Genomic DNA, 72,089 nt, shown 5'->3' with positions numbered 1-72,089 from the left:
CAAGAAAAAAAAAAAAGTGGGGAAAAAAAAAGAAATGTCTTTAGAATATGATTGAAAATCAAAATGACGGGAGAAAGAAAACACTAACATGCTGTTTAAACATATGCAAATGGCCTCTGCAAAAACACCCAAATTTTAAGAAAAGTATTATGGAGACAAGAAATGATAAATCTTGTTCAAAACTACAACCAAGCATACAGAATTTAGCTTCCCTTTTCTTTCTTTACTTTTATTTTTAATAAAGCATGTGAAGCTCACAAATAGAGACCATGCTTTTGTATATAGCTATGAACCATTGAAATGCAACTTAAATTGCCGTATTCTAGAATAACCACATTGACCTCTCATATTAAAGGAGAGAAAAAAGAAAAGGAAATACAATTTATATATCAGGTGTTAACTAAAGAAGAAAATAAAAATTTGTAAACAACAGAGAAAATATCAGCAATTACCTGAGAAAGACTGAATAATTGGAAAATATATTCTTGTGAAAATCTTCATCCGATATCCTCTTTAGTTCAAGAAGTTCCGAACACAGGTGCTTAATACCCTATATGACCAAAACAAGATAGCACACATTGCAATTAAGAATATATGAAACATTAACCAGAATAAAACGTGGAGCTGAAAAATTCCAGTGGCAATTGCCTAACTAATTCATGAATTCATCATAACACACATTATCAAGTGTGTACACGGTAGACACAAAACATGAATGAAAACTCTATACATAAAGCATTGAGGTGTAAAATTTTCAAAATTTAGGACTTTATTTACATTCAATAGTCATAAGTAATATGAGACACATTGCACACCTTTTCTTTTTCCTTTTTCCTTTTCAAATCCCTCAACCATACAGGGCGTTAGTATTTAAGCTGTTAGAAAGATGATAAATTTATTATTTATATTCTCAACACAACCCCATCAAACTCATCTAAAAGCTGATTCTTACCTTACTCTTTATTTGAATCCAGCACGTACTTAGTGTAATAATTCTATCTAAATCCAAAAAATGTCTCCACAGACAGCACATACATGAAGGACAGAATGGTAATTACAGTCAGTTTAATCGTCAGAGTAGATGATTCTTTACCTTGCCAGTCATGGACTCGATCTCGACCTCGTCGTCGCCGTCGCTGGAGATAGACCAAGTGTCGGGACTGGTGTGGTCGTCTCCATCTCCGTCGGCCATCTGCGGTTGTTGTTGGTGATCTCTGAACCGAAACCTCAATGTGGAAGAAGAAGAAGACTCCTCCATGGAAATCTTGAATGCCGAATTGCTCTGTGTGGTGTTGGTACATAGTTGATAGTATAGACGCGTCTAGGGTTTGGAGCATGTTGTCGTCGTTTTCTTTGGTTCTCGGTGAGAGCTTCGGTTTCTTCGTAATGGAACATTTTTTTTCTCTTTTCATTTTTGGTTGCATTGCCGTTTCGAATTTTGCTTGCGCAAATCCAACCGACCTACAGTACAGGGACCTCTCTGTTGAGGATGTTTGTTTGCTATTTTAATGAGTAATGATACATAATTATAATTATAAAGTAGTAGCTGTAATGTGAATTCTAATGAGATGGAAAAGTGAGTAAAAAGAGATGGAGAGATGAGCGTGGGTTCTTATATTACATTGGCATTTTTTATATAGTATAGATTAAAATTTTATTAGAGCTTTCAAATATTATTACTATTTTAATAGGCAATAATGATAAATAATTTCAATTTTAGAGTTTTAAAGTAAATTTTAGTGATGTGGTAAGAGAAAAAAATAATAATAATAATAATATAGGTACACATATCCCATCACATATAGGTCACCCTCCTTATCATATTATTAGAGTTCTCTTTATGATGTGTTTTGTTGGAGGTATCAGGTATGAGAAGAGATTTGAAAAGAAAAATAAAAAATGTATGTGAAATGTAAATAAAATATATTTAAATTTTACCTAATTTCACACTTATTTTCTTTTTTTCTTTTCAAATTCCTCTCCAAATCCCCCAACCACCAAATACAGCGTTAGACTTCCAAAATTAGAATTCTCAATTTTTATTTTTTGATAAGTTGAAATAGTTATATTCGAAAATAATGTTAGATTTTTTTATAATTTGATGTGATGTTTATATAAAAAAAAGGTGAAATAATTACAAATTTGATATGATATTTTATATTATTAATTATTTTAATTTATTTTATGTAGTGCTATTTTAGCTTAAAAAATCCAAAATCCTCTTCCTACAGCAAATTCATACCATTCTATTTGGTTTTAATTTTTTGAATTTAATTTTTTAGAAATTAAATTTTTTTATTTTTCATATTTTTTTATTTTTAGTGAATATTTTTAAAATTTTAAGCATTTTTTACCTTTTAAAAAAATTTATCTTATTTAGATGTATTTAAAAATTAAATATTTGTAAAAAAAATATTTTAAAAAATCAATCAATACACAATAATATGAAAAATGTATTGCATTTTTATATTTTTTTGTATTTAGTGAATTTTTTAAAGATTATTTTGACAAATATTATACTTTTAAGTGTATTTATATTAGATGTACCTAAAAATTTTAAAAAATTGCTTAAAGTATGAAAAACATTCAGTAAAAACAAAAAGTAAAAAACACAAAAAATAAAAAATAAAAAATTTTAATTTTCTAAAAAGTGAATCCAGAGTTACGAAACCAAACAAGCTGTATAATGTTTTCCTAGTATTATTAATTAATAATATGTGATATTACAATCAAAGGAATTATATTTATATTTATTAATTAAATAAATCAATAAATCAATATCAGGTTAAGGTAAATTATAAACTTTAATAAAATATAATAAATTTCAAAATTTTAACATAATTCTATTGATCTCCATTTTAATAAGATTATAAATTTAATAATTATTGCAAATGATGTAAACACACAAAAATAAATATGATAAAATATTTTTTTATTTTATTATAAAATAAATGATAACATTATTTTTCTATTGATATAACTAACAAAGTATGAAAACTGAGTTGACTTGGAAAGTAGTTTTTTTTTTTTTAGTGATTTTTTTGCTAAAAAATGAGGTAAAACAAAAAATTAAGTGTTTGATAATAAATAAAAAACTTATATTTTTTTGAAAAAATGCAAAAGGTAAACTTAATGGAATAAATTTTCATTTTTTACATGATTTTTTTACTTTTTAATTTTTTTGTGACTTTTTAACCAAAGCCACACATTCTTTAAGTATTACCTGATTAAAACCTTAATGGACCTAAATGTAAATATGTTGAACTTGTGGACTCTCTATAATAGTTTTTGACATGGACAGGCCCACGGGGCATACAGCCCACGGCAAACCGCCCCGAACCCATCACCTCGGACCCATAGCGTAACTTAATTGGCAAAGCCCAGGATAGCTGGAGTCCACCTGGACTGTATCACCCAAGGGCATTTGGACACATGACAGATGAGACACAGGTCACATCAGCAGACAAAGATCTGCAGAGTTATTGCCACAATACATCACCATTAATGCAGCCCATCACAGCATTTATTACGACAACACCTCCCCGTCGGAACAGAGCCCCCTCACCCTGAACAAGGTAAGCTACGGCACAGGCTTTCGGCGAAAAGGGGGGCACATCACAAAGGACAGTGAAATGATTACCAAAGGATATAAGCAACAAGAGAAGCACAAGAAGAAGGTTAAGCTTTTCATTTCTCCATCTTTTTCACTACATTTTCCGGTCTTCCTTCTACTAATTCTCTCGCCGGAGGGTTCACTGGGGGACCGCCCCGTTCCCCTTTGGACTTGCTTGCAGGTCATCTGACGGAATCATCACCCGAAGCCGGAACCTAAAGAACCTGGGCCAGCCTGACCCATCCACCCGGGACAGCCTGTATCATCAGTTGGCGCCGTCTGTGGGAAACTTAGTGGTTTATCCGTGCGCTAGTTGTGTTCACTACCGCCGGAGCCCTCCCTTCTCACCATCACCTTTCCCTCTTGCCCGTCCAGGTGTATGGTCACGACTAGGTCCATGGTTTCTCACCACAACGCCGCCGATCACCAAACAGATCCTTTCCACCCAACTAACCCACCACAATATATCATCGAGCTCACCAACAGCATTAACCGCATGGCCGAGCAAAACCAGGCCCTGATCAATGCGTTACTCCAGAGAAACCCTCCCGTTCCACCTCCAAATATCCCACCCAACCAAGGAATAACCCCAGGCCATACTGATCCAGAACCCTCTCCGCCTAACCCAGAAGGCTCGCAGCCCCTTCCTCCCCAACATGAAAACCTACCACCCCCACCTCCACGCCCGCCAGTCGCAGCACTGGCTCCTGAGAAGGAAGCTAGCAGTGTTCAGCCTCCATTAACCGACCATGGCGACAACATTCCCCTCTGGGACGCTGAAATCCGAGCTATGAAACTCCAACTACAAGGGGTCATGCAGAACATTCAGCACAAGCCCTCAGTCACCACCAACTCGCCTGTTGTTGCCTCCATCCGCGACAAACCATTGCCTGCCAAGTTCAAGATGCCTACCGTTGACTCCTTCGATGGCACGACGGACCCAGTCGACCATCTGGAATCCTATCGCACCCTCATGATCCTCCATGCTTTCCCTGACGAGATCATGTGCCGAGCTTTTCCAGTGACACTGAAGGGATCAGCTCGGCTATGGTTTAGCCAACTCCCGGCGGACTCCGTCTCCACCTTTCAACACCTCAGTGACTCCTTCCTGAGCCACTTTATTGGAGCCCAGCGTCAGAGACGCCCAGCCACCCAGCTCCTTACACATTCGTCAAACCGAGGGGGAGTCGCTCCGCAACTTTGTCACCCGGTTCAACACTGAAGCCCTTCAAGTAGCGGAGAATGACGATAAGGTCATCCTCACCGCTTTCATGGCCAGCCTGCGGTCGTCTGATTTCCTTTTCTCCCTCTCCAAAAACCCTCCAACCACCATGGCAGCTCTACTATCCAAAGCCCAGAAATACATGAATGCTGAAGATTTCCTGACCGCTCGGCAAGAGCCGACCCCTAAAAATCCGACCCCCAGAGACAAGAGGAAAGACCCCGAGCCCAGAACCGCCCAGTATAATAGCCAAACACCGCACTATAATGACCGACCCCCCCGAACCGACCGGGCGACTCCGACCAGACCACCCGGTCGGTTTGAGCGATACACACCTCTTAACTCCCTCATGGAGCACGTCCTCAATCAAATCCAGCGGGACTACCCCCTCAAGTGGCCCCTACCGTCCCGACACCCTTCCACCCGGAAGGATCAGTTCAAATACTGCCGCTTCCACCAAGACCATGGCCATACTACCGACGAGTGCATCAACCTCAAAGACCAGGTCGAGACCTTCATCCGCCAGGGCCGCCTCAGCCGATTCACAGACCCCCGCCCCGCACAGAGGCAAAGAACTGACCTTCCCAGGAACAATCGGCGATGCACACCACCCCGCAATCAAGCCCCACCAAAAGAAGGCCACGATCGCCCGCCACCACAGCCTCGGCCTCCGGGCAATCCCCCTCCACCAGTCGGAGAAATCAGAGTCATTTCGGGGGGCCTTGCTTGCGGGGGGCCATCCTGCTCAGCTCAGAAGGCAGAACTCAGAAAAATCAGACAAGGCTCAGACAAAGCAGTGGCGACGGTGGATCGACCTCCCAAACAGTCAAAACAATGGATCGAACCCATCACCTTCACCGACACCGACTGTGCAGGAGTCCGTTACCCACATGATGACCCCCTTGTCATTTCCGCCATCCTCTCCAACTACAAAGTCAGACGAGTCCTCGTAGACAACGGCAGCTCTTCAGACATTATCTTCCTCAATTGCTTCCGCCAGCTCAAGATTGGGGAAGAGAGTTTGTCTCCTCTCCAAACCCCTCTGGTCGGCTTCACCGGCGACCGCATTACCTCCATCGGTTCCATCGATCTACCTATCACCATTGGCGAGCACCCCCGGCAGACCACTAAGTTGTTCACCTTTCTTGTGGTCGACTGCCCCTCTGCTTACAACATCATCCTCGGCCGCACAGCCCTCAACGCCTTCCAAGCCATCACATCTACATATCATCTTGCCATCAAATTTCCTACCGATCTCGGTGTCGGCACTGTCAAAGGAGAGCAGACCGTGGCCAGGGAGTGTTATGTCGCCTCGCTCAAGGAAGTCAAGTTGAAAGAGGCCATGATCATCGAAGGGCTTGACGTCCGAGATGAGGACGAGCTGGTCAGAGGTGAACCTGTAGAGGAACTTATTGAAGTTAACATTGATCCCACCAACCCAATCAGACCGCCAAGATTGGCAGCCAATTAGCTCCCCAAGTCAAGGCCGACCTCATTGCTCTACTGACCGAGCACAGAGATGTATTCGCCTGGACCCATTCTGACATGCCAGGCATCGACCCCTCCTTCATAACCCATCGCCTCAGCATCGAGCCCCACTTTCGACCCCACCGCCAGAAGCAATGCATTTTCCACCCGGAGCGTAACACCCTCATAGCCGCCAAAGTTGACAAACTCCTCGAGGCCCAATTCATAAAAAATGTGGACTATCCTAGGTGGTTGTCCAACGTGGTCCTCGTCCGCAAACACAATGGCAAATGGCGGCTCTGTGTCGACTACTCCGACCTGAACCGAGCTTGTCCCAAAGACAGCTACCCCCTTCCCCGCATAGATTTGCTGGTCGACGCCACGGCCGGTCATCAAATGCTCAGCTTCATGGATGCCTTCTCTGGGTACAACCAAATTTTGATGCACACATCCGACCAGGAGCACACGTCATTTATCACCGACCGAGGTACCTACCACTACTGTGTAATGCCGTTCGGATTGAAGAATGCTAGGTCCACTTATCAGCGGCTGGTTAACGCCGTTTTCCACCACCAAATAGGTCGGAATATGGAAGTCTACGTCGACGACATGCTAGTCAAAAGAAAATACTCCTCCGATCACCTTGATGACTTACGTGAGACCTTCGCCACTTTGCGCAAGTACCAGATGAAACTCAACCCAGAGAAGTGCACCTTTGGCGTAGGGTCCGGCAATTTTTTGGGCTTTATGGTCAGTCAGCGCGGCATCAAAGCTAACCCTGAGAAAATCAAGGCCTTGGTTGAGATGCAGTCGCCTAGGACGGTCAAAGAAGTTCAGAGACTCACGAGCCGAGTGGCGGCCCTCAACCGGTTCATCTCCCGTGCGACAGATAAGTGCTTGCCCTTCTTCAAAGTTCTTCGGAAGACTTTTGAATGGACAGCTAAATCCGAAGAGGCTTTCCAATAGTTAAAGCAGTGCATGGCCAACCCCCCCTTCTCTCCCAAGCAATCACGGGTGAACCCCTCTTCCTCTACCTAGCGGTATCGGACACCGCAGTCAGTGCAGCTCTCCTCAGAGAAGATGGCTTAATCCAACGGCCGGTCTATTACATTAGTCGAGCTCTCAGGGGCGCGGAGCAGAACTACCCCTTGCTGGAAAAACTGTCCCTGGCCTTGGTCATTGCCTCCAGACGACTCTGCGCCATACTTCCAAGCTCATTCCATTGTGGTCCTCACCGACCAACCCCTGAAGAAGGTCATGCAGCAACCAGAACTCTCAGGTAGACTGATGCAGTGGTCCGTAGAACTCAGCCAGTTCGACATCTCTTACCGCCCTCGGACAGCAATTAAGGGGCAGGCCGTAGCTGACTTCATCATGGAGTTCACCAAGTCGACCCCGACCACAACACCTCCACCCCTACCAACTCCAACAGAGCTAGAAGATCCTCATTCTTGGACTCTTAATGTCGACGGATCATCCCGAAGAGAAGGAAGCGGTGCCGGCCTCATCCTCACCTCTCCTGAGGGCGGCTTCTTCAAATGTGCCCTCCGTCTCTTGTTTGAAGCAAGCAACAATGAAGCCGAGTATGAGGCATTAATAGCAGGACTCCGCCTCGCCAAGGACATAGGGGTCAACCATCTCCGAGTTTTCAGTGACTCCCAACTCGTCGTCGGTCAGATGACGGGAGACTTTGATGCCAAGGACGACACGATGCGAGCTTACAGAGACCTGGCACTCCCCCTTGCTCGCCTCTTCAATACCTTCCACATCAGGCACATTCCTCGGGCAGAAAACTCCAAAGCAGATGAGATGGCTCAGTTGGCCTCTGCTGATCATCCTACTCTCAACCAGGATGTCCGCATTGAATATCTACACCACCCGGCCGTTTCACCCGATCTACAAGCTATACAATACATTCAAAATGAACCTATCCCTTGGGCATCCGACATCCTCCTATTCTTGACCACAGGAGTACTCCCAGATGACCAGCAGCAGGCTTCCAAAGTCCGATCCCGAGCGTCCAATTACGTCATTGTCGACGATATATTGTACAAACGCGGCTTCTCCCGGCCATATCTACGGTGCCTCAATCCAGCGCAAGCAACTTACGTAATGCAGGAGATCCATGAGGGGATTTGTGGCAATCACTCAGGAGGCAGGTCCCTTGCCCAGAAGATACTCCGTACTGGGTACTTTTGGCTGACTCTCAATCAGGATGCGACCGACTTCGTGCTCAAATGCGATAAATGTCAACGGTTCGCCAACATCCCTCACGGGGCTCCTACAGAGTTAATCACACTATGCAGCCCTTATCCGTTTGCCAAGTGGGGGATCGACCTGGTCGGTCCGCTTCCCACCGGTCGAGGTCAGACCAAGTTCGCAATCGTTGCTATTGATTACTTCACCAAGTGGGTCGAGGCTGAACCCCTTGCCACAATCACCGAGCGGAACACCACCAGGTTTATCTGGCAATCGATCATTTGCCGATCTGGCATCCCTCAAGCCATTATCTCTGACAATGGCAAATAATTCGATAACGCGAAGTACAGAAAATTTTGTGCAGATCTCCACATCCAACCGTGCTTCTCCTCCCCCGGTCACCCCAAGCAAACGGCCAAGTTGAGGTCACCAACCGTTCCCTTCTGAAAATCATCAAAACCAAGCTCGAAGCTGCTAAAGGCCTTTGGGCTGAGGAACTGCCAAATGTACTCTGGGCTTACCGAACCACCGCTCGCACTCCCACTGGTGAAACCCCTTTTCGCTTAACATATGGCGCTGAGGCGGTTATTCCGGTAGAAGTCGGCTTGCCCACCCCTAGGATTTTACATCCGGATCTGGCCGCAGCCGAAGAACTCCACCGAACAGAATTGGACCTCATTGAAGAGCTCAGAGAGACCGCTGCTGTCAGATCGGCTTCGTACCAGCAGAAAATGAGAACACACTACAACCGCCGAGTCCGACCACGAGAGTTCTCCGTGGGGGACCTCGTCTTACGAGAAGTGACTCTTGCTACAAAGAATCCAACCGAGGGTAAACTGGCAGCAAAATGGGAGGGGCCCTACGTTGTGAAGACCCGACCACGACCAGGCACTTACCGACTTCAAGACATGGAAGGCCGAGACCTGCCCCATCCCTGGAATGCGGAACATTTGAAGCGTTACTATCAATAATTCGTACTTTTGTATTGACAATATCGTTGTATTTCCCTTTCTATACATAATGCAAACTCCACCTGGTGATTTCGGTTTTCATAATTCAACTGTCTCTATATCGCTCCCATAACTTTTTCACTTGCAGCACTTCAAAAGCCTCGGCCAGACCGAGCACTTCAAAGCCTCCGCCAGACCGAGCACTTAAAAGCCTCGGCTAGACCGAGCACTTAAAAGCCTCGGCCAAACCGAACACTTAAAAGCCTCGGCCAGACCGAACACTTCAAAAGCCTCGGCCAGACCGAACACTTCAGAGCCTCCGCCAGACGGAGCACTCCAAAGCCTCGGCCAGACCGAGCACTTCAAAAGCCTCGGCCAGACCGAGCACTTCAAAGCCTCCGCCAGACGGAGCACTTAAAAGCCTCGGCCAGACCGAGCACTTCAAAGCCTCCGCCAGACCGAGCACTCCAAAGCCTCGGCCAGACCGAGCACTTCAAAAGCCTCGGCCAGACCGAGCACTTCAAAGCCTCCGCTAGACGGAGAACTTAAAAGCCTCGGCCAGACGGAGCACTTAAAAGCCTCGTCTATCGTCATGGCCTCCCCCCCATTCGCCTTAGGCCACGTACTCGCACAGGCCAGCAGAATCTTCCACGCATTGGGCATCAATTGCCCCGGCGCTACCTCCAGGCGATTTAGCACATCAACCACCACTTGAGGCAGTGGCAGCCTCAGCCCCCTTTTAGCGCCTCCTCGTACAGGGAAAATTCCCCTGGCCTCACAGTAGACGGCCTTTCCCCTGATGATGGCAGCCGTAACTCTACCTCCGCCAGAATCTGGTACCGTCCCCTAATCACCTCAAAATCCGCCACCGTGAGTGGATCTATCCGCCTTAGTGTGCCACTGATCTGGCTCTATCTGGCTTAGTGGCTGTGGCGCCAATACCAGGACCGACGCCTGCGATTCTCCCACCGTTTCCCCCACTATTCACACCTCCGTCCTGTATTGCGCTGCTAACTCCTTCCCATCATCATCCCCCAAAGGGTCCGCCCTCACATTAACTCCTTCTTCTTGTGCCATTTCTAGGGTTTACTTGCAACTCACTTCTGACGCAGGAACGAGGAAGTTCTGAAAATTCTAACACAGGTATGTCGTATGCAGTGAAGGAATTAACACTTGGATATTTTGGGTTTTTGTACACAGGTAGTTGAAACGCATTATACCAACACCCCACGGTTTACCCGTATTCCGTAGATCCGCATTAATTTCCGCCCGTTTCAAAACCTTTCAAATCAACCGCCAAAGCCCCCTTTTCAAAACCCCACTCGTGACCTATCGTTTCATTTCTGCTCCAACGCTTCACTTCCCCCACGATATTACCACGTGTATGGCCACGATGCACTGTCCTCTCCCCTTTCCCACTGTTCCCCCCATTTCCCCTGTCTTTTTCATTTCAAATCATCACATGGCCCCAACCCACCCCCTCTCCTTTTGAACCCCGCGCCGTCCTGGTCGGCACGCCTCTCGGTCGACCCTTCTCACTCGGCCACCCTCGCGGTTCGCACGCCTCTCGGTCGACCCTTCTCACTCGGCCACCCTCGCGGTCCGTACGCCTTTCGGTCGACCCTTCTCACTCGGCCACCCTCGCGGTCCGCACGCCTTTCGGTCGACCCTTCTCACTCGGCCACCCTCGCGGTCGGCACGCCTCTCGGTCGACCCTTCTCACTCGGCCACCCTCGCGGTCGGCACGCCTCTCGGTCGACGCCTCCAGCTCGGCCACCCTCACGGTCAGCTATTCGGTTCGAATTTCTCTTCCTTATTACTATTCCCTTCGTTGGACTAAAGCTGCACTCGGAAATGGGGGACTACTGACATGGACAGGCCCACGGGGCATACAGCCCACGGCAAACCGCCCTCAACCCATCACCTCGGACCCGTAGCGTAACTTAATTGGCAAAGCCCAGGACAGCTGGAGTCCACCTGGACTGTATCACCCAAGGGCATTTGGACACATGACAGATGAGACACAGGCCACATCAGCAGACAAAGATCTGCAGAGTTATTGCCACAACACATCACCATTAATGCAGCCCATCACAGCATTTATTACGACAACACCTCCCCGTCGGAACAGAGCCCCCTCACCCTGAACAAGGTAAGCTACGGCATAGGCTTTCGGCGAAAAGGGGGGCACATCACAAAGGACAGTGAAATGATTACCAAAGGATATAAGCAACAAGAGAAGCACAAGAAGAAGGTTAAGCTTTTCATTTCTCCATCTTCTTCACTACATTTTCCGGTCTTCCTTCTACTAATTCTCTCGCCGGAGGGTTCACTGGGGGACTGCCCCGTTCCCCTTTGGACTTGCTTGCAGGTCATCTGACGGAATCATCACCCGAAGCCGGAACCTGAAGAACCTGGGCCAACCTGACCCATCCACCCGGGACGGCCTGTATCATCAGTTTTCTTGGTTTAAAAATTGCATAAAAGCAGTAATATTTTGAAATTCACAAAAAAAAAAATGCTTGGAACTGTTAAATTTCACATTCTTACATGAAATTTATCAATTTACTAGTTCCAATAAAAACTGTGAAACTAAATATTGTGTACTAAAATTGGGATCCCATTGCCATAAGAACAAAACTAAGGAATGAACATCTTCAATTTAATCAATTTGAAAATTTGATTAATTGTTTAATAAATGAAATATCACAAAAAAAATTAAATAAATTAAATTACTATGATTTGATGTTTCAGTTTGTGTGGCAAACTACATCAATTGGTGGTGTCACCCAAAAAAAAAAAAAAAAAAAAACTAACATCAATCAATTTACTCAAATTACAAAATTTTAAAAATGATAAATTCCAAGTTGACGAGTCTGCTAGTTTCGCATTTTAAAAATTGAATTCTTTATAAATTTCCAAATTTGGTAAATCTATAGTTTTCTAAACAGTACAAATCTCAAACAACTCATAATTTCAATTTCACCTTAAAATTACAGTGCATTCCATGTGTGAAACATGAAAAATGTTTGATACTGCAAAGTCTCATATATATACAATTATCAATTTCAAACGAATTGTGAAATTTGATCATAAAATGTGGTATTACATTAAAAAAAATTTAAGTTTTAAGAAATTGGAAAATAGATTTTTTTTTTTTGTTTAAAGATAATATGATATTCAAAATTGCTTTTGTTTGGTAGATATCACCAAACAAGTCTAAACACATATATAATTTGTTTTTTAAATGTATTAAATCAAAATTATGAAAATTCAAAGTTCAAAAGACACAAAAAAATAGCATGCCAAAATGTGCACAACTTATGTTATCGATAAGTTATTACTTGGTCCAGGACACCGGATGTCATGATTGAATGGAAGAGATATAATTAAGTAATTTGAAAATAAAAAGAAACATAAAAAATTATAATTGATAAGAAGTACTATCAAGTGACAGCTTATAAGCACCAAATAATTTTTCCATATTATGGGGCACTATGACAACATATTGGGTTGGTTGTACCTCTTTGAATTCAACGTAACGAAACTCTTATAAATAACTTATGTTGAAATCCCAAAAAATAGGAAATTCTTAGTAATTCAGTCTAAAATATCTTCCCCGTGACTTTAATTTTGCCAAATCAAACAGGAAATCAAATTAAGATTTATTTGGAGAATTTAATTTTTTATTTCTTTACCAAAAAAATTCTTAATGACTTTTTAAATTTTTGATTATGACTTTTCAAAATAGTCTTAAACGGGAGATGCAGACGCATGCCGCAAGAGAGCCCCATTTACGCCATCCACGTGCCTCCATCTCGGACTATTTCGTTAAATTGCTACATCAAAAAGGATATTTATGAAAGAATAATAATATATGCACCAATTTATGCACTAATTAGTGTACCAATTAATGATGTGGCATAATTTAAGAACTTTTTGGTATTTGTAATGTGATTAATGAGTAAAGTCAATAATAATGTCATAACTAGTGTTGGTTGAGGCTGCAAACGAGTCGAGCTTTAGTATGTTTGGGCTTGTTTATTAAGATTTTAATGAGCTCGAGCTCGAGCTCGAACTGAATAAAAATTTAACGAACCAAGCTCGAGTCGAGTTGGTTTAGGCTCAACTCGAACTCGAGCCTATTCACGAGCCTTAACGAGCCAAAAAATTTATAAATTCATACTTGCATGGGAGACTAAAGTTACAATTAAAACTTTGATTATACAATTATATATACAATATATATAAACATACTAAAAAAAATCCATATTTTACTAAAATAGTAATATCTACTACCTTTATTATATAAATATACTATCTATAGTAAACTATTATTTGTATTTATATTTTTTAAATATATAAATAGCATATTTCTCTTATTTTTTATACATATTTTTATATTATTTAATATATAAATAATAAATATTAAACGAGCCAGTTAACGAGCCGAGTTTTAGAATGTCTGAACTTATTTATTAAAAATTTAACGAGCTCGAGCTAGAATGCAAAAAAAAAAAAAATTAACGAACAGAGTTCGAATGAGCTCTTACCGAACCGAGGTCGAGCCTGTTCACTTGCAGCCCTAGTGTTGGTACACTAGTTAGTACATTAATTGGTACATGTAGCACCACCTTTTATGAAAACAAACAAAAAAAAAATTGAAGGCATAAAGCGCAATGGGAGCTTCTATTTTTGTACCAAAAATTAAAGTTGGACGCCTAAATTGAGGGGTTGTTTGGAGTGTTCTAAATAAGTGTACTTTTTTGGTTTTTTTTGTGAGAAAAGTAAACAGAAAAATATGTGTGTTTAGGATAACTTTTTATCTTTTTACGTAAAAATGTGTATTAAAATATTGTATAAAATAACAAAATTACATTATTACCTCTATGTCCTAGACTCAGTGACAGTGCTGATTGAAGGACAGTACGGATTGCCCTGCAAATTGTGATAACTTCAGAACATTTATATGATAAAGCAGAACGGATTTTGAAAATATATAATGTATCAGAGATATATTTCTTTTGAATGGCTGAGATCAATTCTAAAAATATATTAACGGTGGAGATGAATGTGATTCCCACTCAAACATCTCTCTCCCTCAGCTTTCCACCTACCCATGTCTCTCTCCCTCTCTGTCCTGACCCACATTTTCTTCCCATTTCCTCTTTATCTCTCTCGCCCTTTGTGTTCTTATTCTTTCCTCTTCATACTGACACTGCTTGCTCTCTCATCGCTTGGCTTGCAAGGTAAGATATCCTCGATTTCTATCTCTCCCTTTCTCCCTCTGTTTCGATTTCTGCCTCTTCTCTTCTCTCTCTATTTCAATTTCTGATTTTTTTTTTTTGTTTCATTCATGGTGTTGTGATCTGTAACCGTCGTAACCCTCCCTCTCACTGCTCTCGAACTCCCTCTCTATCGGGTGAAGGAAAGTGAACAACCCTAATCGTGAGTGAACTAAAACCTTAATTTCATTTAATTTTCAAGAATCCTTGACTGCTACTAATTGTTTGATTGCTAATGAATAGAGTTTATTGATTCTATCTTATTTTTTTAATCCACAAGTGTATCTCTGTATCTAAGACCAAAAATGGCTTTCACTGGAAACTTCCACAGCTTCTATTTTGAACATATTTTGAACATGGACTTATTTTTTGGGATAAATAGGTATTTTTTTGTGGTAAATAGGTATTTTTTGTGTAATTTTTTAAGTTTGTGAAACTCCCACAAATTTTTTAGTTTGTCAATTTTTTTTTTTAGTTAACATTGTATTTTCCAGTGATATAGGGTTTGGTCAAAACCTCCCACTTGAGGGCATTGTAAAACTTATATCTGATAACATTGTATTTTCCAATGATGCAGTGTTGATGTGATAAAATTGTCACTTGGCTAGTTCTGTTTTTTATTAAATAGAATGATCGTTGTAATTTTTTTTCCCAGTTAAATTTAACTCAACTAACTGGTTGGGGGCTAAGGGAAGTTTGTTACTGATCCCATCTCACAGATTTTAGAAGATAAGCCTGAATATATGGAGGTAAGGATGTCTAAAACCTACATTTTTTCCCTCGCGTCTTTTCATTTTTGTGAGGTTCTTATTGAAGTTTTTCTTTGTTTACATTCTTTGCAGCCCATCCCCAATCAGAAGATCCACTGGAGACTTATTGATGGTCTCCCTACCATTCAACTTATTTGCTCAAGAGAAAGTTGATATTGCAGTTATTGAGGTTAACGTCTTTTGCTATACATCTTTAAAGCAATTTGCCAGTTCCCAAGCTATAGATCATTGTGAGAAGCAGTGCTGAAATTAGTGTCTGAATTCCTGCATGGTCAACTAGTTGAACAAAAGAAGAGTTTGATCCTAGCTCAAAAGTTACATGGAAACTGGCATAAAGATGGAAGAGCTTATCAAGAGATCAAACATCGAGAAGGTGAATCCTTTAAAAAGTATAGAACATAGACAGTGCAAAGACATTACCATTTTTTCAATATGTAGTGCATGAACATTACCATACATGAATAGAAAAACACATGAATATGTTTCTTTATCCTACATGTTAAGACTGCTTAGCTGATTGAAAGTGTCACGATCCAAACCCGCCTCTAAAAGTTTGGTTCATGATCGGCCCGTACGTAGGCCTCAAACAGAATTAAATTATAATATTTAAACACATACGGGACCTTAAGCAGAAGCAATATCAATAAAAGACAACATCCATTGAGCTTGTGCATACATGATGGTTAAATTAGATTCAAGCATTTAAATACATTCCCAGAGTTACACATACAATCACAGACTTTATATAGATCTCACATACACTTACATAAGACTTAATAATTTATATGACTCCCACACAAATTAAGGCCTCAACACGGAGACGTACCCCAGGCGGCTTGGCAAACAGGTAAACCTCAATACAATTCTAGTGTCAATCTCCGATGGCTCACCTACATAAATATACATAAAAACGAAGTGAGCAGGGCTCAGTGAATAAATAGCAATGTAAGGAGATGAGTTAAACGGGTATAGGCTTAAAGAATGTAAACATGCATATCAAACCATACACAGATCTTATTCACAATTATATCTTAAAACGGTCTCAAACCCACATATAATACAGAGCGGCTATAAGCTCAGATGTGATACAGGACGGCTGTAAGCCCAGATATAATACAGAACGGCTGTAAACCCAGATATAAGGCAGAACGGCTGTAAGCCCAGATATAAGACAGAACGGCTGTAAGCCCAGATATAATACAGATCGGCTGTAAGTCCACAGATAATACAGAACGGCTATAAGCCCAGATATAATACAGATTGGCTTTAAGCTCACAGATAATACAGAACGGCCTTAGGCCCAAGATATTATGCAGAGCGGCCTCAGGCCCAGATATCAACAGATCGGCCTCGGGCCCATTATTAACAAAACAGAATGATTCCAGATACATAAGGATATCATTGTTCCATAATACACATATGTTCCATTTGTTCATCATGAATTCAGATAGTTAACTTGCAGATAACAGAACGTTAGTATTAACTATTAACATTAAGCAAAACGTATTGCTACAGTACTATTACTCAATAGTGCACAAAGATTTTCCCATGGTTTATTACAAGTTGACATAGTTGTCTTGCGGATAACAGAACATTACTAATAACTATTAACAGAAGGCAAATGTATCACTGCATTAATAGGGACAGAACAATTCACATCATAACGGCCTCAGGCCCACTTCTATTAATAAGGACATGACGGCCTTAGGTCCATACTAATGCCATTATTCAATCATATCCATTAATTTAAGCAAAGCACAATATTAATGGAATAGGCCATTCACAAATGATAATACATAAATCGTAATCACAGGAAGTAAGTGAGACATATCGTTATACTACTATTACTCACAATGATCGGCTCCCGGTAGTAATGGGACGATGTCCTCATCTCAATCTACAAGCACAATGCATAACACATAATATGAGATTATATTCGATCATTTACCTATTTTCTTTGATCATTTAATCAATTAGACATGGTGGTACCAAGCTCATTATTCCTTAATAAGTTATAATCCATGTCTCATAAAACAGGAGGAATCGATGGGAAATGGTTTAGGTGAAGAAATGGTACAAAACTGGTTGACAGAAAGTGAACAGTCGTCACTAATCTAGGCATAACTATTTCTGTATTTAGAATTTGGGAGTGAGACCACCACCATTGGAAACTAGACTTCCGGGGCTTGATTTTAGGCTCAAGAATCACTCAAAACGGAGTCTGGAGACAAAAGATATGCTTATTCAAAGTTGACTGAACAGAGCTGTCTCCCGCATGTGCAGAAAACAGAGCCGCACGTGCGGCTCTAGGCAGTTTGCAGTCTGAAAATGGCTATTTTTGCTCCAACACTTGGTTTTTCCATTTTTAAGCTTGGTTCTTAACATAAATCACTCAAAAACTTGTAAAATTATCTCATAACATGATAAACTAACATCAATCAAGTGTAATTCCATTTTAAACAAATCAATCCTTGCCTCAAAAATAGAAATTCAAGTCTCATCTTCTATATAATCAAACTTCTATAATATATACCCCAAAATAATACAAATACATCTTACACATGGTTGATCTTCACACCAAAACTTGGTATTCCATGAATCATTTTTAAGATTGAACCCAATTTACGCAAATTTAAGGAAATCAAGGTTCAATTCCTTGAGTTTAACTAATTTCATTCATAACCCAACACACTTGTTCATTTACATATTAATTTTCCAAGTCCATCCTTGATTTCATGTAGTAGATGCATTATTTACAAAGATAATAGTTGAAGCCACATACCTTAACTTAATTCCTTGTTTTTCCCTTTAATCTCTTCAATTTTCCAAGCTTCCATGGATGATCCTCTTCCCCTCTCTATCTCTTTTTCATGGTTCTCTCTCTCTCTCTCTCCCTTAGATATTTTGTTTGACTTCAAAATGATAAACTCCCAACTCACATGGCCTATCCATATATGTATATATCACACACTTAAGCTTTTCACAATAAGGAGGGCCAAACACGCCCTTACGAATCGCACAAAATCAAATTTCAATTAAACTTTCTAGATGACTCTAAAAATTATGCTGATCATAAATATGTCCTCTGTTCCGGTTTCTGAAGCCTCAAAGGCCTTCAATTTGCAGTACAAAATTAACCACCCAAACATACATTAAGGTGCCGTTTGGTAACACTTACGTTTTCAGTTTTCTGTTTGTATTTACAAAAATTTAAAAAACTCAAATTAAAACTTGTTTGGTAAAATTTTTTATTTATAAATCAGTGGTCTCAGTTTATAAATTTGGCCAAAAAATGAAAACATAAAAAATGCGTTTCCATTTTGAGTTTTCAATTTTTTTTTTTATCACCCAACATTAGCCACCACCTGCCACCATTTTCCACCACCGTCTTCCGCTACCACCACCCACCACCCACCCTCCACCACCACCTGCCACCTTCACTCACCACCCACCTGCTACTACCAGTCACCACCTGCTACCACCAGTCCACCAGGCACCACCCACCTGCCACCCACTTGCCACCACCACCCATCCCTCGCCGCCGCCACCACCACCACCACCACCACCCACCTATCATCCACCCGCCACCACCCATCACCTGCCACTACCATTCACTGCTCGCCACCACCACCCGCCACTTACTTGCCACCACCACTCACCACCCACCTACTACCACCATTCACCACCTGCTACCACCAGCCACCCACCACCACCAGCCACCTGCCACCCACCCGCTATCACCACCCACCACCACCACCATCACCCACCAACCACCCACTACCCACCACCACCCACTTGCTACCGCTTACCACCCGCCACCGTCACCCATCTACCCACCACCACCACCACCACCACCCGCCACCCACCTGCCACTACCACCCACCACCCACCACCACCACCATTACCACCACCACCACCACCACCATCACCCACTCGCTACCACCTACCACCCGCCACCCGCCACCGTCACCCATCTACCCACCACCACCACCACCCACTCGGTACCACCTACCACCCGCCACCGTCACCCACCCACCCACTCACAACCACCACCACCACCACCACCACCACCACTTGCCATCACCCATCACCCACCACCGTCACCCACCCACTACCACCAGCCATCCGCCACCCACCTGCTGCCACCACCACCACCACCACCCACCCGCTACCACCCACCACCCACCACCACCACCACCACCCGCCACCCACCACCACCCGCCATCCGCCACCCACCTGCTACCACCACCCACCACCGGCCACCACTACCTCCCACTCACTACCACCCACCACCCGCCACCGCCACTGTCACCCACCCACCCACCACCACCACCCACTACCCACCGTCACCACTTTCCACCACCGTCTTTCGCCGCCACTTGCCATTTCTCACTCTTTTTTATATTTTTTAAAATTTTTAAACATTTTGTCAATTACTAAACGCGTTTGTAGTTTATGTTTTTCTAAAAATAAAGAAAAAGTAAACAAAAACCAGTTTATAAAATTTTTGTAAATATAAACTGAAAACGTAAACGTTACCAAATACACCCTAATGAATCAAACGAATTAAATTTCCAATTAATTTTTCCAAGCAGCTCTAAAAATTCCCATTAACATATTCAAATACTCAATTTTAATTTCTGAACCCGTAAAGGTCGATAATTTCAATTTTAAAGCCGTGACTCAACAGATAATTTCTCAATTTGAACAGATTTCATTAAATTAAAATGCATTAACCCACAAGGACTTAAAAGTAATTTCGGATACGGATTTTGGGGTCGTTACAGAAAGTGTTGGCCTCACCTTTATTTTTTCATTTTTTATTTAATTTAATACTTTTGTAAATAACCTAACTTTCTTCGTAATATCTTTTAGAAATTGTTAAATTTAAATACCTGAAAGGCAGTATTGTTATGGCATGTTACTATATTGCACCACTTGCATAGCTTTAGTAGATATATGCTAAGAGCGCTTACAATTTTGTTTGACCTGAAAGTCTTTTAACTTTTTTATATGCATGTAAGAAAATGTGCATAATTTGTCATGGTTAAACATTATGATGTTGTTTTTATTTATCTTTTATTTTCCTTTTCTGTCTTTTATTTAAAAAGAGAGAAGATATTGTGGATGTGTTCAAAGTCTTTGAGAATTTACCCAAATTAAGGAATCTCATGAATATCAATTTATTTATATGTGTGATTGCAGCAGAATGTTCATGTTCATGTTCATGTTCTTAATCTTTCTTTGGACATTGGTTGCGGCTTTATCATTGATAGTTCTTATGTTTCAATTGCCAAGAACTTTATTTTCATTATCTTTTTCAATATTTCGTTAACAGGTGACACCATTTGCTTTGCTCTCATGCGCTGCGGCTGGAATAAGAGATTAACATGGGTAAGGCCAAAGATTCTCATTACAATTTTTTTCCCCCCTTTTAGATATTAGTGGAAATTTTTTAAAATATAACCCCTAATTTTCCTGTATCCCATCACAAGCAATGTATGGATTCATGCAGGTTAATATAAACATAAAATTTAATAAATATATGTATGCTAATAACCGTTTATGATCATGCTGAAAGTTATAAACAAATATAAGCAACATGTAAAACTTATCAGTTTATGTTGCAGGTATTTGTGCTTGATTTGATTAGTTTTTGCTTGGTGCAATTGTAAAGGCCTTTAGTTTAGTGTGAACATGCAGGTCTGAGTAGTTAATAATGTAGGTCAGTCACTGTACATAGTTCACCCTTAACAGCACGACACATCTAATGGGATGGTTGCTGCAATTCAGATCCATCGTTCAGGTAACATTGATAATTGTTTCTGTGTTTTTTTATTTTGTGTTTCACTCTATTTGTGCCTCTCATAGTCTCTCTCTGTGTTTGTTGTGTTTGTTCTTGAATTTCCCTTGCTGCAAAACAGAGGTAAGTTCTTCAGTTCTTTGTGTTGACAATCCAGGGGCTTCAATGTTATTTTACATTGTTTATGGGTCATTTACATTAGGCTCTGTACTGTTATTATTAGAATTCCATTCTCCCAATTCCACAATTTTATTAATTAAGCTCAACTCATCTCAGTCTGATACATTTTATCCAAGCACCAAGAACTACGTTAGTTTTTGAACTGGTTGTGGTGACCATTGAGTGTAGAACACCATTGAGTGTACATTGGTTAGTTTTTTATTTTGTTGTACACTGGTTAGTTTTTCCAATTTTCTATAGAACACCATTGACTGCTTTTTTTATTACTACTAGTTAGTTTTTTATTTCGTTGTACATTGGGGTGATCCTCCTATTGTTATTATAGTAGCGACAAACCTGGGGTGATCCTCCTGTTAAAATTAGAATTTGATTTTTTTATGATGCTTCTAAAGTTTTTTTTTTTTAAAAAAAAAAAAAACGGAAAAAGGGAGAAGATTTCGTGGATGTGTTTAAAGTCTTTGAGAATTTACCCAAATTAAGGAGTCTCATGAACATCAATTTATTTATATGTGATTGCAGTAGAATATTCATGTTCATATTCACCTAAAGTTACAGGACTTGACTATGGGATGTGGGTAAAGTCTTTGAGAATTTACCCAAATTAAGGAATCTCATGAATATCAATTTATTTATGTGTGATTGCAGCAGAATGTTCATGTTCATGTTCATGTTCAAATTTTGATTAGCATACCAAACTTTTAACACACTGACGGGTTAGCAAAGCAGTGAAATAAACTGTTGTTATCATAGCAGCCACAAACTTGGGGTGATCCTCTTAAAATTACAATTGGATTTTTTTATGATGCTTCTTAAGTAAAAAAGGAAAAAAAAAAAAGAAGAGAGAAGACATTGTAGACTGAAAATTCACAGTTTTGTTAATGTATACAACAATCTTATGTGTTTCGATACAATTGTTTGGATTTGATTTATTTGTTTGTTGTTTTATTTTTATCTTTTCATTGTAAGTGTATATCAAATCTCTTTTTCTCTGAGTGTTTTGTGTTATACGGTTTGTTATAATTTTTATTTTCTTCATTAATAGTGTTCAGGTTATTTGAAAAAAAAATAATACAAAAAATAATCAATGTTCATAAAATTGATTTTTTGTAAATTTGTTTTTAATAGTTTTAATTGTGTTTTTATGAATTATAAGATAGGCGATAAATTTATTTTAAATTGAAATTGACAATTCAAAACTAAGCTCCATCAGACACATTGAAAACAGTATGTATGGTTTAACCAATGTGCTTTTTTAGTTTGTTCCATTGTATTTTCAATTATCTTTTTCATTGTTTGTTTGTTCAATTGTATTTTTTTCCATTGTTGTTTGTTCTAGTGTTTGGCGTTGTTTGTCCCATTCTTTTTGGGAATGTTCCATTGTATTTTCAATTGCTGCACTTGCTGCAGAAACTAACCCAAACACATTGCACAATAGGCATTCGGTTAGTTTTGAAGTTCCACTTATGTGAAATTGACAACCCTAGAGCCTTCCACCACTGCGGGTAAAATGTCTCCCATCCCTCTTCAATTATTCACAATGGTGAATAAAGTATTTTTTTATTCACAATGGTGAATACAATATTCCCACCCTCTTGCTTTAGTTGCCTTCATTAAATTGCATCCCACCCTCTTGAATTATTCGCACATTGTGAATAGAGTATTTTTTATTCAGAATGGTGAATACAGTATTCCCACCCTCTTGCTTTAGTTGCCTTCATTATTGTTTATAAAATGGTTTTGTTGTCTGGTGATATTTTTTTTTTTGCATAAATTTACGCAAATAAATAAAAGGACACCATTTTTTATTCTAACATTATTTATACCGTGCCTTCATTTATAAATAAAAGGACACTGTTTTTTGCCGTCATTAATTTAAAAGGACACAGTTTGGTGCCTTTATTATTATTATTTTTAATAAAAAATGACACAAATTTCACAAATTTCAACATTATACATATAAATTATAATTACATTTTGATCCTAATGTTATTTATACCGTGCTTTTAGGCATGGGCATGCACTAGTATATATATATAGTATGAGACTTCACGGGCACTGTTGGGCCCGTGGAGGCTCACTATGGGTCCCGTTTTGATAATTCAAACCGATGAATGTGTAGAACTCGTCGAGTACTATATGCCTGTAAAAAATCACGTTGATCGGATATCGATAGCTATTTGATCAAAATAGTTTTGTATGAAAAAATAAACAGTGAAAAATAAACGGCTGACAAAAATCTGATTTGATTACATAGTTATCCATATCCGATCAACGTGATTTTTCATAAGCATATAGTAATCAACGAGTTCTACACATTGAATGGTTCAGATTATCGAAATGAAATTCGTGGTGGGCCCCCACGGGCCCAATAGTACCCTCCAACTTAATGAATATATATATATCTAATTTGTAATTTGTACCATTACAGTGTATGTATGTAATTTTCCCCATCACTTTAGTACCATCACCTATGTAAAGTTAGATTGTACTTTTTTTGTGTAAATTAAAATTTTTTATATTTTTAATTTGTGAATAGTGATAATTTTTTTACTTTTTTAGTATTTTTTGACTTTTTGTCTTTTTTATAACATACCAAACCAGCCCTGAATATCCATATGAAACAACTATAACCCATTTTCTTATGTTTGGCACTGAGTATTCGGACAAATTTCATAGGTTGGGAATTAAGTATTCGAACAAATATATTTGTTCGGTATTGAATATCCATATGAAATAACTGAAACTGATTTTATTGTGTTCAGCATTAAGTATTTGAACAAACTTCATATGTTTTGAATTAAGTATCTAGGCAAATATATTTTGTTCAATATTGAGTATTCATATGAAATAACTATAATCGATTTTCTTGTGTTTGGTACTGAGTATCCATATGAAACAACTGTAACTGATTTTCTTATGTTCAGTACTGAGTATTTGAACAAATTTCATATGTTTCGAATTAAATATCTAGGCAAATATATTTTGTTCGATATTGAGTATCTATATGAAATTACTATAATCGATTTTTTTATGTTTGGTACTAAGGATTCGAACATTGGTAGCCGCCGATGGATGTAGAGTCAGAGAAGATCTTTGTCTAATATGGGAGGAGGCCATCGATGGATGTAGAATGAGAGGAGACCTTTGTTGCTTAAAATATCTTTTCATTTTGGATGAATTTTTTTCATGGTTTAAAATTCTATTTTGATTTTGTTCCTCTATTTATAAGTAAAGTTTCGTTTGGTATTGACTAATATAATCAACTTTTTTGTGTTAGGAGTTTTTTAACTTTTTTTTTTAGCCTCGCTTGATTTGGATTTTTTGACTTTATAAATTTTTGTAAGAGAAAAAATATAATAATTATAAATTAGATATGATATTTTGTCTTATTAATTTTTTTTTTTGTCATTTTATTTTTTTTAACCCTAAAATGATAGCTAAACGAAGACTGAGGTATACAAAATAAATTTGTACAAGATTTTAAGAATTTTAAAGTTAGAATAAAGTATTATTTAGAATATCCAAAGAAATTTTAAATTTATCGTTAGAATGATTAAAGTGATAATTTGGGCTGCATTTGAGAGAGAGAGCCTCCCAAGCGCAATAATTTGCCTTTTGGAGTCCCTTTTGCAACTCCCCACGACAGACCGCCACAACGTACACATCTCTCTCCATTTGAGTAGCGAATGAATGAGAGGGCACACTAGTATATACCTGGTTGTGGCGTTATTTGTCCTCGGAGCTTTGACGTCTCTCAATGGCGGCGAGCTTTCAGACTGGAAGCTCTCCGGCATCATAATCCCTGGCTTCGCTTCCACTCAGCTCAGAGCCTGGTCTATCTTGGATTGTCCCTACTCTCCTCTCGATTTCAATCCTCTTGATTTGGTCTGGCTCGACACCACCAAAGTAATCAAACTTTCATTCTTTATCATCATACAATCGTCTCATACCAATTCTCGATCCATGTACTCCGTTTCTTACGTTTTTTTTCTTTGTTTTCTATACCGATTTGTCTGTCTAATGCTGATATTCTGAGAACTACGTGCTTGCTTGTACGTGATAAGCATATATGTGTGTAGATATATAGTTGTTTCTCGACCATGCCTTGTACTTTGGAGGCATTTCTTTGTGAAATGCCAAGTTACTCATACTGCTAGTTAGAGATTTGTCCACTTCATGTTTATTAGCCAGTTAAGTCCAATTGGCTTTGAGTTGAATAACTCCAATAATTCCTAATTGAGCCCTAAATCCGAACAATTTATTTTTGATTAAAAGTTTATGTCTGTACATTTGACTTTTGTTCACAAATGGTGTGTACGGAGATTTTTATGGTGTGCGAATAGAATTTCCTTTTCTAATATGGAATGAGAGTTAGGCCTTGGGTGGCTCCTTGCCAAGTGTTCATCCCCCGTTGCCAAGCGTTCATCCCAAGTCCGTTTCTCCCATCTCTTATCTTCTACCTACTCCACATGTGCAGGGAATGTTAGAGATTTGTCCTATAATTATACTACAATTATACAACTGTAAGTATTTTGCTATATTTTACTCTGATCATTGTGAGTCAATTGTTATGACCTTAATTCTACTGATTGTCAATTTGAAAACTCCGTGATGGAGGGTAGAGCTCTCTTCGCATACTAGTGGTTTTGGGTTGTACCAGTTTCTATTTTAATTTTCATATTATGAAGTTGACATCCTAGAAAGAAATTGAATATTACATTCTTAATTGGGCTGTGTTGTCCATTCAATTTATTCGACTAATATAAATTAGCCCATCATATCTTCCCTAAGCAAGTGGTCATTCTTTCTTAGACAACTATTTTATATTCCATGTGCTGTTTGTTCAATGTGACTGTTGGTTTTTAGAAGTTAAAAGGTTTAAATGTATTATTTTTTCTTAATATCATGAATGATCGAAGAAGATTTACATCTGTACTGTAGCTTCTTTCTGCTGTCAACTGCTGGCTAAAGTGCATGATTCTAGACCCTTACAATCAAACAGACCATCCTGAATGCAAGTCCCGCCCTGATAGTGGTCTTTCTGCAATCACAGAGCTCGATCCAGGTTACATAACAGGTATTAATGTTCTTTTTTTGCAATCACAGAGCTTGATGTTTTTGGTATTTTTTAGTGTAGGCTTTCAATATGATTGGCAGTTGCACAAAATATTTAAGATGCGTATCTACCTTATTTGGCGAATGTCATAATTAGCTTGATTTCTTGGTTTATTTGATTATGCATGGTCTTCAGGTCCTCTTTCTTCAGTGTGGAAAGAATGGATCAAATGGTGCATTGAGTTTGGTATTGAGGCTAATGCAATCCTTGCTGTTCCATATGATTGGAGATTGTCACCATCAAAGCTTGAGGAGCGAGATCTTTACTTTCACAAGCTAAAGTTTGTATACATTTTATTGTTTCTTGTGTATTCTTCTTTTACATTTACTTGCTATGATGCACATTTCTTGATAGATTGTTCTTGCACTACTTAATGCTTCAGAGCCACTTAAGAATAAGGCTGGAAATCCAAAATAATTACTTTATCACCATCAAATCTTGAGGAGGGAGACATGCTTTTGCAAGCTATACTTTGCATAGCTTACCTCCTGTGCATTTTACTTTTACTAGCAACATTTCTTGGTAGCCTAATTTGATCCCATTCCATGACAGTTTGGTTTCACAACTATTTTTGTATGCAGTTCTTAAATAAATTTGAAGCCTCAAAACAGAAGAGGCCTAATGATTAGCATCTCATACATATGCTTGAATGCAGTGAGATTACTAGCCTAGAGTGATAATGCAGACGCTGATCTGTATTGGTGGTATGTTAAATTTAGTCAGTTATTGCCTATACCCTCTTTGGACTTTGAAAATTGATAAAATTAGCAAAATAATCCACAGTCAAGCAGTTTCCAGTTGTTTCTTTTGGCTTTGATCAGCAGTGGTCTTGCTTGTCTGCCCTTTGTTTACCTTCACTTGTACAAATGATTAGTTTTTATTTACAAACAGTGTTGCTTATTTGCTTTTGCGTTTAGGCCTTTTAATCTTTTGGTTTTGCAGGCTGACTTTTGAAACTGCTCTTAAACTTCGTGGTGGCCCCTCAATTGTTTTTGCTCATTCATTGGGTAACAATGTCTTCCGCTACTTCTTGGAGTGGTTGAAGCTGGAAATTGCACCCAAACAATATATTGAGTGGCTAGACAAACACATTCATGCATATTTTGCTGTTGGTATGCCTGCACTACTTTAAAGTTAGATAATGATATACAAACATAATTTTTTTTTTTTTGGGTAGAGAATGATGTGGTTGAATTGGGCTTTTCATATCAAATCAAAACACCCATGAAGATGGCTTTTCATATCAATTTAATTTAACTTGTTATTTCTAATCTGTATTTGATATCAGGAGCCCCTCATCTTGGTTCAGTTGAGACAATAAAAGCAACGCTTTCTGGATACACATCTGGTCTTCCCGTGTCTGAGGTTACAATATTTGTCTTCTTAATTTTGTTGGCAACATATACTTTTCCTAACCTTTCCCCCCCCTTCATTTCCATTTAAATGTAATCTTAACCATAATTGCTGCTTTGGAGAAGCATTTAACTTTTTTGATAATTAGTTCTAAAAGACCACACTTTCTGATAGTGAATTGATCTATCTAATTTACATTAGCTTGTTGGAGTGCTTCAGGATCTGATTATGGTACCTTTTGCTATAGATGCCTGTATTAGTATGTTTATCATATGTTTTGGCATCCAGGGAACTGCTCGTTTGATGTTCAATTCATTTGGCTCTTCAATATGGATGATGCCATTTTCGAAGTATTGTAGGACAGATAGTGCATACTGGAAGCATTTTTCTGATGGGAGCAAAAAGAGTCATCATGCATACAAGTGTGATGAACGTGAATATCAGTCAAACTATTCTGGATGGCCAACAAATGTTGTCAATGTTGAAATCCCATCAGTGCAAGGTGAGACTTCAGTGCCATGTGCATTTCTTGTGGCTACAATGATTTCACCATGCTCATAGCCTCATAGGCTCTATTTATGTCTTACATTATCAGGAGTTGATGCTTATCCATCAATCATGGAAGTATGTCAGGCAAATATGTCTATGGAATGCGGATTACCAACTCAGTTATCCTTTTCTGCTCATGAAGTATCGGACGGGACCTTTTTCAAAGCAATAGAAGATTATGATCCTGATAGCAAAAGACTCTTGCACCAATTGCACAAGTGAGTACTTAGTAGTTGCTATGCTACACATAATATTTTGCTTACATTTACAAACGTCTAACACAGAATGCAATAATAACACAATGCAAGTCTTGAAAGTTGAAACTACTCATTAACCTCCTGAACTTCTTTCTTTCTGAAACACGAATCTAGTGTTGTATTTTATAAATTATTTGAAATAACATAACTTTCAGAGGTTGGCAGTATCACTTCTGTCTGTGGCCCTGTCAAACTGCTCGAGTGTCCTGTGATGGTTTAACTTAACTCAATTCAACAAGCCTTTGACCCAATTACCTGGGGTCAGCAGCCTTGGCAGCCTCCTGCAGGGCCATAACATTGAGAAAAATCATATTGTAATACTGAAGTAAATTTTCTTAATATTGATACCAGCTTTGTTGAAACTCTGTCTGTCCCCTAGATACTTGTCACAACAAGAAACAGTAGAAATTTTAGTCTCAACATCCTTTTTTTTCCTTCTCTCTCTCCTGTAATTTTCTTTTATACATGGGTGTGTGTGTCTGTTAAAACCTATCACCTACTTCACCCACTAAACCTAACCCACTACACCACTACCACCTCACCTACTCCACTAAACCTAACCCACTACACCACTACCACCTCCACTTCACCTACTCCACCTACCACCTCCACTTTACCTACTCCATCTACCACCTACTACCACCTGCTCTTCTATATATAGGAATCATTGTAACATTCAATAAATCAACAAATCAATAATACAATCAATATCTATACAATTCTCTATTTCTCTTTATACATTAAAATTTCTACATGGTATCAGAGCAAGGTTGAGCCTAGCATTTTCGCTTCACCGGCGGGCGGCAGCCTTGCCTTGGCCGCCCGCCGGACCTCTCATCTCTCAACTGTTTCTGCATCACTTCCACTACGCCGCGAAGCACCGGATTCAGCTCCTGGATTCGGTTCAGGTAGAAGTCAACGAGCTGTCTTGATGTGAGCTTCTTGCCGTTTACTTGCTGGAATTGGAATTGGCATCTCATCTGCTATTGTTCCACTTTACATATCTGAGATCTCACCAACTGAAATTCGTGGCACACTTGGATCTGTCAACCAACTGTTTATCTGTATTGGGATTCTTGCAGCATTGGTGGCTGGGTTGCCCTTAGCAGGAAACCCTTTATGGTGGAGGTCAATGTTTGGTATTGCAATGATACCCTCTGTTCTATTGGCATTGGGAATGGCATTTTCTCCAGAAAACCCTCGGTGGCTTTATCAGCAAGGAAAAATTTCTCAAGCTGAAATGTCTATAAAAACTCTATTTGAAAAAAAAAAAAAGTTGCTGAGGTTATGAATGACTTAAGTGCAGCTAGTCAAGGTTCTTCAGAACTAGAAGCTGGTTGGTTTGATCTTTTTAGTAGCCGCTATTGGAAAGTTGTCAGTGTTGGTGCAGCACTTTTCTTGTTTCAACAGTTGACTGGAATAAATGCTGTTGTATATTATTCTACGTCTGTATTTCGCAGTGTTGGAATCGCATCTGATGTTGCAGCCAGTGCTCTCGTTGGGGCATCAAATGTTTTTGGTACAACAATAGCATCCTCTTTGATGGACAAGCAAGGAAGGAAAAGTCTTTTAATGACAAGCTTTGCTGGAATGGCAGCTTCAATGCTATTGCTTTCCTTGTCACTCACTTGGACGGTCAGTGTGTGAGAAGTAAAAACAGAGAGCAGTGAGTCAAGCCTGAAGAAGTGTAAGACAGTAACCTGCACAGTTTCTATTTCAGCACAGAAAGCAAAGTCTCTCTCTCTCTCTCGGGCATTGTCTCTCTCTCTTCCTTTTAATTAAGTGTTTAAACACCTTACACACCACCTCCACCCACATGGGTTGGTTCCCACTTTTCATCGTCAATATGTTCACACTCTCCTCCATTTGATTCCAAAATCCATTATTTTTATTTATTTTCTCCAAACCACTTTCCTTATTTCCCCTATCTTTCATTTTGATTTCAAATATATTTTTATTATTTCTTTCTTTATTTTTCTTTCACATTATTTTTAATCGTTTTCAAATTCCATTCATACCATCTAGCTCTGCACACCAACTAATTTTATTCATGTCGGGGCTCACCCCGATCACCATTTTACACCACACAAAAAAAAAAAAAAAAAACAAAACCAAACCAACATAAATCGGAACAGTGGGATTTTTTCTTCTCTACTCTGCCGCCGGTCTCTTCTTCTTGCCTCCGTCATGGGCGGTCCTTGACGGTGCTGCCTCTGTGCTTCCTAATCCACCAAGCACATTCACTACTCCCTGCTCCTCCATTGCAGCATATGATGGACCTCCAAATCGGAACATAACGGTGGCCTTCCGCTTCAGCTCCTTATTTTCCGCCTTTAGCACACTTATCTCTGCTCGCGCATCCTTATACATGCGTTGGAGCAGAGCCAGTTGGGCGTTTAACTGCTGCACCTCATTTGTCCTACTCTGAAGCTGGTGCGACAAGTTTGTTACCGCAGTCATGGTTTCGACACATGACTTCAAAGTATACTGATTGGCCTCAATATCTGTTTGCACTGCCATTTTTTGCTCCACCGACCGCATAGGGAAGTTCAACGGCGCAAAACCAGAGGCGCTTGGTTGAGGTTCACTGGCCACCGCACCAGTTATCTCTCTTGTTGACTCGTTGAGGTCGGGAAAGAGAGTGAGCAGACCACGGGACGAAGAGGCCATATTCTGGGTAGCTGAACGGGAAGACGAGGTCATGTTATGGGTTGCTGAGTTTTTTCAGAGAAGGGTTGGATCCAGAGTATTTCCAGAGTATCTCTCTCAGAACACGAAGAATTTTTCAGAGGTTTCTCTCAGTTTTTCTGTCTCAGCTTCAGCCTCAGCCTCAGCCTCCGTCTTGGTTAAATAAGCCGAGGCAGCCACGCGTATCGCGCACCACTTGACGCCAGACGACAAACGGGCGCGCCAGCCAAGGCACTCACGTGCCTCGCCATCATATCTGGCACGTCTTTTTATGGATTAGGCACGCCTTTTGATGGCACGCCTTTTGAAAGATTGGGCACACCTTTGGAGGGTGCGACTTTTTAGGGGTCCGACAAGACTCTGTAAACTGTCCCGACATTGATTCCGGTTAGCTCCTTTATGGGTCCGACAAGACTCTGTAAACTGTCCCGACATTGATTCCGGTTAGTTTCTACAAGGGTCCAGCAAGACTCCGTAAACTGTCATAACAACTGTCACAACATTGTCTGCTACAACGGTCCGACATGACCCCATAAACTGTCTTCTACATCGGTCTGACACCGCCATTCAGTGTCCTCTACAACGTTATGACACCACCATCCAGTGTCTTCACCAATGGTCTGACACGACCATACAGTGTCTCCTATCCTCTTTTATTTTTATGTATTTTCTTGTTTTGTTACTCTCTCCAAACTCAAGTTGGTTAGTTCCTATCCCCCTTGAGTTTGCGGGGGACTGTTAAAACCTATCACCTACTTCACCCACTAAACCTAACCCACTACACCACTACCACCTCCACTTCACCTACTCCACCTACCACCTCCACTTTACCTATTCCATCTACCACCTACTACCACCTACTACCACCTACTCTTCTATATATAGGAATCATTGTAACATTCAATAAATCAACAAATCAATAATACAATCAATATCTATACAATTCTCTATTTCTCTTTATACATTAAAATTTCTACAGTGTCCATGTAGCAACAGAAACATTATACATGATGCTTTCTGAGCTTGGGAGCAATTTATGATTATAAACACATCAAAATAACTTATGATGTTGGTCTAAGTCCTTTTGCTGAGTATGTAAATGTTGAAGGATGGAATTTCTAGAAGTCATGGCGCTGCGACTGAAGTGCAAAATAGAAATTTTTCATGGAAAGCTTGTTCAGTCAATGCATTTTAGTCAAGTTCCATGTTCTTAGCACATATATTTTCAACTGTTTATTTGGTAATTGTGACCACTTTCTGTGTAGGGTAGTTCAGAATGGAATGGACTAATTGTTTGGATTGAAGTTGAGACCATTTATTAATTGGGCTCAATAAGTTCTTGATTTGATTGGTGTCAGTTTCAGATAAACTTTCTGACTTTGTTCTCAACGTACTTATGTTTCAGTTCGTATCATGGTGATCCAGTTCTAAATCCACTGGTGCCGTGGGATAGACCGCCTTTAAAGAACATATTTTGTATATATGGAATAGATTTGAAAACCGAGGTATGTCCATATTTTACTAGTGAACTTTGCCTACAAATTTCCATGGCTAACCAATAATAAATACTTATAGATTCCTTTGTTTTTGAACTGTTGTTTTGGTTGGATATGACAAGTTTCAAATGTAATTCTTTTGTGCTGGCATCATAGGATTTATGTTTATTTTTTGTTTTATAGGTATAATGAGGCTCATTGATCTCTAGAATCTAGCCAGCATTAATTTCAATGTTGTTTAACCACAAGTTCCATTTTTATATTGAACTTATATTTGTCGGCTCCTCTAACCATAAATTATCGGGTTCTCTATGTCACTGCGGGCATAAAGCTTCATCTCAATCTCTATCCAACTTCATCACTTTGGTTTGTAGATTATAGCAACATTCCGTTAAATTCATAACAACCATTTCTACTTCTCATTATTATTATAGACTATTGTTACAAATATATTTTTTTTGCATTTTTGAATGTACCATGGCTAGCGGTTTGTCTATCCCATTCTGCATTTAACTGGTAACCATGTTGCGATGAATGATAGTTTGGCTTCTTTTCAATGGCAAAACAGGTTGGTTACTATTTTGCACCAAGTGGCAAGCCTTACCCAGATAACTGGATCATAACTGATGTCATATATGAGATTGAAGGATCTTTATACTCCAGGTAACTGTCATTTCCCTGATCAATGATCATATTGGACATTGAACAGTGTAATTTTCACTGGAATCTAATGGATTGGACTTGTAAGAAGTTTGTATTAAATGATGGTACTTCACGAACAAATGTTGACCGCACAGTAATTAGTTTCGTGTATCACTAGATCTTCAGCATATGATTATATGATTGGTTTGCAAACCTTGGTTTTGGACACATGAGGTTGTATGAATTATAAATATTTCATTTGCAATTTATCTGGTCTTCTTGGACAAGTGGTGTTGGCTCCGCTTTTGATGTATCCACCAGTAAATCCTGCACAATAAAAACCAGAAAAGATTTTTATGTTGTTAATGTGTGTAAATGGATACTTCTTTTAATTAAAACATTTTATCTATAATAACAATACCCTTTTCATATAACTTTTTCTGCACTCAAGGACATGATTTTGCATACCTTTTTCCCCCCTTGTCAGGATGTACAGCAGCACGCGAAACATTTCATATCATGTTTTTTGGTAGCAATTTTTTGTTTGCTGTGTTCATAAGGCACTGTCTCAATCACTCAAAAGGTTCCAGACTATAAATTCATACAAATGTTATTTCCATTCTTGTAGGTCAGGGAATTTGGTTGAAGGGAACCCAGGAGCTGTTAGTGGGGACGAAACGGTACATATAAATGGATGTTCTAGTATAGAATACTTTGATATGTTTCTGCTTCAAATATCTCCACTTTGAAGTACTCGTAATTTTTGCTTAAATGATGGAGGGAGATTCATTTACAGGCACCATACCATTCCCTCTCTTGGTGCAAGACTTGGCTGGGACCAAAAGTGAACATCACAAGGGCTCCTCAGGTACTCCTAATCAGTGTATATAATGAAAAATTGCCACTTTTCCCTTAATTTTTAATTTCACACCAATACAAGTTTCATTCTTGGTTTATTTTTGTTCATTTATTTTGCATTATTCATTAGCAATATTGAATGAAATCATACCTTTGTATTTGAAAATAAGATAATCTGTTTACTGAGAAAATATTTGATAAAAAGTGTAACATATTTCTGTTATGTGCCTTGAATGATTGGGCAATGCCAATGTGTGAACTGGTTCAACGGTAAGGCTTGCCATTAGCATCCCTGGTGTCACGGGTGTGAGTCACAGAAACAACCTCTCCAGAAATGTGGGTAAAGCTGGTTACACCTTGCCCTCCCCAGACCGTGTGTTAGTTGTAGCTTCATGCATTGGGTTGCCCAATACCAATCAATGTGCACTTTTTCATGAATTGGTAAATTTTGTGCCATGACATCATATTCTGCTCTATTATCATAATAAATTTGGATGCTGAAAAATTACGTCTTCTCTTTTCTCAATGGATCAAATGATATTATTTGTTTATATGTTTATTTACTGCTGCTGATCAGATGATATTCTCTCCATGCATATTTTCCAAATTGGATAACCATTGTTCAAGTCACGTAATACCTAGATCCTCTTCATCTATTTTCTTAGCCGATTTGATTTCCATCTCTTAGCATATAGGGAAAATCGTCATCTCGACCATTCTTATTGGTCTTTGGTTCTTTCTTTTCTTTTATATGAATCTATTGATAAGCAAACCCAAAGTATCATTTTGAAGAACAAATATTGTGTTTGGTCTATTTTTTGCTTGCATGTAATCTGTGTTTGTTTTGTTTATGATCCATGTTTTAACTCCATGAAATGGTACTTTGGTGCTTGTTTGATATGGGATTGCATGGATGAAGCAGCGTGCATTGGGGTGGCTTGCATGCCTCCCATAGATTGAGATGGTTTGGTCCTAGGAAGCATAGATACAGATACGACATGATACGGATATGGTGATACGACGAAACATAAAAAAATAAGATACCGGTACGGTTAGGATACGTTTGTGAAATATATATTTTTTAAAATTATTAATAGTGAGTTACACATATGCTAAAGAACGTTGAGAAACGAGAATGTAATTTTATAATGTAGAATACTAACCTTTAAGAATTTTGTATTAATTTAAGCTAGTAGCTTGTTTACTTTTAAAATTTTTAATAGGTCTTGCAAATATTTCATTTCAATATCAAGTTTAATATATTTGTATTACAATAGTAGACAATTCACAACTTGTCCCTATGCTTTTTCCTTTGACACTAGTGAAAAATATTGTATTCAAGTTTACTTGCTTATTTATTTATTGATATTTAATTTTACCATTGTTATATTCTCTTGTTAATTCTTACTTTTTATGTAGTTATAGGGGACATGCATGAAATAATTAGGATACATCAATTTGATAAATTCTATTATTTAACTCACTATGCTCTTCTTATCGAAGAACTTAACAAAGTATTAGAAAAATATTCTTATATTTATACTTGCAATTATATTATATTATATTACTATGCAAAAAATGTTACAATTCTAATTTCATAAAACAAGTAAACATGACTTGGAGTATCTGATACTTCAAAATTAAGTATCCGATACTTCAAAATTAAGTATCCGATACTCCAAAATTAATGAAAAAATAATTAAGAAGTATCCGATACTTTTAATAAGTATCCGATACGTATCCGCGAGTATCCAAGGAGTATCGGTGTCCGATACGGATACGTCACCCTATTTGAAGTATCCGTGCTTCATAGGTTTGGTCATATACAACGGAAACCAACAAGGTAGTAGTAAAGATATGTGCTACATTGACGGTAGACGGAAGTGTTAGAGGAAGGCACAGACCTAGATTGACGTGGACTAGTGTAGTAAATAGAGATATGAATCTCCTTAATTTGACTAACCAAGTGGCCGTTGATAGAGTCGAGTAGAAAAGAAGGATTCATGTAGCTGCAGGGCCGGCCCTGCCCTAAGGCAGGTAAGGCTTGTGCCTTAGGCCCCATATTTTGGCCCAAAAAAAGGGCCCCAAATTTAAAAAATTGTTATAGGTTTAACCTTTTTTTTTTTTTTTTCTTGGTTTTAAGATCAATTTAAAGGGTCCCAAATGTTTTATTGGGCCCATGTATAATTTAGTCCATATTTATTTATAAATGTGTTTGGCCCATATTTATTAAAATGAAAATATATAAATAAATAAATAAAAAACAATAGGACCCCTAAATTTGGTAAAACATATAAACATATATAACATAGGGCCCCTAAATTTGGCCCAAAAATAGGACCTCTAAATTTGGTAAAATATTATAGGCTCAATGTTTTTTTTTTTTTTGGTTTTAGGATCAATTTAAAGGGCCCCAAAATATTTTTTTAGGTCCATGTATGATTTACTCCATATTTATTTATAAGTGTAGTTTGGTCCATATTTATTAAAATGAAAATATATATTAAAAAAAAAGTGTTTGGGCTCAAGAAAAATAATAGATACAATATATGGGCCCTATTTTTTTATTTTTACCTTCTTTATCTATTAGATTTTAGTGGAATAAATAATTTTGCTCAAATTTTTTTACCTAGGTCTTTATCAATTTTAATTGAATAATTTTTTCCTAATTTTTTTGTTCTAATTTTGTTTTATTAAATTGTTTTATTTATAATTTTAATGATTATATGTGTAAGTAAATTTTTTTATGGTTACAAACAAATAAAAAAATTGTATTCATAAATTTTTTTTCAATATAAAAGGGCCCCAATTTTCGAAATTCGCCTTAGGCCCCGACGAACTCAGGGCCGGCCCTGTGTAGCTGATCCCATTTAATTGGACCTAAGGCTTGGTTTGGTTTAATCTATGTGGGACAAGTTCTTTCTTGGACCTTGGGCTTCCGCACTGGATGAATTAATTTAGCAGGGCAAAAAAGTGAGCCTAAGCAACACTTTGTGTAGTACCTGATATCCCACACTGATTCTTACTAATACATTTTAGTTTTCACAGTTCATTTCTGGTTTGTTTTGGGAATTAGCTATTTTAGTTGGTTTTTTGCCTTTTTATGAAAATTCATGCAGAAAAGTAGAGAGAAGAGTTGACTTTTTGGCTTTTTTAGTAGGTTGCCAAACTTGTCCTCTGTTCATGATCTCATAGAGCATCATATACAATGTCTCACACTGATTCTTCACTAAAACTTTCGGGTTCATATATGTTGGTTGGTTCATAATCACTGGCCCTGTTTGGCAGAACTTATTTGCAGCTTATTTAGCTTAAATTTTGAAATTTCATGCTTAAGCAGCTGTACTTTGAAAAGTAATGGTGTTTTGATTAAACATTTAGGTTTTCTACTTATTTGTTTTTTCAACTCAAAATAAGCTCAAAATGTCAGCTTTTTAAAGTTGGGTTCAAGATTTTTTTTAAGCTGCAAAGAAGTTTTGCCAACTGGGCATTATACCATGCCACTGATGCTATCCACCACATGCCACACATTTGCCCTAACTTGGGACTGAGGTTGGCTAATATAAATGCTTTTATTTATTTGTTAAATTCCAATCCCAGACAGGATTTATTATTTTCATCTGTGTCTCCCCTACTCCAATTTTTTAAAATCTCATACCCATATCAACAAGGGAAGTTGGAGGCAGCTACTTGTATAGCAGGTCAAGTTGCTGCCTATCTATGCTTTCGTAAGTACCAGCTGTGTGCGTGAAGCACACTAGTGGTGGCATGGCAACATTTATCAATCATCTGCAGCTAAACCTTCAAAATTTCCTGAAGTAGAAAATTATGGTAACATCATATATTATTACTACTACTACAATTCTTAAAAACTCACATAAAAGAGAAAAATGACAGAAATTGTGCATAATGACATCTGATATTCCTACCACTCCCAATCTAAGGCAATAAGCCATAGTCTTTTATTTTGTCTCACTATTTGCTCAGCTGATTAAATGATCTAAGGCTTGTAATTCCACAGGGCATCATTTAGCCCTAGTTCTAACCTTTGTTTAAGGCTCCATTCTCTATAAGAAAAGGAATTTCTTTGTATATGACAGAAATAGTTGAAGTCACTTCAATGAAATTGTAGTTCTGTCCCTCCTTTCTGCATTTTGTCAGGACTGAACTGCACAAATATGGTTATTTGAATGATCAATTTTTCTTAACTTCATCTGTATTTCCTTCTAAAATGCAGCTCTTTTTCTATTTGACGGATTATTTTAAATTTTGTTCTGGCATTGTTCAATAATTATGCATATTCTGTCCTCTCATTGGTCATAGATTTGAAAATAAGGGGTTGGAATTGATGTCTCATGTTGCATCTTCACTACTGAAGACAATGAGTAGCTGATGCCTGCTGCATTTATGCCAAAACATGTTACTAAGGAAAATATGTTTGTGACCCCTAAAAAGCCTCCCCTAATTTGACTCATAATGACATGGCATGTTATGTGTCAACTTTTGATTTGCCCCAAACTCAACCATAGAAAAGCCAACTCCCTTGTCACGTTATTATGGGTGCATTTGAGGATTTGAATTGTGGGTCTCTATCATTTCTATGTTACTCAGTTTCTTAATTGAAAGATATATTCTTTTCTTTGATTCTTTGCTATGTTAATAATTTCAGTCCGAGCATGATGGGTCAGATGTACAAGTGCACCTGAATGTTGAACATCATTATGAAGCAGATGTAATTCCCAACATGACAAGGTCACCTAGGGCAAAGTACATAACCTATTATGAAGACTCTGACAGTCTTCCTGGAAAGAGAACAGCAGTTTGGGAGCTTGACAAAGGTATGTAAAATGTCTTACAAATCACGTTAACTGTTGTATGCAATTTTGGACAACAGTGGCTTCAAAGGATTTCAGGCTCAGTAAATACTTACACTTGGCTTAAAGGAAATGCTTAGCTGAGAATGAGTGAAAATTCTCTGTTATAAAATGTCTGGGTTTGCAATATTAGACTTTTCATTGTTTTATTTTATCTAATATCTAATATGTTATTTGTTAATAGAAAGTAAATGTATCTTGCAATCAATTATACACTTCACGCATATATATCTGTTCACATGTATTGTATGCATCATTTCCCTTAAACAGGATGAATGAACCTTATAGCCAAACAAATGAGTTTTTGGTTTGTGCTCCCAGGGTAGTAAAATAGTAAGAAAAAATTATGGCTACACCTCAAGGTCACGGGTTGTGGAAAGCAAGTTTTGCATTTTAAGGTCAGATTCAACAAAAAAAATATGAAATAATCTTTTTTGCTGAAATAACATTAGCTCACTTAAATTCCACAAGAACATGAAGTACAATTTATGCTGATATTCCCTTGGCATAGTGAAAAAAATGTTGTAAAAGCTTCTCTGTCTTCCTTTCATCGGAGTAATAACATTACAGATTATGCCACAGCCCACAAACATTTGACCATATTATAGTTTCCTCACAATTTTAAACATTAGGAAAGAACTAAGACCCATATAGATAGATCTAGTTCTTTTCTTACTCTAGTTTGTTACTTCTCTTTATCAATCATAATGGCACTTTAAAATTAGTTGGAACTGCTTTCATGTAGCAAATCACAGGCACATCGTTAGATCTCCAGTTCTAATGCGGGAATTGTGGCTTGAGATGTGGCATGATAGCCATCCTCATTCAAAATCAAAATTTGTTACAAAAGGTGGATCTCTTCTTTCTTAGTTCTTTTTGTTTCATTAAATTGTTTTACCTCTTAAATTTTACATGGAACAGCTAAGCGTGGACCTTTGAGGGAAGAGGACTGTTATTGGGATTATGGAAAAGCTCGTTGTGCATGGCCTGAGCATTGTGAATATAGGTATTTTTCTTACATGTTTTTTAATTATTCTTTCGAATATTGTGGTCATCAGTTTCCCTTATTGCATGATGTACAGATACGTTTTTGGAGATGTTCACCTTGGGCAGAGCTGTAGATTGAGGAATTCTTCAGCTGATCTCCTCTTGCATTACTTATAAAATACGAGGTGCCTTTTGTTCTGCTGGCTATATTGTGTGTGCTTTAAACTAGATTTTTGAGTGATCGAAGGTTCTCTTATTGAAAAATAACCACAAAAAAAGAGAGGGAGGTTTTTTCTTGAAGGCATTTTGGAAAAATTTCATACTCTTCTGGAGTGTCGGGGAAAGAAAGAAGTTAAAGAAACTTGTAAATGTAGTAGAGGCTAGTTGCCTGTTTATTTGTGAAGTATAGGAAGATGATAGCTGAACGTGATCATTCTATCAACTTTTGGAACAATCAAAGTTTTGGGGAAAGATTTTGAAAAACTGGGTGTGGATGGAATTTGCTATCATGTCCTTTAGAATGCTCTATGTATTTCTCAATTGAAGGAAAATGACAGATTGAAGTAGCAGACCTAGTAAGAAATACAAGAGGGTGCATCCATTTTGGCCAGTGAGCTCATAGACTATGTATTGTTTTCAAAAGTTGGGATTCAACTACCTATTTTTAAAAACCATGTTATGGAACCTTTCCCAGAATTCATTAGTTTACATGTGTTTTTGATTGGGACCAATCCTTCTTTATTTCTGCTTTCTCAGGACTCTTCAGATATTTCTTCAAGAGCTGGCATCTCACCACCATTTTGTTTCCATAGTTGCAGACATGCTGCATAGTGCCAATGGGAGGCACATGTGACGAATGTACACATATAGCTTCTCATTATCCTTATATTATATGCTCTATGGTAGAGGTGTTTTTATTATTATATTTTTTCTTTTTTTTAATTTCTGACATGCATAACTTGAATGCTGTATTGCAGTGTAAAGATCCTCACTTCTGAAAGTAAATGGCGATGATGTGCTTTGAAGTATTCACTCTACATGTAAGCAGGTGACGTTTTGCAAAAATTGCAGGTTGCCGAAAATGTTAAAGGTCTCTTTATAGTATAAAGTAGAAGTTTGGGTGTATTTATACATCCCACGAAAAGGAACTTTTACGATGTAATCATCTAACATTTGAAATTTGTAAGATTCATTCTTGGAAGCATTTGAACAAGTCTACCTAGTTGCATAATATAACACAATTTCTAACTTCAACCTTTTCATTTCATTTGTAGTTATATTTTCGACTGATGGATCATTTAGATGCCAATACAATTATTGAGTTTTATGTAGATCAAGCTTTGGGATTGGAATAAGTTCTAACAGCAGGTCACGAAATCTTGGTGATCTTCTTTACGTGGGTGTTTGGTATTTGCTTGTTTCGTTTTTAGTGAACTTTTTTTTAGAACTTCTCAAAATATTTTAAGTTTTTGAGTTCTACCTGACTAGATGAATAAAAAAATGAAAAAAAAAGGGTCTAGAAAAGACAAAAAAAATAAAAAGGCGAAAACAGTTAATTTTTTTTGACTTTTTAGATTAGTCTAGTATTTTTGACATTATTTTGAAAAAAAATCACTAAAAACCAAAGTTTAGAAAAAAAATGTGACTTGTTTAGATGTTCCCAAAACCACCCAAAATTTTCACCTTCCAAAGTGATCCCAATTACCTCTTCCCTTTATTTATTTAGTTTATTTTTTTAAGGAATAATTACCTCTTTCCCTTGTATGCCAACAAACAAGATACAAAAGTAAGAAGACAAAGCAGGAGACATTTATTTTTATTGCTTTTCCATCAAAAAAAAAAAATATGTGATCACAATATATGTGGGACAGCGGGGGAGAGAGAAAGGGGGCTCATTTGAGCACAAAGTAAATGAGCGTTAGAGACAAAGGATTTCTAAATAAAAGCCGGTCATCTAAAGTTTTCAACTGGGGCAGTCTCTTCAAGAGTGCTGGCGGCCTCAAAACACTCTGCTGCTTCCATTGCTGATGCAGGGCCCTCGTCTTTGTAAAGCAGGCCTAGGTTATACCAAGCAGAAGCATTCATTTTGTCGAGCCGTAATGCTTCTGTCAGAAAGCTTCTGACAACAGCCGGTGAATAGCCACCAAGTTGTCTGAGAACCACAGCCATTGAGACCAGACTTGGGACATGGGTGGGATCAACATCTAAAGCTTGCCTAAATGCTTTAAGAGCTTCTTTGTAGAGGCCCTTTGCTTGATGAAGCAAACCTGCAAAACTCCCAAAGTTTGAAATCACATTATTTCTGAGTTGGTTTTTCAACTACTAATCACAGTTCACTACCAGAATTTCCTGAAAACTGGAAATGGTATAAAGACATTTTATATGAGGTAAGAAGTATTTGAATGTACCAATGATGTGCCATCTAGAAGCAGAGTGATGACAGATTGCATCGGATTTGGAAAGACAAATCTCAGCGTCATGCCACTGTGACAAGCTTATGTAGACACCAGCCAGATCATGCCAAGTTTCCACTTCCAAAGTTCCATCACGGTTTCCATTTCCCTGTCAAAATTAATACAAGCAATGGTAAAATCCTCCCCAAAATATCAATCACATTGAATTGCCGAAACTAATGTTTAGGGCACAGATTTCTGAGTTAAAAATGCTAAAAAAATAATTAAATTCCATTCTTTAATATTCTGATTAATGTTTCTGATCAATTATGAGCAAAATAATTGTGCTGTTGACAGGAAAGCTAGTTATAATTGAGCAAATGAAAGGAAAAACTCCCAATGGACATACCTTCAAATGCTTCCTCCCAGATCCAAAGCTTTTATTCTGGATTTGAAGAACGGCAAGAAGCTGAATGTATGTTTCAATGGCATTCTTCAACTGGCCCTGAGCAATCTGGAGTTTAGCTTTGGTTCGCAACAATTCTCCCTGATCCCATTTCCCAGTTTGATCTAGAGCAGCGTTTATGATAGTTTCAGCATCCAAAAATCGTTTTTGTGCAGATAACACCCGAGCCAACAGTACCCACCATTTTAGATTAGACCCACCTTCCAATTTCAGCAAGTGCTTAGCATAATAAAGTGCAGCATCCAACTTCCTCAGCTCAGCATTTTCCAGGCTGAGATGGTAAATGATATTGGGGTCTCTCATTCTTGTCATTTTCCCAGCATTTTCCAGGGATTGAAGTGCCTCAGATTGTCTCTTGACCTTCTCAGCATCAGACAGAACAGATCTAGAATGGGCTGAGAGTGAGATTCCCAATAAACAATTGGCAACACCTACCATCTGATCACAACTGCCCTGCAAATTTTCAAGGGCTCTGCGGGCAAAACTTATCCCCTCTTCTGCATACTTGGGGTTTTCCCCACAAATCTTTGAAGCCATTAGTAAAGCCGGAATACGATTTGGATCCTCTCTACTATTCAGCAATTTTGTCAGCAAATTTAAAGCAGTCAAGTCCTCACCGGCTCCATAATAACAGAGAGCTAGCATGAGATAAGTTTCTTTTCGACCCATAATTCCAGGAAGCAATTCTTCTACTTGATTAGCTAATACCCTTAGTTCCCCTGAGATAGATAGAGCAAATGAAAGGTGATCTACAATTGATGGGTCCCAATCAATTCTCCTGAGAGAAACTTTTCTTAATAGAATCATGAGCAGAAGAATAGCCTCTTCTATATTGTTTCTGGGTACAAATGAACTGTCCATTTGGGAACGAAGGTTTGGGGGGCCTGCTTCACCTCCACTGTACAAAAGATAAATGGCAAACTCTTTTTGAATCTTTGCTGTAGTTTCCACTTCAAGGTTCCAATTATAAAGAAGGGCCCGCCGGTATGACAAGATTGCATCACGAGGAGAATCAGCCAGTTTCCATAGTTCAGGAAGGAACTCTACTGCCTTGTTCAGAGTCTCCTGCAATTTACAGTCAGTACCAGAGTTTTCAGGAAAGCCATCTGGCAATGAAGATTCAATAATGTCCAGAATAACTTTGCATGATTGAGCAGCTTCTGCAAAAATTATTAGAAACATACATTAGTCAAATAATTGCACTTTCATAACTGCTTATCGTTTGTAAATCCTTTTTCCTCCCCTTATCACCTATACACACGCGTTTGCATATGCCTGCATCACACACATTTACATGAAAACAATAGCTACGACAAAACCATCAGAAAATAACCGACAATCCATCAGTTTCATGCACAACTGTGTCAATCTAAAGTAAAAGCTTCAATAGGAAGAGGGGTATAATTTATTAGAAAAAAGTAAAATCTTCACTAGGAAGAGGTGAGCGGCTTGGAAATTTATAACCTATTGTAATTAATATAAAGTTTCCAGAGGGAGAAACAACTTTCTACTGTCTGAACATTGTTTTCAAACTAGTAAATGAGCATATAATTATTGCTAACCCTATATTAAACTGCCAGAAATAGTAAGCAATAACTAAATAACAGGTTAACTAACTGCCATGACAAGCCACCAACGTAAAGAAGGATAGTGTGCGGCTCTTATAAGTTGGGGGCAGAATAGAGTCAGTCTTGTATAACTGTTGACCTCACTCTAGTGTTTGGAAACATGACGTTCACCTGATTTATTCATGAGTAAAATAATGACAAAAAGAAAGGACACAGCGGATTATTATCAACCAACATTTGCTAAAGTTATGGAAATTTGCTTGCCTTCTTCAATTAACTTCCACAACGTACCATGACTTTTCAGAGTTAAGTGGCTGTTTTAGCCTAAGAGCCAAAAAGTTACTAAAAAAATCAAAAAGTCAATAACTTATACCAAAAAATCAAAGATTCCTTTTTCTCTCTACTTTTTGCACATCTTTTCGTAAAAAACCAAAAATTCATCCCAAACGTTACTAAAATAGCCTCATATTTTAGTCAAAAAGTCAAAAAGTTACTAAAATAGCCTGTTCCCAAACGAGGCCATAATATCTAAAAAAGAAGGTTACTCCAAAGGACACCTTCCAGGAAATGATATTTAAGTCTTTAACCGGGTGAAGGAATTCAAACCCGGAAAACAGCGATAGCATAATAAAGAGTAGAGGAGAAAGCAAGTAAAAAAAACACATGCAACCATAACATACTACAAAATATGACATCAAATCTATCCATTAGCATAAGAAATTACCTTTATACCTCCCAAGAGCTTGAAACGACTTTGCTTTGAGATAGACTGATTCCAGGAGTAAACTAACAGCATGTATAGACATAGCATCATTTTGGGAATCTCTCTTGTGATGCTTTCCTCTTCTAGCAAGGGCAAGTCTCATAGTTGGAGTCACTGCAGCAATATCTATACCTTCAAATACATGTAAAGCAGCTTCTATGTTTCCCTTTTGGTATTCGTATCTTCCTAACAATGCTCTTGCTTCCTGGAAAATCATGAATCCTTAAGTCCAAAAAAATGACAACAAACCCTTGTTTTATGGCTTTTAATTGAGAGGATTAACATTTTAAAAACATGAGTATCGGATTAGTGCAAAAACAAGAAGAAATGCATAACAATGCATAAAAGAGAGGTAAAGGTAACCCTGGCAAAGGTAGCCCAATACAATTGGCACCACCTTGTCTTACCCTATACTTGTGGCTTGTGGGTAGTTGTAGGTAAAGGTTAGGCATTTGATCGAGTTTTGAGCTTTATTGTATATCCTACTTTTTTTTTTTGGTTATAATACAGCGTGCTTACCAAAAAACAAGGTAACACCAATCAAGAATATAACATAGTCTGCTTTAAAAATTAAAGGAGATCAATGCTTGATAAAAGAAAAAGATTCAAAATTAGAATCTTAGAGAAACCAACCTCGTAATTCAAACAACCACCCTCCCGCAGAGAGGATTCAGCTTCTTTGATATTGTCAGTATCTAGCTTCTGTTCAATTTCATCAACACGAGACAAATACCCACTGATTGAATAATCTTTCTTTGCCAGGGATTCAGATGCCGGAGCCATTTCATCTACTCCTAATTGTTCTCCTGAGCAAAGGCACTTCATGATCTTCCCCAACCTCAGCCTTATTCTCTCGCACCTCCGCTCTTTGATCAAATTATTACTCCTCCTCATATTGTTTCACCTCACTCGTAATTCTTTAACCACCAAATGCACAACAACAACAACAATAACAAAATCAGAATCTTCATGATAAAAAATATGGCAAGCCCCACTAGTAAAGGAAAATCCTAGTTCAATATATTCCAACTTTGGCACATGAAGCTATAACACAAATTCTAACTTCCAACTAAACCAAACCAAACCAAACCAATCCAAACTCTCTAGCATCATGGTGAAGGCCCATATAACACAAAAAAAATTGGTAAAAGAAAAAACAAATGCATATTAAAAAACGAAACATAACTAGCACAAAAAGAGATTTTTTTTAAAGTCCAAAACACTGAATTAGGTAGTCAAACTTCCAAATTAAAGCTGGAAAATAGAAATTTCATTCAGTATTCACAAAACCCATTTCGAAATTAAATGTATCACCATATTTCATTCATCCCTGATGCTATATAACAATCATCACCCACACCAGCCAACACCCAAAACCACACTAGAAACATTCATACATGCCAATTGACAATTGCAAACCCTAGAAGCTAATAAACTCAAATCATTATTATTAATATTATTAAACGGAACAACAATAAGGTTTTACATACCTTTTACAGTTCCAACAAGGAAGAAAGCAGAGGTGAAGAACCCACAACACATCCACATCAGTACCCATCTCTTTTCTCAATCAAAGCTTCATTTTTTTCAAAAAAAAAAAGAAAAACTAAAAAAGAAAATACTTTGATCAATCGAGAATCCAAGAAAGAGTCAAGAACGTATCCTTTTCTTTCACTTTCTTTGCTTTTCTTTTCGAATGAATTTTTTTCCCTTCTCTTTTTCTTGTGAAAGATGCTCTGAATTTTATGGGTTTTGTGTGTCGATGGGGTGAAAAATGGAAACACAGATTGGAATCTGGAATTGCAATCGTCAGAGAGAAGCTTTGGAATTTTTACCAAAGAAAAATACGAGTGCTAGAATATGGTGGGAATTGTAAACAGGGAAAATTCTGTTTTTGGAATTTACAATTCCTCTGCGGAATTTATCTGGTGAGTCGGGATCACCTGCCTCACGGTGTGCTCCTCCAATTACGTGTATTCAATTTTATTTATTTATTCTTTTTATAAAAGTGATGATGTTTCGATCTATTTTGACAAATTAGTTAAAAGTCAATTTTTTAATTTTTTAATTTTTTAAAGTTATATCGGCTTTCTATTTTTTTTTGTATATTTTTTTTAAAAAAAATTAACTTTCAACTTACTTCTCAAAATAAGCCTCCGTTTGGAAAGTGGGTTGGCTTTTTGACTTTTTGACTTTTTTGGCTATTTTAGCCTGGGCTTAAAACTTGGTTTGGGAAACGTTTTTGGTTTTTTTGTTTTTTTGAGTTTTTTTGTGAGAGAAGAATGTAATGATTATATGTTGGATGTGATGTTTTGTTTGTTATGGCTAAAATAGCCTATTTTATTTTTTGTGCCTAATATAGCCAAAAAAGCCTGCAAACCCACTTGCCAAACACAGGAAATATTCTATTATTGAGCTTTGAGCAATAATTTGCAAAAAAGTAATAATATAAAAATAATTTATAGAATGGGATAAGACCTAAAGTATTTGTATTTGTCGTTCTGAATAAAATGTTCATATTTCTAGTATTTTGTTTTACATTTTGGTCTCATTTGAAAGTATTTAGGAGTCAATTTATTTAATTTATTTGATTAAATAAAATTGATTAATGGTATTTAGTTACAATTTTATATAATAGTTTACTTTTTGAGTAAAAAAATCTAAGCTATATTTTGTAGTTTTTTTTAATTTCTTTGAAACTCGTAAATAAATATTGTTTTTTGCACCTTAATCATAACACTAGAGAATATCTTAAATATTTGCATCATAAAAAAAAAAATTACGTGGAAATTATTAACTAAATATGATCAGTTTTTAATATATAGATTATAAAAAACTGCAAACATATTTTATAAAATTTTAAATTAAAAATTAACTTAAATAATTTCAGTGAGTGGATTTATGTCCACAGCATGTTCTAAAATCACCATATAACTCCCCATACGTTTCAATTCAATTTGAGCTGGCGTTGAAAATGGCCATTACTATATACACCTAACCAATATATATATATATATATAAATAAAAAATAAAAAACCTTCAAATAGAAGAAGAGTTGCTAATCTAAGAAACAAAAATACTTAGGTCTATCAATACAGAATATATAATTTGTTTTAAATCTTTCAAGCTTTACTTTTAGTTTGTATTCAATTTAGAGTAACCTTTCAAAAAATATTTACTTTATTATAATTATTTTTATTTTATTAAAATTATCATTAATTTCAGGAGTTCTTGAATGTTTTTATATAACTTTGCATGATCTTTGAACTCTTCAATCTAAAATTGGAATCAGAGATAAACAAATCCCTTACTCATATTACGAAAATAATAAATATCTATCGCATAAATAATACTGATTATGTGTGGAGATATATTTTCTTAGTACCAACACGTGGCATGGTGACGCCGACGTATCAGCCGAGGTGCCACGTGTCGTGGTAGTTATGCCGAGGTTATCTTGGCGAGGCCGAGGTTATCTCGGCGAGGCCGAGGTTATCTCCGAAGATATTGGAATCCGAGATAAGCGGATAAGGGACAAGAGTCCTAAAGTAAAGAGGAGACTTAGTCAAGATAAGGATAAAGCTCTTAAGGAGTTTATATTTATCTCTTGAAGAGTCCAAAGTCAGTATTGAATTGGAGTCCATAGAAGTGAGGCTTCTAGTGGAACTAGGATTAAGTAAATTATAAAAGAGAGGCACCCCGTGGGTCTAAGGTACGCAGTTTTATACTCAAGCTTGTGAGTTTAGCACTTGATTATCTTTGAGAGATATACTAACTTGATCGTCGGAGTGCCTCCGGGTGGAAGAGCCACCGCCGGAGCCTTTTTTTTCTGTTACAGGTTTGTTAAAGCCATCTATTCTGCCGGTGCTCTCCAGCTGATTACTAGGCGGGCAGTGTGGTCAGAAAATTACCTACACAATTTGGCGCCATCTGTGGAAACTTAGAAGAATAGATGGCCAACGACGGACAGAGGGAAAACATTGGGGGCGACACTCCTATTGGGAGTGGCAGACCAATTAATCTTGACGTTGAAGGAGACAACCACAACATAGAAACTCATGGCCAGGGCCACGGAGAGAAAGACGTCGGCCAAGAGAACGACGCTTCAAATAGGACAGACCAAAGCAAGTACTATAACGAAGATAACCTTCAGGTTTGGAGGGATAGGTGCCTACGAAGGGATGAGGAAGTAAAAGACTTGGCAAACAAGCTAGTAGACCTTTAGTCGGTCGTCAACTTCATGATGCAGAACAATGTTATGCAGCCACCATACCCGCTGCAAGATATGCCGATGCCAGCAATTAATACCCAGAAGGGAGGAAGGAAAGCAATCTCCGAAGCCCCTCAGCACACCAGGAGTGGAAGGCACTCTCACCGACCTTCTAGCGAAATCGAATGAGAGGAGCCAAGGCAAGAAGAGTCCTGAAGGACACATCACATGAAGGACCCAGGGCCCAAAAAACATCGGCATGTTCAAGGGCAAGCACTCTGCTTTGACACAACCCATGGAGAAAGATCGAAACGGGCCCACCACGAGGCCTAAAGTAGTGTGCCAAAAAGATTGAAGTCCAGGGACAGCCAGACTCCAGGTAGGAGTAAAGAAGACTTGAGGGATTACCTCAAAAGGAGGCAGCAGAATGTTGAAGCCGAAGTTACTTCCCCAGTTAAGCCGAGAACACCATTCTCGGTGGAACTGGACAAATTTGAAGCACCAAAGAGATTCAGTATGCTGAGGTTCTAAATTTATGATAGTAAGTCAGATCCCAACTTTCATGTCGGACTATACCTGAATTCAATGGCATTATATAGTGGGAACGAGCCGTTGCTCTGCAAAGTATTCCCCTCATCCTTCGGGGAGATCGCATCCGATTGGTTCCATAAACTACCGAAGGGAAGCGTGAAGAATTGGGAAGGCTTGGCCGAGATGTTTGTGGCCAGGTTTGTAACAAATAAACTACAACCTTTAAGGGTCGACGCACTGATGGCTTTAAAGATCGCCAAGGACGAAGGCCTTAGGGCCTATGCAAAAAGGTACTACGAGGTGTTCAATCGAATACCCGATTGCAACCAAGAGGTGGCGGTCGTGTCCTTCAAGAACGGCTTGAAAGACGACTGCCCACTACGGAAATCTTTGGCAAAAACATTGCCAAAAAGCATGGAAGAACTCATGGCGAGAATCAAGAAGTACGCCAGAGCCGAAGAGGATACGTCGGGAAACAAAGAGATAAAGTAGGAGAAGGGAAACGACTCGCCGAAGCGAGGCCGAGGTAACAACGGGCCGACCAAACAAGAAACTGAATTGAGAGGTAAACAGGCAGTGACAACGGTGTTCCGAATCCCAATCCATAAAGTCCTTGATCAAATACGAAACCAACCCTATTTCAGGGCACCAGCAAGAGCACCAGGGGAATTTATGGGAAGAAACGTTGGTAGGCGCTGTGCTTACCACAATGAAGAAGGACACCCAACTCAGGGTTGCAGAGCCTTAAAAGCACACTTAAAAGACCTGGTAAGACAAGGCCTTCTGAGGGACCTGGTTGATGAAGCCAGGACAAGGGAAGAACATGCAAGATTGCCTCAAGCACCAACAGCTCCACCACCTCCAGCACAGCAACCACAGGCAGGAGGACCACGGGTGGTTAATGTGATCCATTCAAGGGTCAACGAGAACGAAGTCAAAGGAGAGACCCAGAGGGTAAGGCATTTACAGCATGTCTACCAAGTTGGGGAAAAAAGACATCGGCCAGAAGAGTGCCAATGGCCGGTGATAGCCTTTACTGAAGCCGACCTGGAGTTGGTCCAACATCTGCATAATGATGCCTTTGTAGTATCCCTCCAGGTTGGGGAATGCCAAGTGAAACGCATCCTGATAGATCAAGGCAGCTCTTGTGACATCATGTATGTTAGATGTTACAAGGAGTTTGGCCTTCACCCAAACGACATGGAGCAATCGAATGGCCCGATGGTCGACTTCAACGGAACGCCGACGTGGCCACTTGGCGCAACAAGCTTGGAAGTTTAAGCCGGTACGAAGAAAATCAAGACGGAATTCATTGTGATTGATACACCCTCGCCGTACAATATCATCCTGGGAAGGCCATGGTTGCATGCAATGGGGGCAGTTCCCTCAACGTTGCATCAACTGCTACGGTTTCCAACAGAACAGGGGATTGAAGAAGTCAGAGGAGATCAACTGCAGGCAAAGAATTGCTCCATGGCAGCAATGAAATCCACCTGCAGCATACGAGAACCAGAGAAGGCAGAAATTCAAGATGAGGACGTAGAAGTCCTAGAAGACGTCGGCAAAGAACCAGCCGAGAAGAGCGAAGAGACGCTAAAGAAAATCCTCGTCCAGGATGGGGAAGAAGAACGGTTCTTTCTTCTCAGCTCAGGCCTAGCCGAAGAAGAGGAGAAAGAGTTAAAAACATTTCTAAGAACCAACATTGAGGTGTTCGCCTGGACACCCTACGAAATGCCTGGCATTGACCCCGAGGTCACTTGCCACAGACTGAATGTCGACAGGTCGGCAAAACCTGTAATTCAACGAGCTAGAAGATCGACGTTGATGCACGTGGAAGCAGTAGAAGAAGAGGTAGACAGACTTCTGGAGGCCAGGGCCATCCGAGAAGTTCACTACCCGACATGGCTGTCCAACACAGTAGTGGTGAAGAAGAAGAACGGCAAATGGAGGGTTTGTGTAGACTTTACCAGTCTCAACAAAGCCTGCCCAAAAGACAGCTTTCTTCCGCCTAAGATTGACCAGCTAGTAGATGCTACTTCAGGGCATGAAATGATGAGTTTTCTGGATGCATACAGGGGGTACCACCAGATTGCCATGTACCTTCCAGACGAAGAGAAGACCGCGTTCATCACCCCTAAAGGCCTGTACTGTTACAAGGTAATGCCTTTTGGGTTGAAAAACGCAGGAGCAACTTACCAAAGGTTAGTAACAAAGATGTTCAAGTACCTGATTGGCAAAACGGTAGAAGTCTACATCAATGACATGGTTGTGAAGACCAAGGAATCTAAGGGTCATCTTGCCGACCTAAAAGAGGTCTTTGATATACTCAAAGCATACCGGCTCCGACTCAACGCATCAAAGTGCGCGTTTGGAGTTGGATCAGGTAAGTTTTTAGGGTATCTGGTAACAAGAAAAGGCATTGAAGCCAGCCCAGACCAAATCAAAGCCATCCTAGAGCTGAAGAGCCCGACGTCGGCAAAACAAGTTCAGATGCTTACTGGAAGGGCCGCAGCCCTAAACAAATTTATCAGCAGAAGCTCAGATAAGTGCAGACCCTTCTTCAACTTGGTGAAAAAAGCCACAGACTTTCTGTGGACAGAAGAATGTGAAGCCGCTTTAACCGACCTGAAGAAGTACTTGACCACAACTTTGGTTCTTTCCAACCCAGAACCAGGGGAAGAACTATTTTTGTACTTGGCAGTTTCAGAACACGCAGTCAGTGCAGTACTAATCCGAGAAGAAAAAGGGGAGCAAAATATTGTTTATTATGTAAGTAAAACCTTGGCCGATGCAGAAACAAGGTATCTACCACTGGAGAAATTAATGCTAGCCTTAGTAATAGCTTCAAAGAAGTTGAACCATTACTTTCAGCCACACAAGATTGTGGTCCTAACAGAGCACTCACTGAATTCCTTGTTGCAACAAGGAGACTTAACAGGACGGATAGCAAGATGGGCAGTAGCCCTGGGTCAGTATGACTTGGAATTCAGGCCGAGAACAGCAATTAAAGGCCAAGTTTTGGCCGACTTCGTGGCAGAATTCACGCCCGAAACCATCGAACATCGGGCTCTATTGAGCCAGGATGAACATTGTCCCAGCAAGCAAGGAGAATCCCAACCTAGGGCAAAAGAACAAAGGGAGGAAAAACTCAGACCCTATAGCATCTACATCGGCGATTCATTCAGACTGTTCGTCGATAGAAGTTCGAACCGACAAGGAGCGGGGGTAGGAGTACTGCTGATATCTCCAAAACAGTCCATCCGTTTGGGGTTCAAGGCCTCAAACAATGAAGCGGAATACGAAGCATTAATTGCAGGGCTAAAACTGGCAGCAGCAGCAGAAGCAGATGAGGTAATAGTTTTTTGTGATTCACAACTTATTGTTAACCAGTCACCAGGAGAATTTGCAGCCAGGGACGAAAGGATGTCGGCATATGCAAAAGAGGTCATCAGATTGGCAGCCCTATTTCAGAACTGCCGACTACTCCAAGTTAGCCGAGATGACAACACCCACGCCGACGCGTTGGCTAACCTGGCAAGTTCAATACAGACTGGAAAAACAAGGACAATTATGATCGACTATATGTCGGGCCCGAGCATAGAACCACAGAGCACAGAACAGGAAGCAATGTGCGTGGACTTGGGACCAAGCTGGATGGATGTAATCGTTGCATTCCTAAAAGAGGGAAAACTGCCAGAAGACCATAAGGAAGCACATAAAATCAGATTGAAGTCGACCAGATTCAGTCTGACAACAGAGGGCCATCTTTACAGAAGGTCCTTCACTGGACCCCTTTTAAGGTGCATACACCCTTTGCAGGTTGAAGATTTTCTATACGAGATTCATGAAGGGATTTGTGGAAGCCACGCTGGGGCCAGATCATTAGCCCACAGGGCCATTACCCAGGGGTATTGGTGGCCCTACATGCAAAAGGATGCTGAAGCCTATGTAAAGAAGTGTGAACAATGCCAAAGGTTTGCACCTTTGATACATCAGCCAGCTGCTGACCTGAACCCAGTATCCAGCCATTGGCCGTTTGCCCAATGGGGCATGGATCTTGTTGGGCAACTTCCCCAGGCAACTGGGCAGAGAAAATACTTGCTGGTAGCAACAGATTACTTTACGAAGTGGATAGAGGCATAATCTCTTGCCAAAATTCGAGATATGGACGTCAAGAACTTTATATGGAGAAACATCATCACCAAATTTGGGATTCCCAGAGCAATAGTTGCCGACAACGGAACACAGTTTGACAGCAAACTCATCAAGAACTTTTGTGCGAAATTCAAGATCAAGAATTACTTTTCAACACCAAGTTTTCCCCAAAGCAATGGGCAAACAGAAGCATCCAACAAAGTAATTTTGGATGGAATAAAGAAGAGGCTGCAGGCAGCAAAAGGAAAGTGGGTAGACGAGTTGCCCAATGTACTTTGGGCATATCGGACTACGCCGAGAAGATCAACAGGGGAATCCCCCTTTGCCATGGTTTATGGCACAGAAGCAGTCATCCCATTGGAGATCGGCATCCTAGGGATCAGAACCCAGGGAGTAGAGAATAGCACCAATGACATACTCTTAGCCCGAGATCTGGATCTTTTGGAAGAACAAAGAGAGAAAGCTGCAATTCAGCTCGCAGTATACCAGCAACAGCTTTCTAGAGCTTACAACAAGAAGGTCAATCCAAGAGATTTTCAAGTCGGTGACCTAGTCTTGAGAAAAGTCGTCGGCAACAAGAAAGATCCCAGAGAGGGCAAGCTTGGCCCAAACTGGGAAGGACCCTACAGAATTACTTCAGTATTAGGCAATGGAGCTTATCGGCTTGAAGATAACGAGGGCAAAGCACTGCCAAGACCTTGGAACACTTGTAATTTGAAATTCTTCTATCATTAGATGTGCAGTATTTTTGGCCGATGTCATCAATAAAATCTTTTCCCTTTTCTTAAAACACATATATTTGATAAAGTTACATATTGGTGTTATTGGAGACATGAATAATGAGAACCCAAGTAGAACTCAGGTTTACATTGGGGGCAAAGAGAAGACAGAGACACTTAATTCACTTGTTGAAATTTGTAGCAATTTACAAGTTAGAGTTAAGCTGATTCCTTATCTTCACTTGTTGAAATTTGTAGCAATTTACAAGTTGAAGTTAAGCTGGTTCCTTATCTTCACTTGTTGAAATTTGTAGCAATTTACAAGTTGGAGATAAGCCGAGATTATTCCTTACCTTCACTTGTTGAAATTTGTAGCAATCTACAAGTTGAAGTTAAGCTGGTTCCTTATCTTCACTTGTTGAAATTTGTAGCAATTTACAAGTTGGAGATAAACCGAGATTATTCCTTACCTTCACTTGTTGAAATTTGTAGCAATTTACAAGTTGAAGTTAAGCTGGTTCCTTATCTTCACTTGTTGAAATTTGTAGCAATTTACAAGTTGGAGATAAGCCGAGATTATTCCTTACCTTCACTTGTTGAAATTTGTAGCAATTTACAAGTTGAAGTTAAGTTGGTTCCTTATCTTCACTTGTTGAAATTTGTAGCAATTTACAAGTTGGAGATAAGCCGAGATTATTCCTTACCTTCACTTGTTGAAATTTGTAGCAATTTACAAGTTGAAGTTAAGCTGGTTCCTTATCTTCACTCGTTGAAATTTGTAGCAATTTACAAGTTGAAGTTAAGCCGAGATTACTGTTTCTCTTCACTTGTTGAAATTTGTAGCAATTTACAAGTCGAAGTGAAGCCGAGGTTATTGTTTGCACACTTGTAGCAATCTACAGGTTGGTCTGAACCAAAGAAGATGCTTAACACTTGTTGAAATTTATAACAATTTACAAGATAATGTTAAGCCGACATGTGATCATATGTTGAAATTTGCAACGATTTACAGGTTGATTAAAAAGCTAAGTATATTGTTTAAATACTTGTTAAAATTTGTAGCAATTTACAAGTAGATCATTGCTTAAACACTTGTTATAACTTGAGAAAAGCTTACAGTATGTGATAACACTTGTTGAAATTTGCAAGTAGTTTAGACTAAGATCACTGTCTAAACACTTGATTGAAACATTGAGAAACATTCGCGAAGTTGACATTGAATAGTATATATTTTACACTTGTTGAAATTTATGAAAAGTTTGCAGGTCAGTATCTTGCCGAAGTAAAGCTTGTAGTTATTATACCCGAGATATGTGACCCCGAGAAGATTGCACAAAGGTGGCAAGATATGAAAGGCATACAAAATATTCTAAGTATAGAACCACGCAGAAGCAAATCAAGAGAAATTGAAAGATTGAAGCATCCATAGAAAAACAGTTGCAGTTGTATACAAAAGAAGGCACTACGGCCTACCAGAAGTAAATTGTTTCGAAGTAACAAAGAAAGGCACATCGGCCATGAGAGGAAGCTTATATTGTCTAGAAAACAAAACAAAGTACAAGGGTGCAAAAGAAAAGACATGAAAGTTAAGACTTTTCAACATCAGCATCTGGCTGGATCTGAACCTCAAAAGTCTCCTGAAGAGATACCTCGGCTTCCTTATCTGCAGCAATTTCGGCATCAATCTCGGCAAGGGTTTCGTCAATACTCTTGTTGACCTGAGGAACGTCGGACGAACCCTGCTCCGGGGTAGCTTCCTTGGCAACTGCATCACCATCTTCATCTTGAGTCAGGTCCAAGACCTGCTCATTCAGAGAAAGAGACTTAGCCCCAATAGCCTCCCTGGATTTCCTTACCAAAACTTCAGCCTCATCCTCGTTCTCACCTCCATCTTCATCCTCAGATTCAGAAGCATCCTCAGGTTGACTTGGAGGTAGAGGTGATGGGAAGGGAAGAGGGATAGCATCGGTATTGCGGAAGGGTGAATTGACAGGAAGATCAAGTTTTTTTATCAGGGACATCCAACCAAGGGAGAAGCCCCTGTTGCATGCCTGCCTGACCTGAAGTTTGTATTCTTCAGTGACGTCAGCCATACCCTGGGCGTATGCCTTTTCGTCGGCCTCCTTAATTTCAACATCCTTGGTGGCCAGGGCCTCCTGCAGTTCCTTTTCGGCTTGGGCCTTTCTGTCCTCGGCCTCTATCTTCTCTGCTTCGGCGACCTTCCTTATGGCCTCGGCTGATTTAGCTTTTTCCTCGGCTATCTGTTGGGCCTTAGTTGCAGCCTCGGCCTGGTCTTCCAGCTTTTTCATTTTTAGTTGAAGACCTTTGTTGGTCTTCTGCAAGGCAGAAAACTCTTTCTTCATCTCGGTCATCCTTTCCCGGTTTTTAAAAGATCGTACTGAAAACGAGTGAGCATGCTGGATGGCCTGAGAGAAAACAGAAGTGTTAGAAAATATTTTAGGTATGAAACAGAAAGAAAGTCAAAAAGCAGGAACACTTACTTGAACGGAGTGATGGAGCATTAAGGCGTAGTTCTTATACTCACTCATCTTGGCATTCCGCTCAAGATCGCCTGGGAGGAGTAGAGCAGTACTGAGTGCCACGCCGACGCTTATATCATCGGCGTTGTCCCTGGCAAGGACAGACTTATCTTCTAGAGTAATCTCAGGTGTCCAGGGGACTTTTGGTATTCTGGAACCCGAAGTCGTCGCAGACGATGACCTCGGCTTCTTTGATTGTATGGACTGAGAGGGTTGGGTTTCAGCAGACCTTTTTGCAGGAGCAGAAGAAGTCTTCTTACTCCCAGCCAATTGTGAAATTGGTAGAGTATCTTCAGTCTCAACTACAGTGGCTTTAGCCTTGGGCTGAGCCTTTTTTACTCTTTTTGGCTTTGGTGGGGGCATGGATTGAGCTGGAACAGCATCAACATCGGCAGGTAGGTCGGCTAAGAGATCAACAACAACAGGCTTCGGGCGACCCATCTCAGCAGTCTTGACAAGTCGTCGCCGACGTTTTCTTTTTGGTATTGGGATTAAGTATGGGGCTGAAGTAGATGGCAGATCAGCTGGGTCAGAAGTGGATCCTTGGTCTGCTCGTGATGTAGAAGCAGTGGAAAGAGTTGTGGCAGAAGGTGGAGAAAGACTCTTCTTCTTCTTCTTCTTCGGGACGTCGGGCAGAGTGGATTTGTACGTAGGAATAAAGTTTAAAAGAAGAGGTGCTTTCCTTTTGTGGACAGGCAAGTCTAGGAGCTTTTTCAGGTCCTTGCTAGGAACGTAAGATTGGCGAAAGTCTTTCGCTGGCTTGCGAACGTCTGCAAGAAGAAACAGACATTAGAAACAGATAAAATATTAAAGACTTGAAAAGAAACAACTAAGTAAATAACACTGGGCTCTTACCCTTGCCCTCTTTAACCGTTTGAGGAAGAGGGTAGAGATGGACATCTTCGTCTGGGGCAAATTCCCAATTTCTAGAGACAATGAAGTAGTCATCTCCAGCCCCCTTGTTGGAGTCTGGGAGGTCGGCTACGATTTTGAATTCAGTGGACCTCGGCTTGAGGTAGTAGACGTAACCTTTTTCTTTCATGCTAAGGGGGCATATGGTGTAACAATACTGTATGTCGGCTAGGGTGATTGTAACGTTTTCTTGTCTGGCTAAGACGATGATACCAAAAATCACTCGATAAGAGTTTATAGCAAGTTGCATAGGGTTCAACTTATAATAATGCAAAATCTCGCGAAAAAGAATGTTAAGTGGAAGTCGAAGTCCACACTCAGTAAAGGCTACAATAGGGAGAGGCATGGTGTTTTCGGTAGGCATGATGGAGTCATCATCCCCAGCCAGTCTCAAGTGGACATCGGCAGGGACGGAGAACTCCTGCCTAAAATACTCAAGTTTGGTCGGGTTATTAACCCTATGTCTCCACATACCCATAACGTCGGCCTAAAGACAGAATGCTAGGTTTCAGAAAGAAGGTGCTCTTAAGGGGTTATCGGGACCTCGACGAAACCCTAGGTATATACTAGTAAGGATTGTTTCAGTTTTTCCTAAAAATTGAAGGTTCTATGGACAAAACCCAAACCTAAATCTATGAAGGCAAAGATTGAAAGCAAAAATTAAAGACAGAAATCTGGAAAACAAGAAACAAAGAACGACGTTTCAGAATCAAAGAACAGAGGTATGGTTCTCAGAAGCGAAAGAAATACAGAAGTAAAAGGTCAAGAACAGTGGCAAGAAAAGTGTTGAAACAGTGCAAGTGTTCAAAATATGAGTGAAATCATGGAATAGATGCATCCAGATCAATAGTTCAGCAAATCAAAGGTTTGAACAGAGCAATAATGACAGTAAGTAAACAAAAACACATAGAAGAAATTGGGAGTGAGAGGAACAGAGGCTTACCAGAACAAATGAAGCCGGAATGAAAGTAGCCGAGATAAGGCAACAGTTACAGACACAACGGAACGGCGAAACCCTCGCTGAAATGGAAGAATGAAGACAGTTGCAGAGCTTGAAGCTAGAGTAATGGCGGATTTGAGAAAGTTTAAGAGAGAGAGAAAGCCAGAAAATCAAGTGCAAAAGTAAAGAAGTAAGGAGGGAAAGAAAAGTTTTATTAAAAAAAAAAAAACTTGAAGCGGCGGCAAAACACGGCATTTATTGCGCCTAGAAGAACGCGTGCGTCAGACGGCGCAGACGGATGAAAGACGGCTTACAAGCGCGTCACAGACATGGGCCAATGAAGATAGAACACATAAGGGGAACGGTTAAGAAGAGGTGCATGATAGCTCATGCGCGTGGGGGAGTTCGTTTGAGTTCTTGTTCCTTGATGAAGGCATGTCGGCCTATAAATGATCTCGGCTAAACAGTTTTTGAGCCAATATGCAGAAAGAAATATTGATATAGGTTTCATCACCTCAGGATACCGAGGTAATAGAACCTAGGGGGCAGTTGTGGGGATATATTTTCTGAGTACCAACACGTGGCATGGTGACGCCGACGTGTCAGCCGAGGTGCCACGTGTCGTGGTAGTTATGCTGAGGTTATCTTGGCGAGGCCGAGGTTATCTTTGAAGATATCGGAATCCGAGATAAGCGGATAAGGGACAAGGGTCCTAGAGTAAAGAGAAGACTTAGCCAAGATAAGGATAAAGCTCTTAAGGAGTTTATATTTATCTCTTGAAGAGTCCAAAGTCAGTATTGAATTGGAGTCCATAGAAGTGAGGCGTCTAGTGGGACTAGGATTAAGTAAATTATAAAAGAGAGGCACCCCCGTGGGTCTAAGGTACGCAGTTTTATACTCAAGCTTGTGAATTTAGCACTTGATTATCTTTGAGAGATATGCTGACTTGATCGTCGGAGTGTCCCCGGGTGGAGGAGCCACCGCCGGAGCCTTTTCTTTTTGTTACAGGTTTGTTGAAGCCATCTATTCTGCCGGTGCTCTCCAGCTGATTACTAGGCGGGTAGTGTGGTCAGAAAATTACTCACACAGAAAACTATTGTAAAAAGTAATTTTACTCAAATTGTTCGATATATATTTTATATGATTTATGTAGTTATAAATTTATTGATAAGAAAATTATTTGAAAGAAGTGGTGCAATGCATTGATGAGTAGGGGCAATACAAGATATCGGTTAAGCGGTAAATGATTGAGAATAAAATTTAAGATTTTAATTTTGAGTCACCTTAAAAATTATTAGAGATTTACATGATTATTAATTTCAGGATTCAAGAATTAGTTGAGATGCACATAAGTTAACTAGAATAATCAGTTATAAAAATTAAAAAAAAAAAATTGATGAGTGGGACAAATAATAATAATAGTGCTAGGTTTGGTAATTTTAGTTGACTAATGTCATCTTCCAACTCGCTTTAGTGAGAAATACAGGATGAACCATTCCAAAAAGAGGATGAAGACCTTACAGTGTTGATCGGACATGAATATTATTGGACCAACAAATAAGGGATGTGATTGGGGTCTCGCGCGGGAATAGGTTAATTTAGTAATTTTTTAATTATTTGATTAAAATATAAATTAAAAAAATTAGTATGTTTAGGATAATTTTTTAACTTTTTACGAAAAGATGTGCAAAAAGTAGAAAGAAAAGAGAATTTTTGACTTTTTGATATGGATTGTAGATTTTTTGGTTAATTTAGTAATTTTTCGACTTTTTGACTAAAAATGAGGGTTCTCAAATTAGGCCTGAGACTCCCTCCAATCACCACCCTCACAACCCCACACACATGTGGCGGGTGGTGATTGGAGGAAAAAGAAAAAAAAGAAAAAGAAAAAAGAAAAATTGACTAATCAGAAAGAGAGGGGGTCAAAGCGGGTGGGAGAAAATGAGGTCCGGATCATTTTTCAACAAATAAATAGGGAGTATAATTTTTTTTTAGTGAATTATACTAACCATCTCTATAATTTGAGAATTTGTATCACTTTAGATCTATTTTGAGAAATGAGTTAAAAGTCACTTCCTAATTTTTAACTCACTTCTCTCTTTTACAAAAAAAGTCAAATAGAAATTTTTAACTATCTTTTCAAAACATCCCTTATTATTTGATTTTTTAATTATAACACATTGGATTTTAAATTTTGAATCTTATTCCAAATAAGGATAATTAAAGATATTATTGCTTAATTTCAAAGGTAAAGCCATCAATTTGATAAAATATAAATTAATTTGACAAAAATAAATGTCAAAAAAATATTTTTAAAATTTTTAAAATTATTTCTACCTACTAAAGATAAAATTATGTAAAATTGATAAATATTTTAGAAATTTATTTTTTTTCCAAATTAATTTTTATTGTGTTTGGATGATGATCATTTAATGGGTAGTTGTTAGACTTTTAATGTGTAATCGATATATTTAATACATTAAATGTTTTTAGTTTTAGATTTTTTGATTTAATAGATTGGTTTAATAATGATGTCAAAGTTGTTGCTATATTTGAATTTTGAAAAAATATAAACTAATTTAATAAAAATAAAAACAATCATCCATTACATGATCATCATCAAAACATATAATAAAAATTAATTTGGTAAAAAATAAATAAATAAATTTCTAAAAGATTTATCAATTTTACATAATTTTATCTTTAGTGGATGGAAATAATTTTTAAAAAATCAAAATATTTTTTTGATATTTATTTTTGTCAAATTAGTTTATATTTTATCAAATTGACTACTTTGCTTTTGAAATTGAATAGTTATATCTTCAATTATCCTTATTTGGAATAAGATTTAAAATTCAGAATGAAATATGTCACTATTACAAAGTCAAAAATTAAAATGACATAATACTTAAACTATAAAGACAATTAATACAATTCGTCATAATTTTTTATAGGAAAATGCCCAAAATGCAATATCGTTGGTGGTGTTCTCCCTCTCTCTTTCTCACCCTACATACAAATTTTTTATGGGACCATGTTTCCTTTTTTTTTTTTTTTTTTTATGTTTATATTTATTCCAAAAGAAAATTTTGGGGATGCAAATGGATAAAACTCAATAGAGAGCAAAAAAATTAAACTCCAAACATGATTAAAAAAACTTACTTAAAAATTGGTTTTAAATGAGCTTAATAATGGTTTGTTTTGGCGAGCGGGTAAAATATTAACATCATATTTCTAATTTTTTTTTTTTGGCTATTCAAAAAAAAAAAATCTCTATTTTTTTTTACATATTTTTTAAAAAAAAAGTCAAAAAAAAACAAACAAACAAGTATTTAACTAACTTCCCAAAACAAACCAATGAAATAGTGGTTAGATAATTATATTAAATTTTAATCAAATCAAATAAAACATATACGTGGATTTATTTATCACTTTCTACAGAGACGACTCAACCTTTTTTGAGGCTTAAGGTGAAATTCGATTTTTTTTTTTTAATTTTTTATATTGCATTTTGGTAATTTTTTTTATTTTTGACTGAGAATGAGAAAGGTATGTAAATGTAAATTCAGGTAAAGTTTGGTAACTAAAAAATAATCTATTTTTTTAATCTATTTTCCATCACATCACATCTTACTTTTCTGCACATCTTTTTATAAAAAGACAAAAAATACACTTATTTAAGTCATTTCAAACAACTCCTGAATCTAACGAGTCTTTATGATTTGACAAAAAGCCAAAAATTATTGATGAAATGATATTCCTTTTTTATAATTTAAAATTTAACAATTTCTTTATTGATTCACAAAGAATTTATTTTGTACATTTGTAATCTTTTAAATTTTAATTTGACTATTATTTCTTAGATTTGGTTAACGAGTGTCCTAAGAGTATTGATTAATAATGTTTAAATTGATTATACATTACATGTTACACACACTCTTATACATTATGTATAAATATTTCAAATTTCTTATAAAGTTTCGTTAGCCACTCAGTATATCTTTTGTGTATACATAATACATGGAGTATATAATAAGTGAAACTTTGTTATTTATTTATATATTTCAAATTCCATACATATAGCTTACCCGTCAGCTTAATTTGATGAGAGTTGGTTTGGTAAAATATTTGATTGTTTTTTCAACATAAAATATTTAAAAAAATATATTTTTTTAGATCTGATAATTAAAATAGGTTGGAAAAAAGTTTTTTTTTCCCTGTTTTATTAAAATAAAGAATATTTATTTATTTTTTAATTATTTAACTAATTTTTGTAATTTTACCAAGCAGGGCCTACCTAGCCTGTGGTGTGGGCCAGTAATTAAGACAGCTCCTATAAACAACCATAAATAAGTACTATGGTTTACTCCAATAGAAATAAGTGCTTCCAAATATTTTGTTAGATTAATCACAAATTAATCTGTTTCTTTTTTTAACACTATAATTTCAGATTAACGAAATCTATAAATTTAATACGTATCATAAATGTTGGATTATATCGTATTACACTTCTCTACAATTAAATAGACATCTTATATAATTTATAGCTGGTGAGTCTTATATTACTGAATCTAATTGTGAGACCCACTAAGGGTTATTTAAAAAAGTGGATTAAAAGTCACTTCTCAACTTTTAACTCATTTCTCTTTCTCACAAAAAAATTAAAAAAAGTCAAAAAAATTTTTTAACTATTTTTTCAAAACACCTCTAACCCTCCCACAAAAATTAAATTGGATATCATAATTCAACGGAAGATAAACAAGACTCATTGGGAAATGATCCAACATATTTTATTTACATATTTTATTTTATTTACATTTTATCTAAAACACAAATAGCAAAGAGAAAATTATAAATTAATTTTACTTGGTAATCTTACACTGATTGTGAAAATGAGAGAATATAAAAAATTTATAAATAAATTAATAGCATAATAATGAAGAGGAAGAAGAAGTAGTCGACACAATCACCATTACTACAGATTATGTTTCGTTTGGGAATAGATTATTTTAGTAATTTTTTTGAATTTTTACAAAAAAATGTGAAAAAAAATAAAAAAAATGATGTGACAATTTATAGCGACTTTTTAACTAAAATATATAATTGACAAACGAGGTCTAAGAAATTTAAACGTAATATGTGTACATGTAACTTCATTTTCTTGTTCCTCTTGATTGTTTAAAAATAAAAATAAAAATTACCTCTGTAATTTTCCCCCCCTCCATTTTAGGAATATTTGGAGGGTTTAATTTTCGTTTAGATTTTCACCTTTCACATGATGTATATTTGAATTTAAATAATTATATATATATATATATATATATATATATATCCTGTGAAAATTCAAACAAAAATTAAATTAAAAATGCAAAATACAATGTACTCATAATTTTTATTCATAAAAATATACTCAAAATTTGCAATATACACTACAGATTTAAATTTTGTATAATTAAGGGTATATCTAAAATAAATTTGGTCAACCTATTTTAAATTTTGAACAAGTCTTTTTTATGTATAAAAAAAACTGTGATACAAAAAAACTCTCTAAAAGTTTTTTTTGGCCGACCAAGAGTAAGGGGTTGTTTGGGATGATCTAAATAAGTGTATTTTTTTGATTTTTTATGAAATATGAATTGAGTTTAGATTAGGTTTAAAGTGATGTGTTAGAGAGATGATGTGACTTAAATAAGATGATATAACTTAAATAGGGTAGTGACTTTTTGAATTTTTTCAAACATGCCAAACTAACACTAAATTACAGTACTATCCCTGTGCTGAAATTGGTGTATTTGGTTAAGCCAAGTAAAAAGGGAAAATTAATAAATGTAAGTAAATGGCCACATTGGGTGTTTTTGGTCTTTTCAAATCCTCCTCTCTGGTTATGACTGTAATTATAGAGAAAAACAAGGGCATTTAGCTAATGTCTCCTATATAAATACACTCTCACCCCACGCATTCCTCCTCCTTGGTAGTCATATTCTCTCTCCTCCTCCTCCTCCCCTCCTCTCTTTCTCTCTCTCTCTCTCTCTCTCTCTCAACTGTTTTTTTTTTTTTTTCTTCTCTCTCTCTGTCTCCCCTTTTGTGGCCGTGAATCAGTGGTGGCGCTACCACCAACCACCACCTCCAACCACCGTCTAGGGCCCAGATTTAGGTCACTGATCCAATTTTTATTCACTGTATCCCTATATCTGTATCTATCTCCACTCTATCCCTTTCTGTTTTTTCCCCCAATAAAAATCATTTGCCAAACAAAATTTTCTAATTTACCCATTTTGCCCCTACCCGTTCTCATTTTCTGCCCTTGGCAAATACCCTCCGACGTCTTTTTCCCTTATTCCAAAAATATATTATAAAAAAGAGAAGAGAGAGAGACTATCATACTTTGTACATTTGGAAGTTCTGGTACAATTGATGGTTTGGGAGCTGACGTGGCATGCATCGAGCGAGGCATGAGTACGGCAACAACGATGATGAGCAATCAGCACCGTCGATTAGTAACGCCTGTTGTGGGCGTGGTGGGCCCTCCGTCAAATAAGCGCAAGGAGAGAGACGGTTTTAACGTTCCAAAACCGTCAGTTAAGAAGCCAGCTAGGCCCGCTATCCCCGGCTCGGAGTCGCTGGCTCCAAAAAAACCGCCTGAGCCGGATTCGAGTAATCAGCTCCTAGCCGGGTACTTAGCTCATGAGTTTCTCACCAAGGGTACTTTGTTTGGTCAGCAGTGGGATCCGGCTCGAGCTGAGGCAGTGGCTGTGTCAGCCGAGTCGAGGAGGATGAAGTCGGCGGCTAGTTGTAGCCAGAGAGAGAAAGGGAAAGCCGAGCCGCGGGTGGAGAAGTATGAGAGGTACGTAGAAGTAGCAGATCTACTGAAGACAGATGGGGCCCACTTGCCAGGCGTCGTCAACCCTAGCCAACTCGCTCGTTTCCTACAGATGTGATGCGTACTCTCGCACACGTGGAACAAGCTCATTGGTCTGTACTTGATCCTTTTTAAACAACACCACCAAATATTTTTCTTTTTCATTTTCAGTTTTGTTCTCCAAATCAAGGTGGTAAGTTGGTGCCTATATGATTCTCTCTCTCTCTCTCTCTCTCTCTCTCTCTCATATATGTATTGGCTTTTTTGTGAATTAATGCTTTTTAGTTTGTCAAAAATGAAAACAAATTTGTATATTGCATGTTTTTTATTTGGGTTTCATGATAATAACCTGCAATGCAACCTCCATGTATTTATATGCATGCATGATTATATTGAAACTTGGTATATACATACCTACTTGAATCAAATTGAAATTTTCAATTTTGTTTGTTGAGGAATTGAAATCACAATTTTCAAAATTTTAAGGGTTTTAAAAATAATAAAAAAAATCTATAAAATCTCATATCTGAAAATATTGAAAAGATATGGATGGGATGCCTTACAAATGTTTCTCCTCCTAATCTTTATTATAAAATGTGTAGTATTGTCAATTTGTTAACCTGCTGTGTTTGGTTGGAGAATTTGAACAGGGATTTAGAAAATGAAAGGAAAAAAAAAAGTAGGTAAAATATGAATAAAATAACTTTATATTTCATCTAGTTTCACATATTTTTTTTTTCCTTTTTCAAATTTCTCCCCAAATTCCCTAACTGTACACAGCTTAAGAATATTTTATATAAATGTGAATGTAATAAAAATTGTATAAACTTTTAAATTATTGAATTTGAAATCTAAGAAGACTTGTTTAAAACTTATTAAAAATATTTTAATCAATTCTATTGGTATGGAATGAAAAGTTTTAGAAATCAAATTTCACTAAACACTCACATGGTGTTTTGTTACCTTCCCCTTTGTGTTCCATGCATAAAAAATTGTCTCCTTTCTTTGATCTTGATTCTTACACGCGCATATATATATATATATATATATAATTTGAATGGGTTTATATATTTTTAAAGCTCGACACTAAACAACATGGTCAATATTTAAAGTAAAAGACTCCACGTATGATTTGAGTTACACATTAATTTTTTTATACATATTTGTATAATTCTTTTTATATTTAAAATATGACTTTCATAAGAGAGACAGAGAGGGCTGATTATTTAATTATTTTCTGACCGTGTCTAGCTTGTTTGGTAATTTGCTCAATGCCCATATTAATCAATTTAATTTTAATTAAATTCTCTTAACCATTTGAAGTCATGTACTGAGACTTTTTTTGAATTAGGTTAAAAGATACTTAACCGTTATATTTGGAATCAAGTGTAGTTGAATTGACCGAGTACTTGAATGATCGTACGTATGAATATATGTACAATTTTTTATTTCAACTGCGTTTAGAAACTTAAAAATTTTAATTTATAGCTAAATAAGCCACTATATATTAATTAAGAATATATAATTTTTAAATTTTTTGTACTTGGGACAATCACCGATATATTTTATTTTAATTTAGGACGCTACATCTCATTTGTATCCTTCCATAGCTGAAAGAAAAAAACAAGTGCCCCACAGATAAAGAAAATGTCTTTTTAAAAGCAAAAAAAAAAAAAAAATTGACTTTTTTTTTTTAATTAAATATTTTAATAACAAAAAGTACTGTCACCTAGTTATGAACCCCCACCCAAAAAAAAATTATAAAAAAAGTTGCAAAATCAAATGTGGTAGATAAGAGCAACCACCCATGATTTACCCGGAAAAAATATGAATAATTTAGAAAAATCAAAAAACACTATTAGCCAATAAAACTGACTTAATTTTTTTTAGAATTTAAAATTATTTTTCAGAAGCAATTTTGCTAATCAAGTTTTCTGAAACATTTGTTTGGTTTGATTTTTTTAAAATTATTTTTAGACGGGTTTTCATTTGTCTTTTGTGATTTTTTTTCATGTTTTAGTTTTTATTTTTTTATGTATATATTTTTTAAATGCATCTAATTTAAATGTTTTTAAAAGGCTAAAAAAGAGACTAAAATATGAAAAAAAAAAATTTATTGAAAACAAAAGAAAAAAACCGTCAAAAAACACACACAAGCTTTTGTTCGGGTTTTCTTATGTTTTTAACAAATTTTTTTTCCTTCATATTTTAGTATTCTTTTAGAAATTTTCATAAGCATATAAATTAGTTGCATATAAAAAATAAAATAAAAAGCTTACTAAAGACAAATAAAAACCTGTCTAAAATCAGTTTTTGAAAATTTAAATCAAACATTTTGCATTAATGAAAATGATACCACATACAGTATGCAATTTTTTGTAAAATAAAAACTTGTCTTTTGTTTTATGAAAACTGAAAACTAAAAAGTGACAGCAAAAATACTTATTTCTTGTTTTGTGGACAAGTTATTTATTTTATTAAAATGCTAAAACAAATGGCTGAGAAATGTGCTAACAAACAAAACATGCATTGCAGAATTATACATTTGGTTGAACACTTCTAGTATTGCTATCATCCAAGTAAAAAGTTGTCAAAGACAAACACAGAATAGTTGTCAAAGACGTACATGATCATCACCTCCCCTCCCCTACCCAAAATAAAAAATAAAATAAAATACAAAAGAGGAGAAGAAAGAAAACCTGTTTTCAAGCTGGTTTACATATCCTTAGTTGAAGCCTGTGCTCGAAGATTATCGCTGTAGATGCAATTACCTTCCTTATTCTCCTTCCTTAAAGCTGTTCGACGCATTTAAAGGATATATAATTATAAGATGGCTAGTAAAGAAGACGAGCAATAATAAGCTGAAAGGGGATTAGCATATACCTAGGCTTGAGCTGAAACGGTGGAGACAAGGCTTCATCATTAATCCACGAAGGCTTTTTTGCATTATAGTAAAAATGTGCAATCATGAGAACCAACTCATCTGCTGTTCGAATCTCTGCGTATGGAGACCACTCTTACATAAACAGTACGGCAAGAACAACGCTATGTTCATTGATTTCCAAACAAATATTTATCCAAAAAAATTTTGAATTCCAAACAAAATGCCATGAATAATACCTTTCTCCCTGTATAAGATCTTGTTGCCCCGCAAAAACAAAATTTGTGGACAATCTCTAACTTTAAGCGCATAGGCTAAATCCCTCTCGATGTTGATGTCTATCTTAATGGTCTAGTTTGAGGAGACACAAGGTAGTCAGAAATGATATATAACTACAGGGCAAAACAGTGGAGTAAATTCAAAGGTCAACAAGTGTGCTTAAGTAGTAAACAATGAAATACAGAAAATTGAAAGAAAACATGTGAGAAGTTCACAGTACCCGAGGAGGCAATCGATCTTTGGCACCCAAGTAAACCTTGATTGCTTTCTCTAGTTCCTTCAAAACCTTCCAGTTATCAGTCGCCCTACATAGACAATATGGTGAGCAACATATGGTACTTGAATATAATAACCTCATTCTAATGTTGAAGCTCCTTTCCAGACACATTTAAACATTTCCATGTCTCAAAAAAAATAATTAATTAAAAGCACTTATTCAGATGCAAAAAATGAACACACACTCAGGACTTGGGAGTATAATCTAAAAGCATTTCAAGAACAACTGCCTACCAATTGACGGTGCCTAAAATTCCACTATAAAGACTGTAAAAAAATTGTAATAACCCGACCCTCATATATGCTTTACATCCCTAATTATATGAGTAATTACATGTCTAATGTGAAATTTTACGTGGAGTTGTGCTTTACATACATGAATTATTTAATTATGATATTATATCTGTTGGTTATTCGAGAAAATCTGTTAAATTAAGACGTTTGGATTTGAAATTGAAAGCCTTAGAAGCGCAATATTCCGAAATTGACCTTACATTCATGATTAGCATGATTTTTAGGACATAATATATATTTTCGCGAAAATCTGATCCGTAATGAATTAATTGGTGTAATTTAGGGCCCATCAACTTAACTAATGAAACTTAGTAGAAATAAGGAATATATGTATGACTCTAGATGACTTAGTGGAGGCAACTCTAAATATCTCCTGATAGAGATTGAAGAAGAGAGAGAGAGAAAGAGAAGAGATCAAACAAGATTTGGGGATTGAAGAACTTGCTAGGGGGATTTGAAGAATACAACCTAAAGTGAGTATAGATCATACTAGTAAACTCTCAATTCCTCTTCAATTAGTTTGAATTGAGCTTTGAAATGAAGCATCATCCATGAAAACTAGGGTTATTATTGTGAATAATTAAGTTGCATGAATGATCATGTATCTCTTGGATGTGTGTGACGGAAAACTTGATCCCTCTATGTTATGTTTAATTTGCTTTGGATTGAGAGAAATTGTGCCTAATCTTGCCCTTTTGCATGCTTGAACTCATGTGAAAATGAATACATACTTATATGTATATACAAATATATACCTATATAATGAAAATAAGGGAATCATGGAAATTGGAGGTGTAAAGGCTCAAATAAAACAAGTCTTGGTCTTAATGAGCTAGAATTTCATGTTTATGTGTTTATATGATATGTTTTCAAGGTAATTTTCACTTGATTTTGGCCATGTAACTATCCCTTGTAAGCTTTGAATTGTTGAAGTTTCGGACAGAAAAACAGGGCCAGGACCACACGTGCGGGAACACAGCCGCACGTGCGGGACTCATAGCCGCACTTACGGAAAATAGGGGTAAGAGACTGATCTACACTGCAACAAAAGCACGTGCGGCACACCTGCCCGCACGTGCGGTTAAAGCTGAAAAATTCTGTTCATTTCTTTCGCTCTGTTTGACCCTTAGAATGTGTTAATATGTCCATTTGATGTTTCTATGATGCATTTAATTACATGGAACTTAGCGAATCGAACATTTGAGAAATAAGAGGAAACGAAGGAAAGTGATGAACTTACGAATTGTGTGCTATGTGTAGGGCACATATAGGAGGGGACCATCGTTCATCCGCATCATAGAGAGTGATAGTAGTGTAATGGCATATTTCATTTACGTATTGTATTCATATGTGTTATTCGATACCTTATTCACTCTTTCAGTAAATAACTTATGTTATATGAGTTATATTTGATAGAACAGTTGGAATAATTGAACATTGGCATATGAGAAATGAACCCGAGGTCATTTTGTTTTGCTATTGTATCGGACCCAAGGCCGTTTTGCCATTGTATCGGGCCCAAGGCCGTTTTGTATTCCGTTGGGCATAAGGCCGTTTTGCTATTATATTGGGCCCAAGGCCATTTTGTATTCCGTTGGGCCTAAGGTTGTTTTGCTATTATAATGGACTTAAAGCCATTCTGTATTACGTTGGGCTTAAGGCTGTTCTGTCTTGTATGGGCCCGAGGTCGTTCAGAAAAGAAAATAAGAATAAGATCAACTTGTTATTTATGAAAATGCACTGCTAAATTATGCTTGTACTCTTAATATGTTGTATTGCTATCATTCACTGAGTTTTGCTCACTCCACTTTTATGAATATTTTGCAGGTAATCAGCCCGCGGGACATCTTTAGGTCAGCCCAGGAGCCTTTTGCTGGACCCTTTTTGTTGAGTCACCCGAAGTGACTCTTTTGTTTTACTTTTGGGAAATCCATGATGGCATGTTCGTCGGTATTTGGGGAGATAGATATATGTATATAGTGTCAATACTTAAC

The 72,089-nt window shown here is 37.7% G+C and overlaps 4 protein-coding genes, 1 long non-coding RNA gene and 1 pseudogene across 11 annotated transcripts in view; 3 read left to right on the top strand and 3 right to left on the bottom strand.

Annotated features, from left to right (window-relative positions):
• Positions 1-1,507, bottom strand: part of LOC114321565 (exocyst complex component EXO84B) — a 7,575-nt gene extending 6,068 nt beyond the window's left edge. The window contains exons 1-2 of one of the 2 annotated variants that reach the window (XR_014351461.1): positions 1,094-1,507; positions 453-550 (exon numbers count right to left, since the gene is read on the bottom strand). Coding sequence is in view for 1 of the 2 variants with exons in the window: in XM_028268738.2 (XP_028124539.2) it covers positions 453-550; positions 1,094-1,258 (263 nt within the window). In the remaining variant the exon portion in view is untranslated. The remainder of the gene's footprint in view (positions 1-452; positions 551-1,093) is intronic. The other variant, XM_028268738.2, reaches the window with a different exon arrangement.
• A 23,468-nt stretch (positions 1,508-24,975) lies between these two features.
• On the top strand, positions 24,976-41,563 carry PSAT1 (phospholipid sterol acyl transferase 1). 2 transcript variants are annotated; one of them, XM_082907236.1, is made up of 17 exons: positions 24,976-25,395; positions 26,431-26,566; positions 26,741-26,885; positions 27,548-27,717; positions 27,894-27,970; positions 28,247-28,460; positions 28,554-28,725; positions 32,858-32,957; positions 33,517-33,611; positions 34,219-34,270; positions 34,387-34,458; positions 39,118-39,286; positions 40,068-40,172; positions 40,244-40,328; positions 40,405-40,494; positions 41,066-41,167; positions 41,287-41,563. In XM_082907236.1, exons 1-15 carry the CDS (start codon positions 25,180-25,182, stop codon positions 40,484-40,486), a joined length of 1,890 nt encoding a protein of 629 aa, XP_082763362.1. In that variant the 5' UTR covers positions 24,976-25,179; the 3' UTR covers positions 40,487-40,494; positions 41,066-41,167; positions 41,287-41,563. The 2 variants fall into 2 exon arrangements, with proteins under 2 accessions (XP_082763362.1, XP_082763363.1); XM_082907237.1 differs by lacking the exon at positions 40,068-40,172.
• On the top strand, positions 29,465-30,875 carry LOC145807860 (plastidic glucose transporter 4 pseudogene; annotated as a pseudogene). The gene has a single exon (XR_014351277.1). The product of XR_014351277.1 is annotated as a plastidic glucose transporter 4 pseudogene (transcript).
• Positions 41,564-42,096: 533 nt separating the features above from the next.
• Positions 42,097-47,395, bottom strand: LOC114313097 (protein NPGR2). Of its 2 annotated transcripts, none has more exons than XM_028259440.2 (6): positions 46,990-47,395; positions 46,133-46,416; positions 45,461-45,704; positions 43,112-44,328; positions 42,718-42,871; positions 42,097-42,576 (listed from the first exon to the last, which is right to left on the bottom strand). In XM_028259440.2, the coding sequence occupies exons 2-6, from the start codon at positions 46,391-46,393 to the stop codon at positions 42,260-42,262; spliced, it is 2,193 nt and encodes a 730-aa protein (XP_028115241.2). In that variant the 5' UTR covers positions 46,394-46,416; positions 46,990-47,395; the 3' UTR covers positions 42,097-42,259. The 2 variants fall into 2 exon arrangements, with proteins under 2 accessions (XP_028115241.2, XP_028115245.2); XM_028259444.2 differs by lacking the exon at positions 46,990-47,395 and adding an exon at positions 46,814-46,951.
• Positions 47,396-65,470: 18,075 nt separating this feature from the next.
• LOC114313126 (uncharacterized) overlaps positions 65,471-72,089 on the top strand; it is a 6,747-nt gene continuing 128 nt past the window's right edge. The window contains exons 1-2 of the long non-coding RNA XR_014351460.1: positions 65,471-66,478; positions 71,923-72,089. The exon at positions 71,923-72,089 is cut by the window's right edge and continues 128 nt beyond it. This is a non-coding gene — a long non-coding RNA (uncharacterized LOC114313126). The remainder of the gene's footprint in view (positions 66,479-71,922) is intronic.
• Positions 68,910-72,089, bottom strand: part of MRL7 (polyadenylate-binding protein 2-binding protein) — a 5,988-nt gene continuing 2,808 nt past the window's right edge. Inside the window, exons 3-6 of one of the 3 annotated variants that reach the window (XR_014351459.1) lie at positions 69,746-69,830; positions 69,486-69,638; positions 69,249-69,363; positions 68,910-69,160 (exon numbers count right to left, since the gene is read on the bottom strand). Coding sequence is in view for 2 of the 3 variants with exons in the window: in XM_028259449.2 (XP_028115250.2) it covers positions 69,142-69,160; positions 69,249-69,381; positions 69,486-69,597; positions 69,746-69,830 (349 nt within the window). In the remaining variant the exon portion in view is untranslated. Of the gene's footprint in view, positions 69,161-69,248; positions 69,382-69,485; positions 69,639-69,745; positions 69,831-72,089 lie in introns of all 3 variants that reach the window. The other 2 variants (XM_028259458.2, XM_028259449.2) reach the window with 2 other exon arrangements.

Source organism: Camellia sinensis, chromosome 14 (assembly GCF_055761805.1).
Source record: "Camellia sinensis isolate YWXY chromosome 14, ASM5576180v1, whole genome shotgun sequence".
Taxonomy (NCBI): domain Eukaryota; kingdom Viridiplantae; phylum Streptophyta; class Magnoliopsida; order Ericales; family Theaceae; genus Camellia; species Camellia sinensis.
The sequence above is the reverse complement of the archived record's forward strand: the minus strand, read 5'-3'. Positions and strand labels throughout refer to the sequence as shown.

What these genes read in the sequence shown, in the direction of transcription:
- PSAT1 (XM_082907236.1), top strand. Translation starts at nt 25,180, where the DNA reads ATGAGAGGGCACACTAGTATATACCTGGTTGTGGCGTTATTTGTCCTC. An exon ending in TCTGGCTCGACACCACCAAA is followed by an intron (nt 25,396 to 26,430) that starts GTAATCAAACTT and finishes TCTGTACTGTAG; the next exon opens with CTTCTTTCTGCTGTCAACTG. An exon ending in CTCTTGCACCAATTGCACAA is followed by an intron (nt 28,726 to 32,857) that starts GTGAGTACTTAG and finishes CTTATGTTTCAG; the next exon opens with TTCGTATCATGGTGATCCAG.
- LOC114313097 (XM_028259440.2), bottom strand. Translation starts at nt 46,393, where the DNA reads ATGAGGAGGAGTAATAATTTGATCAAAGAGCGGAGGTGCGAGAGAATA. An exon ending in GTGGTTGTTTGAATTACGAG is followed by an intron (nt 45,705 to 46,132) that starts GTTGGTTTCTCT and finishes ATGATTTTCCAG; the next exon opens with GAAGCAAGAGCATTGTTAGG. An exon ending in TTCTAGATGGCACATCATTG is followed by an intron (nt 42,577 to 42,717) that starts GTACATTCAAAT and finishes GGAGTTTTGCAG; the next exon opens with GTTTGCTTCATCAAGCAAAG.